Raw genomic sequence first — 72,089 nt, 5'->3', positions numbered from 1 at the left:
CTCTTCGTACTACTTTTATTGCACCTCATAGGTTTTGATATATTGTGTTTCAATTTTCACTTGTTTCAAGAAATTTTTAAGTTTCCTTCTTAATTTCTTCATTGACCCACTGGTCATTCACGAGCAGATTGTTTAATTACCATATGGTTGTGTAGTTTACAAAATTCCTCTTGCTATTGATTTCTAGTTTTATTCCATTGTGATCCGATGTATTAGTCTGTTCTCATGCTGCTAATAAAGACATACCTGAGACTGAATAATTTATAAAGGAAAGAAGTTTAATTGACTCATAGTAACACATGGCTGGGGAGGCCATGTAAGATGTTTCTTTGCTCCTCATTTGCCTTGACAAATGAGGAGCAAAGTCACATCTTACATGGTGGCAAGCTAGAGACAGCTTGTGCAGAGTAACTCCCATTTATAAAACCATCAGCTCTCGTGAGACTTATTTACTACCATAAGACACCATGGTGAGACTTATTCACACCATGAGAACAATATGGGGGAAACTGCCCCCTTGATTCAATTATCGTTACCTGGCCCTGCCCATGACATGTAGGGATTATTATAATTCAAGGTGAGTTTTGTATGGGGAAACAGCCAAATCATATCATTCCACTCCTGTCCCCTCCCAAATCTCATGTCTTTATATTTCAAAAGTAATCATGCCTTCCCTACAGTCACTTTGCATGGCAAGAGTCACCTTTACACTAGTTGCCAACAAGTTTCTCATCTCCATCTGAGACCACCTCAGCCTGGCTTTTATTGTCCATGTCACTCTCAGCATTCTGGTCAAAGCCATTCAACAAGTCTCCAGGAAGTTCCAAACTTTCCCAAATTTTCATATCTTCTTCTGAGCCCTCCAAATTATTCCAATGTCTGCCTGTTACCCAGTTCCAAAGTTGCTTCCACACTTTTGGGAATCTTTACAGCAGCACCCTACTCTACTGGTACAAATTTACTGTATTAGTCTGTTCTTATGTTACTAATAAAGACATATTCAAGAGTGGGTAATTTATAAAGGAAAGAAGTTTAATTGACTCACATTTCCACATGGCTGGGAGGCCTCACAATCATGGCTAAAGGCAAATGAAGAGCAAAATCATGTCTTACATGGTATCAGGCAAGCGAGTGTTTGTGCAGGGGAACTCCCACTTATGAAACCATCAGATCTCATGAGACTTATTCACATCATGAAAACAGTATGGGGGAAACTGTTCTTTTTTTTGAGATGGAGTCTTGCTTTGTTGCCCAGGCTGGAGTACAGTGGTGCCATCTTGGCTCCCTGCAACTTTCACCTCCCAGGTTCAAGTGATTCTCTTGCCTCAGCCTCCTAAGTAGCTGGGAGTACAGGTGCACACCACCACACCTGGCTAATTTTTGTTATTTTTAGTAGAGATGGGGTTTCACCATATTGGTCAGGTTAGCCTCAAACTCCTGATCACAGGTGATCCACTTGCCTCGGCCTCCCAAAGTGCTGGGATTACAGGCTTGAGCCACCACGCCCGGCCCCTGAAACTGTTCTTATGATTCAATTATCTCCACCTGTCCATGCTGTTGACTAGTGGGGATTGTTAACAATTCAAGGTGAGATTTTTGTGGGGACACAGCCAAACTATATCATCAGAGAAGGTATTTGATATAATTTAATTTTTGTTGAATTTTTAAAGACTTGTTCTGTGGTGTTACATGTGATCTATCCTTGAGAATGATCTATATGCTGAGGAGAAGTATGTGTATTCTGTGGCCACTGGATAAAATGTTCAGTAAATACCTACTAAGTTCATTTGGTATGTAGTGCCAATTAAGTGTGATGTTTCTTTGTTGATTTCTGTCTGAATAATCTGTCCAATGCTGAAAGTGGGGGTGTCACAGTCTCCAGCTACTATTGTATTGGGATCTATCTCCTTCTTTAGCTTTAATAATATTTGCCTTATGTATCTGATACTTTAGTGTTGGGTGCTCTTATATTTATAATTGTTACATCCTCTTGCTGAATTGACCCGTTTGCTAGTGTATAATGACCTTCTTTGTCTCTTTATAGCATTTGTCTTGAAATGTACTGAAAATATTTTATCTGATATAAGTATAGCTACTCCTGCTCTTATTTGGTTTCCATTTTTGTAGCATTTTTTTAATATTACTTTTTTTCTCAGTCCCTGCGTGTCTTTATAGGTGAAGTATGTTTCTTGTGGCAACAGATTATTGGGTCTTACTTTTTAAAATCCATTTAGCCACTCTATCTATTTTTTTTTTTTTTGAGGTGGAGTCTCACTCTTTTGCCAGGCTGGAGTGCAGTGGCATGATCTCGGCTACCTGCAACCTCTGCCTCCTGGGTTCAAGCAATTCTCTGGTCTCAGCTTCCCGGGTAGCTGGGACTACAGGCACGCCACTACACCCACCTAATTTTTGTATTTTTAATAGAGACAGGGTTTCCCCATGTTGGCCAGGATAGCCTCCATCTCTTGACCTCGTGATCCATCCACCTTGGCCTCCCAAAGTGCTGGGCTTACAGGTGTGAGCCCACGCACCCAGCCCACTCTATCTTTTGATTGGAGAGTTTAGTCCACTTATAGTCAATGTTGTTATTGTTCAGTAAGGACTTCCTCCTGCCATTTTGTTATTGTTTTCTGGTTGTTTTGTGGCCTTCTCTTCTTTATTTTCTTCCTTCGTTTCCTCTTTGGAGTGAAGGTGATTTTCTCTGGTAGTATGTTTTAATTTCTTGCTTTTTATATTCTGTGTCTGTTGTACATTTAAATGTTGTACACTTAAATTTGATGTTACCATGAGGCTTGCAAATAATATCTTATAACCCATAATTTTAAACTGAGGACAACTTAATACTAATTGCATAAACAACAAACAAAGAAAGAGAAAATTCATAAAACTCTACATTTCCTTTTTATGTCCCTGCTTTTTAACTTTTTTTGTCTCTGTGTCTTATTGTACTGTGTATGTCTTGAAAGGTTGTTGTGGTTATTATTTTGATAGATTCATCTTTTGGTCTTCCTACTCAAGATATGAGTAGTTTACACACCACAACTCTAGTGTTATAATTTTTTTTTGTTTTCTGTGTACTTATTATTACTAGTGAATTTTGTACCTCTTGGGTGATTTTCTTATTGTTCATTAATGTTATTTTCTTTTGGATTGAAGAACTCCCTTTAGCATTTCTTGTAGAATGAGGTTGATGTTAATGATCTCCCTCAGTTTTTGTTTGTCTGGGAAAGTCTTTATTTTAGCTTCATGTTTGAAGTATATTTCCATTGGATATAATATTCTATGTTAATAGGGTTTTTTTTCCTTTGGCACTTTAAATATGTTATGCCACTCTCTTCTGGCCTGTAAATTTCTACTGTGAAGTCTGCTGACAGATGTATTGGAGTTCCTTTGTATGGTATTTGTTTCTTTTCTCTTGCTACTCTTATGATTGTTTTTCCTCCTTGATCTTTGGGAGTTTTATTATCAAATGTCTTGAGGTACTATTATTTGGGTTATATCTGCTTGGCATTCTATACCCTTCTTATACTTGAATATTGCTATCTTTCCCTAGGTTTGGAAAGTTCTCTAGTATTATCCCTTTGAATAAACTTTCTTTTTTTTTTTTTTTTTTTTTTTGAAATGGAGTCTCGCTCTGTCGCCCAGTGAATAAACTTTCTACCCCAAACTCTCTCTCTTTCTCTCTTCTTTAGGGCCAATAACTCTGAGATTTGTCCTTTCAAGGCAATTTTCTAGGTCTCGTAGGCATGCTTCATTTTTTTTAATCTTTTTTCTTTTGTTTCCTCTGTGTTTTCAAATAGCCTGTCTTCTGATTCACTAATTATTTCTTGTGCTTGATCAATTCTGCTGTTAATGAACTCCAATGCATTTTTCAGTATGTCAACTGCATTTTCAGTTCCAGAATTTCTGCTTGGTACTTTTTAATTATTTCGATTTATTTGTTGAACTTATCTGATGGAATTCTGAATTCCTTTCATGTGTTACCTTGGATTTCATTGAGCTTCCTCAAAATAGCTGTTTTGCATTCTCTGTCTGAAAGGTTACATATCTCTGTTTCTCTAAGATTGTTCCCTGACACCTTATTTAGTTCATTTGGTGAGGTCATGTTTTCCTGGCTGGTCTTGATGCTTGTGGATATTCTTCATTGTCTGGATATTAAAGAGTTAGGTATTTACTGTAGCCTTGCAGTCTGGGCTTGTTTTTAACCATTGTTCTTGGGAAGGCTTTCCAGGTATTCAAAGGGACTTGGGTGTGGTGATCTCAGTCTTTGGTCACTGTAGCCATACCTGCTTTAGGGAGCAACCCAGACTGAATAATGCTTTGGCTCTTGCAGACTCAGTCTTGGGTAGAATTCCCTGTATTACTAGGCAAAGACTATTTTTCTCTTCCTTTACTTGCCTGCAAACAAACAGAGTCTCTCTCTCTCTCTGTGCTCGGAGTTGGGAACTTTAGAAATCCACCTGGTGATCTATTCTACTGAGCCTGTGCTGGCCCCCAAGCCTCAAGACAAAGTCATTACCACTCTTCCCTCCCCTTTCCTCAAGCACAGCGTATCTCCCCATGGCCACCAGTGGCCCAGGACCATGATAAATACTACCTGGTTACCACCAATGTTACTCAAGGTCCAAGGGCCCTTCAGTCAGCTTGTCATGAGTGCTGCCAGTCCTGAGTTACTCCCTTCAGGGTACCATGCTCCCCTCTGGCCAAAGGGAGCTCCAGAAATACTGTCCAGGAGTCATGGTCTGGAATCAGGGATCCCAAGAACCCACTTGTTGCTCTACTCCACTGTGGCTGAACTGGTACCCAATCTGCAAGACAGTCCCCTTTACTCTTTCCTCTCTGTATTAGTCCATTCTCATGCTGCTAATAAAGACATACTCGAGACTGGGTAATTTATAAAAGAAAGAGATTTAATGGAATCACAGTTCCACATGGCTGGGGAGGTCTCACAATCATGGCGGAAGACAAAGAAGGGCAAAGGGACTTCTTACATGTTGGCAGGCAAAGAGGGCTTGTGCAGGGGAACTCCTATTTATAAAACCATCAGATCTTGTGAGACTTATTTATTATCATGAGAACAGCATGAGAAAGACCCATCCCCATGATTCAGTTACCTCCCACTTGGTCCATTCCATGACACATAGGAATTATGGGAGGTAAAATTCAAGATAAGATTTGGATGGGGACACAGCAAAACCATATCACTCTCCTTTCCTCAGACAGGGTTTCTCTTCTTATCCATCACACCTGGCAATGTGCTGGGTTTAGGTGGATTCCCAAATTTCCCAAGTTCCAAACGTTGATATGGTTTGGCTCTGTGTTCCCACCCAAATCTCATGTCAAATTGTAATTCCAGGTGTTATGGGAGGGGCCTGATGGGAGTGGATTGGATTATGGGGACAGATTTCCCCCTTGTTGTTCTCGTGATAGTGAGTGAGTTCTTACAAGATCTGAGTGTTTAAAAGTGTGGCTCTTCCCCCTCTTGTCTCTCTTTCTCCTGCCCCATCATGGTAAGACATGCCTTGCCTTCCCTTCGACTTCTCCATAATTGTAAGTTTCCTGAGGCCCCCTGAGCCATGTGGAACTGTGAGTCAATTAAACCCCTTTTTTAAATAAATTACCTAGTCTCATGTAGTTATTTATAGTAGTGTGATAACAAACTAATACAGAAAATTGGTACCAGGAGTAGGGCACTGCTATGAAGATACCTGAATATGTGGAAGTGACTTTGGAGCTGGGTAATGGGCAAAAGTTGGAACAGTCTGGAGGGCTCAGAAGAAGACAGGAAGATGTAGGAAAGTTTAGAACTTCCTAGAGACTTGTTGAATGATTTTGGCCAAAATACTGATAATGATATAGACAATGAATTCCAGGCTCTGGTGGTCTCAGAAGGTGATGAGAAATTTCTTGGGAACTGGAGCAAAGGTCACTCTTGCTATCCTTTAGCAAAGAGACTGGCTGCATGCTGCCCCTACCCTAGAGATCTGTGGAACTTTAAATTTAAGAGAGATGATTTAGGGTATTTAGTGGAAGAAATTTCTGAGCAGAAAAGAGTTCAAGATGTGGCCTGGCTTTTTCTAAAAGTGTATGCTCATAAGTGTGAAGAAAGAGGTGCTCTGAAATTTGAACTTATGTTGAAAAGGGAAGCAGAGCAAAGAAGTTTGTTAAATTCGCAGCTTGACCATGCGGTAGAAAAGAAAAACCCATTTTCTGGGGAGAAATTCAAGTTGGCTGCAGAAATTTGCATAAGTAACGAGAAGCCAAATGTTAGCAGCCACGACAATGGGGAAAATGTCTCCAAGGCATGTGAGAGATCTTCACAGCAGTTCCTGCCACCACAGGCCTGGAGGCCTAGGAGGGAAAAATGGTTACATGGGCTGGGCCCAGGGCCCTGTTGCTGCTCTGTGCAGCCTCGGAACTTGGTGCAGTGCATCCCAGACACTTCAGCTCCAGCCATGGCTAAAAAGAGCCAGGGTACAGCTCAGGCTGTTTCTTCAGAGGGGGCAAGTCCCAAGCCCTGGCAGCTTCCACATGGTGTTGGACCTGCAGGTGTGCCAAAGGCAAGAATTGAGGTTTGGAAACCTCTGCCTAGATTTCAGAGGACGTATGGAAACACCTGGATGTCCAGGCAGTAGTCTGTTGCAGCACTGAAGCCCTCATGGGGAACCTCTATTAGGGCAGTGCAGAGGGGAAATGTGAGGTGTAGCCCCCATACAGTGTTCCCACTGGGGCACTTCCTAGTGGAGCTGTGAGAAGAAGGCCACTGTCTTCCATACCCCAGAATGGCAGATCCATTGACAGCTTGTACCATCCACCTGGAAAAGCCTCAGGCACTCAATGCCGGATCATGAAAGCAGTCACAGAACTGTACCCTTCAGAACCACAGGAATGGGGTTTCCCAGGGCCGTGGGAGTCCACCTCTTGCATCAGTGTGCCCTGATATGAGACATGAAGTGAAAGGGGATTTTGGAGCTTTAAGATTTAATAACTGCTCTGCTGGGTTTTGGACTTGCATGGGGTCTGTGGCCCCATGGTCAATTTGTCCCATTATAAAATGGTCAATTTATCTCTTTTGGAATAGGAGCATTTACCCGATACCTCCCCAATGTATCTTGGAAGTAGCTAACTTGTTTTTTATTTTCCAGGCTCATAGGTAGGAGGGACTTGCCATGTCTCAGATGAAACTTTGGACTTGGACTTTTGAGTTAATTCCAGAATGAGTTAAGACTTTGGGGGATTGTTGAGAAGGCATGATTGGTTTCAAAATGTAAGATGGAAATGATATTTGGAAGGTGCCAGGAGCAGAAGGATATGGTTTGGTTCTGTGTCCCCATCAAAATATCATGTTGAATTGTAATCCCCACATATCAGGAGAGGGGCCTGGTAGGAGGAGATTGGATCATAGGGGTGGATTTCTTCTTTTCTGTTCTCATGATAGTGAGGGAGTTCTCATGAGATCTGATGGTTTAAAAGTGTGGAACTTCCCCATTCATTCTCTCACTGTCTCTCTTCTGCTCTACAATGGCAAGATGTGACTTGCTTTCCCATCACTTTATGCCATGATTGTAAGTTTCCTGAAGTTTCCCCAGCCATGTGGAACTGTGAGTCAATTAAACCTCTTTTCTTTATAAATCACCCAGTGTCAGTTCACTTTTCATAGCAGTGTGATAATGGACTAATAATATTTGCGGTCAGTACAACTCTTAGTCCCACCCAAGGTCCATGGAAAGTATTGCCTGGCTACCACTGCTGATTATTCAGGGCTCAAGGGCTCTTGTTTCTGCAGGTGGTAAATTCTGCCAGGAATGGGTTCCTTTCCTTCAAGGCAGAGTCTTCCCTTCTGGTCCTGGGAAGAAGTGTCTAGAAATGTCTGGGAGCTAGATCCTGGAATGGAAACTTCAGGACTGTGCTTGGTGATGATGTCTCACTAGCTTGTGTTCACTCCAAGCCCACTGGGCTCAAGCCCAGCATAGCACTAGGCCTTGCCCACAAATTGCAGTCCCTGCAGCCTACAGTGCCTTTCAAATTTATTTAGGATCCCAAAGTTCTTTAGCCAATGGTGGTGCTGCTTGCTGGAATTCAGGTTCCCACTGTTGGGACAAATGATTTGCCTTTTGCTAGGGCTGGTCTAAATGCTCCCTCTGTGAGGATTGGCTGAATTCTGCTTCATATTGCTTTCTGCTGTGACAGGACAACACTGAGCTCCAATGCAAAGTTCCACAATCACTGCACTCTCCCTTTCCCAATTACACATATTCTGTCTCTGTGCTATGCAGCCACTACCAGGGGTTAGGAAAGGGGTAGCGATTCAAGACTCTCTTTCCTACCCTCTCCAGTGTCTGCTTCCTTAGTAGGATGTGAGAATGAGGAACTGTGATTGTTTACTTGATTTTTAGTTCTTGTAAAGGTGCTTTTGTGTGAGTGGATACTTGTTCAATTTTATGTTCCTGCAGGAGACATGATTGCTGGGGACTTCTATTTGGCCATCTTGCTCCATCTTCTCTGGGGCCCCCAATACAGTTTTATTTCTTTTTCCCCTCACAAATTCATTAATCTTATAAATAAAATAAATATATTTGTTAATTTAGAAAATAACAAATTTTTTTATATGAATGTAAACCAGAAATTGTCAACAAAGTAAGGCATTCCTTTTGACCCATATACATATATTTCAAATCCTTGTTAAGTGCTCTACCGAGTTCTCATAAAGGCCTACATTTCACTTTTGCAAAATGTGAGCCCGACTTTTAATACTAATCTATCCTGCAGAATGTTGGGGAAAGCAATACTGTGATGTTCTGTAGAATAGAATATACTTTCTTTATAATAGATGAGATGTTTGCATCATATCCAGGAAGCTCTAAAACATGTTATGTGTTTCCTAAACTATGTATAAAATAGTCCCATAGGTGTACCAGAGTTTGCTATTAGGGCAATAAATTGTTCTGATATAACAATGATATTGCTAAGTATTGACCAAGAAAATATGAGACAACAGTAGGTGACTTAAAAAACATTGTGAGACCCTGTTTTATAGAGTGATTGTGTTGTAATTATTATTAATGTATAATTACTGCTAAAGATTAGCATTGTTGCTCATTGTTCTTCTGAGCTTTTCAAAACTTTCATGTGTAGCCAAAATTGCTAGCATTTGAAGGTGTACAGTAAATAAGAAAGGTTGAGATAAAGACATTAATGCCTTTGTTTAAGGAATGAGCAAAGAAGACACATTTCATGATCAGAATCATAGTTATTAGAAATGGAAATAATGAGATAATAAGAGGTAACTAGGAATGTGTATCAGAATCTGCAATCTTCCCTCCCCTATCTCCTTCAACAGAGTGACTGTTTTCCTCTTCCAGAGATGAGGAAAGTTCAAGTCTTTGGGTTTTCACTAACAAGGAAAGTGTCTCACCCTTTCCTGGAACTCTCTTCTACTCAGAAGCAAAAGGGATGGAGCTTACCAAGAATTGGGTAGTGACTGAGCTGCCTTTCCTTCAGCAATGTCCCCAACATCATAAGCCTCCATAAACACATACATTTACACTCTGTACTCAACACACTTGACTACAGAGTGCCCAGCTCCTTTCTCATGCTCTAAAGTCTAGGCCTCAGTGACTTCTGTTAAAAGGAAGTATCTTTTCAATAGATTTGCAATAAAGGTGTCCTTTGACAGGGGCTGGACACCCAAGGAATTCCATTTCTTTGATCCAGGTCCACAACCGCTTCAATTAAGTGTGGTATATATATTCAGATAGATTTATATGACAAAGTGAAAAGTATTCCTCAGGAAAATTGTCTCCAGTATATGACAAATTCATATTTGTGAGAAAGAAAAGAGAATAATCATTTATTTCTGGGACAAAGTGGATATCATCTACAAATATTTTGTGTTTTCAGTTTCCTACTTCGGTTAAACTAATTGAAATTAACCTCTAAAACAAACAAACAAACAAAAGCCTTAAGAAAGATTCTCACTTATGTTGGAAAATTGAGGCAACATGAAAGTGATTTGTTATTCTGTAATTACTATGTAAAGTACTGTGCTAGGTACTGTGAATACAAAATAAATTGGTCACGAGAAATCCTTAGACTCCATGGGGAAAATCACTCTTCCCATACTATACAACTCAGAAAATGCCTCTGGATCCTGTTTTTTTTTTGCTTTCTCTTTCAAACACACACTTGCTCTCTTTGTGTATGTGTGTGTGTGTATATATATATATGTCCCTTTCTATTTTATATATATATTTATTTAAATTTCTGTCTCTTTCCTTCAAGGAGTCAGGAAGGGCTTTGTGTTTAAAATGAACTTTCAATTGAGATGCAATGAATGGATATTGTCAGAGAGACAGGGAAGGAAGGGCAAAGCAGGTTTAGGTAGCCCCAGTAAATGGACAAAGTTGTCAATAGTTTGATCTATTTGGGGAATTCTATGCAGTTTAAGATTATTGGAGTGCAGGTTTTAGTGGGCCATTACAGGAATGAAATTGTGGGGAAGAAAGCAGGGGCTAAATTATTATTTAAAAGTATGAAGCTTCTTGGACCTTATTTTTTAAGAAAGTATAAGTTATTGACTGGTTTTAAAAAGGCTATGGTGGTTTTAAAATATGCCCATAAATTATCTTATATTCTTCGTGTGAACTGTGCTTAGTGACTCACTTCCAAGGAACAGAATGTGGTGGAAGTGACTGTGAGCAATGTCTGAAATTAGGACATAAAAAACATTGTGAATTCCTCCTGGCTCTTTCTTGAATTCCTTACTCTGGGCAAATCAGGTGACATACTATAAGGACACTCAGGAATCCTTATAGAGAGTTCCACTTGGTAAGGGTCTAAGGTCTCCTGGTAACACCTATGTGAGTAAATCATGTTGGGAATAGACCACCCAGCTCCAATCAAGCCTTTAGATAGTTGCAACCCTGGCCAATACCTTGACTGCAAGCAACCTCCTGAGACACTTTGAACAAGAACCACCCAGATAAAGTCTTTCTGAATTTCTAACCCTCAACAACTGTGCAACATAATACATGTAGTTTTAGCCACTAAGTTTAGGGTAATTTGCTATGCAGGGATTGATAACTGATAGATATTACTTGATCAGATTGTCATGTTAAAAGTGTCACTCTAGGAGATCAGGATTTGTCTTCTCATTCTTTGTCACTAGATAATGCTTATTCTGATGATAGAGCTGTGTCTAGAATTTTAATCATGCACCTCTGGATTGAAAAGGCATGAACTGCCCTCATTTACCATAACACTGTTTAGTACTGGGATGGGAGAACTCATAAGCAAAAATAAACCTAGAGAATAAATATTAAACCAATTTAGTCCTGTCTATATGTTTCAGAAAGGAAAGGAAAAACAAAACGAAATACAAGAATGTCAGTGTCATTTCTCATCACTTTTGATTATAGAACTTCAGATTCCCCTTTCCACTCCTGACTTAATACCAGAGAGCTTCTAAGTGAACAGTTCCTATGATAAGAAAACTCATTACCTCCCCGAAACACCCAATTCTCTGTTAACCACTTCTGGTTGTTAAGTTATTCTTGCTTTGGTTGAGGTGAAGTGATACTCCACAAAACCTTACTTAATTCTTCCTAGTTCTACTCTCTCAGCCAAACAGAATATTCTCCTTCCACATGACTGGAAGATATTTAAATATTTAATAGTATCTTAATATTTCCTTTGAAGCACTCTGTGGAAGAAATTTCTACATTGATCTAAAGATTCATCTGGGTGACAACCAAGATTCTATTATTTTATGAAACAGTTGTCATCATAAACCCCACAGATGCAATAAGGGAAATAACAACTACTCTATATTGAGTGATGGCCAGGTGCCAAATGCTCAGAGTTAACCTTTGCAGTAACCCTGCAGAGATGGTTTCATTATTCCACTCATGTAGATTAGGAAACCAAGTAAAATGCTCATATGTGTGTAGTTAGTAAGTGATAGAGCTAAGATTTATGTGTAGTTCTATATTCCTTTTCTTCTTAAGAGGAGGGGAAAGGGGAAATACCAAAAAAGAGAGAACGACATAAATTTAAAATTGCAATTTAAATAGCTGTAGTGCTATGTCTTATGTTCAACCTCTTGTAGGTTGATTAACCTTACTATTCTCATTGTAAAGAAGTTTTAGGAGCACATTGTGCACATTGAACTGGAAAATATTCTGAGTTCCTGGCCTGTTCTTCCTTTATCATTTTGATCTAAGATCTAAATTCATAGTTTCAAACAATTTAGTTTGACACGTATTTCTCCATCAGTACTGTTAAACTCCTATATTGCTTTAGTTTTTCAGGGAAATACCGGACTTTGTTCAAGCAATTATTTGAATGTTATCATACAAATTTTAAATATTTTCTAAAGTATTTTAATTTTTGACTGAAAGAGTACAATGGCTAAATGAAGTAGGAACTATGGATTACAGATATATAAAGGAAAAATAGCATTTTAGGGGTCTTAGACATTTGGGATTTGTCCTTTAATAAATTTTTTTTTGTTGATTTCAATTTTATTTGCCAGACGTATTTGCTTATCTTAAGGTCCTTGTATAATTACTACAGTTAATGAGTTGTTTATTATTTTGCTACCACAGTTGACTTTAAGTTAATTGATTTTTAAATTCTGACAGTGTCTACTATTTCTCATACTACTAGCTGCCTTTAGTGCTCCAAGGGCATTGTTTAATTTCAATGTTCCAAACTTTTATATAAATAGTATGAGATATATTATGTTAAATAAACACTTGAAAAAGTTTGAAAAACATTTTCCCATGGATCCTAATACAAGTAAACAGAAGTTGTATAAAGATGTATTTTAGTTTTGAATATCAATTTATTATAATATGACAGAGGGCCTTTGAAAGATAATATTAGTAAAACAGTGAACAAATTCTGTTTTTAAAAAGAGTCTAAAAGCCTGGGCTTTGAAATCAAAGGGAGTGAACTACTAACAGATGTGCAATATCAGGTTGTAACCTCCCTGTCTTTGGTATTCTCATTGTAAAATAAAGATAATACAGGTTGAGTATCCCTAATCTGAAGGTGCAAAATCTGAAATGCTCTGAAATCTGAAACTTTTTGAGCACTGATCTGACACCACAAGTAGAAATTCCACATATGACCTCATGTGATGGGTCTCAGTCAAAAACACTGTCAAAACTTCGTTTCAAGCACAATATTATTAAAAATATTATATCAAATTACCTTTAGGCTATGTTTATAAGGTGTATATGAAACATAAATGAATTTCACGTTTAGACTTCAGTCCCATTCCCAAGGTATTTTATCATGTATATGCAAATATTCCAAATTCCAAATTTCAAAACACTTCTGGTCCCAAGCATGTTGGATAAGGCACAATCAACCTGTCATGCTCTTCAGAGATGATGAGTTGATGATATGATGATTAATGTGCAAGGCAGTGAGCAATTATTATTGTCTGTGATTGTGAGGTGATCACATCAACTAAACTGAGATACTTCTAAGAGTAAAAGGAATGCTAAAATAAATTACTCTATAATTTTTTTGAAATATTAATTTGTAGACCAACTTTGTTATATAAGTAAACCTATTCAAAAATAATTTTAAGAATTAAAGTTTCTAAAAATAAGAACTAAGGAAAAGAGTAGCATGGTGGTTGGCAAGATGGCCAATAGGAACAGCTCCAGTCTGCAGCTTCCAGCAAGATCAATGCAGAAGGTGGGTTTTTTCTGCATTTCCAACTGAGGTACCTGGCTCATCTCATTGGGACTGGTTAGACAGTGGGTGCAGCCCACGGAGAGCAAGCAGAAGCAGGGTGGGGTGTCGCCTCACCTGGGAAGTGCAAGGGATCGGGGAACTCCCTCACCTAGCCAAGGGAAGCCATGTGCTGTGAGGAAAGGTGCATTCCAGCCCAGGTACTACGCTTTTCCCATGGTCTTCCCAGCTTGCAAACCAGGAGATTTCCTCGGGTCACTACACCACCAGGGTGCTGGATTTCAAGCACAAAACTGGACAGACATTTGGGCAGACACTGAGCTAGCTGCAGTTTTTTTTTCATATCCCAGTGGCACCTGGAACACCAGTGAGACAGAAACATTCACTCTCCTGGAAAGGGGGCTGAAGCCAGGGAGCCAAGTGGTCTAGCCCAGTGGATCCCACCCCCACAGAGCCCAGCAAGCTAAGATCCACTGGCTTGAAAAAGGGATCTTGCTGCCAGCACAGCAGTCTGAAGTCGACATGGGATGCTTGGGCTTGGTGGGGGGATCAACTTCCACCATTACTGAGGCTTGAGTAGGCGGTTTTCCCCTCACAGTATAAACAAAGCTGCCAGGAAGTTTGGACTGGGCGGAGCCCTCTGCAGCAGGGCAAAGCTGCTGTAGCCAGACTGCCTCTCTAAATTCCTCCTCTCTGGGCAGGGCATCTCTGAAAGAAAGGCAGCAGCCCCAGTCGGGGGCTTTTAGATAAAACTCATCTCCCTGGGAAAGAGCACCTGGGGGAAGGGGCAGCAGTGGGCACAGCTTCAGCAGACTTAAATGTTCCTGCCTGCTGGCTCTGAAGAGAGCAGTGGATCTCCCAGCACAGCGCTTGAGGTCTGCTAAGGGACAGATTGCCTACTCAAGTGGGTCCCTGACCCCTGTGCCTCCCTACTAGGAGACACCTCCCAGCAGAGGTCGACAGACACCTCATACAGGCGAGCTATGGCTGGCATCTGGCAGGTGCCCCTCTGGGACGAAGCTTCCAGAGGACGGAATAGGCAGCAATCTTTGCTGTTTTGCAGCCTCCACTGGTGATCCAGGCAAACAGGGTCTGGAGTGGACCTCCAGCAAACTCCAGCAGACCTGCAGCAGAAGGGCCTGACTGTTAGAAGGAAAGCTAACAAGCAGAAAGGAATAGCATCAACATCAACAAAAAGGACGTCCACACAGAAACCCCATACGAAGGTCACCATCAAAGAACAAAGGTAGACAAATCCACGAAGATAAGGAAAAACCAGCGCAAAAAGGTTGAAAATTTAAAAAACCAGAATGCCTCTTCTCCTCCAAAGGATCACAACTCCTCGCCAGGAAGGAAAAACTCTGGATGGAGAATGAGTTTGATGAATTGACAGAAGTAGGATTCAGAAGGTGGGTAATAACAAACTCCTCTGAGCTAAAGGAGTATGTTCTAACACAATGCAAGGAACTGAAGAACCTTGAAAAAAAGGTTACAGGAATTGGTAACTGGAATAACCAGTTTGGAGAAGAACATAAATGGCCTGATGAAGCTGAAAAACACAGCATGAGAACTTTGTGAAGCATACACAAATATCAATAGCCAAATCAATCAAGCAGAAGAAAGGATATCAGAGATTAAAGGTCAACTTAATGAAATAAAGCGTGAAGACAAGATTAGAGAAAAAAGAATGAAAAGGAATGAACAAAGCCTCCAAGAAATATGGGAATATGTGAAAAGACTAAACCTATGTTTGATTGGTGTACCTGAAAGTGACAGGGAGAATGGAACCAAGTTGGAAAACACTCTTCAGGATATTATCCAGGAGAATGTCCCCAACCTAGCAAGACAGGCCAACATTCAAATTCAGGAAATACAGAGAACACCACAAAGATGCTCCTCAAGAAGAGCAACCCCAAGACACACAATTGTCAGATTCACCAAGGTTGAAATGAAGGAAAAAATGTTAAGGGCAGCCAGAGAGAAAGGTTGGGTTACCCACAAAGGGAAGCCCATCAGACTAACAGTGGATCTTTCTGCAGAAACCCTACAAGCCAGAAGAGTGGGGGCCAATATTCAACATTCTTAAAGAAAAGAATTTTAACCCACAATTTCATATCCAGCCAAACTAAGCTTCATAAGTGAAGGAGAAATAAAATTTTTTACAGACAAGCAAATGCTGAGAGACGTCGTCCCCACTAGGCCTGCCTTACAAGAGCTCCTGAATGAAGCACTAAATACGGAAAGGAAAAACTGGTACCAGCCACTGCAAAAACATACCAAATTGTAAAGGCCATCAACACTATGAAGAAACTGCATCAACTAATGGGCAAAACAACCAGCTAGCATCATAATGACAGGATCAAATTAACACATAAAAACATTAACCTTAAATGTAAATGGGCTAAATGCCCTAATTAAAAGACACAGACTGGCAAATTGGTTAAAGAATCGAGAACCATCAGTGTGCTATATTCAGGAGACCCATCTCACGTGGAAAGACACATACAGGCTCAAAATAAAGGGATGGAGGAATATTTACCAAGTAAATGGAAAGCAAAAAAAAACAGGGGTTTCAATCCTAGTCTCTCATAAAACAGACTTTAAACCAACAAAGATAAGACAAAGAAAGGCATTACATAATAGTAAAGAGATCAATGCAACAAGAAGAGCTAACTATCCTAAATATGTCTGCACCCAATAGAGGAGTGCCCAGATTCATAAAGCAAGTTCTTAGAGACCTACAAAGAGACTTAGACTCCCACACAATAATAGTGGGAGACTTTAACACCCCACTGTCAATATTAGACAAATCAATGAGATAGAAAATTAACAAGGATATTTAGAAATTGAACTCAGCTCTGTACCAAGCAGACCTAATAGACATCTGTAGAACTCTGCACCCCAAATCAATAGAACATATATTTTTTTTTAGCACCACATTGCACTTATTCTAAAATTGACCACCTAATTGGAAGTAAAACATTCCTTAGCAAATGCAAAATAACGGAAATCATAACAGTCTCTCAGACCACAGTGCAATCATATTATAACTTAGGATTATTAAACTCACTCAAAACTGCATGATTGCATGGAAACTGAGCAACCTGCTCCTGAATGACTACTGGGTAAATAATGAAATTAAGGCAGAAATAAATAAGTTCTTTGAAACCAATGAGAACAAAGAGACAATGTACCAGAATCTCTGGGACACAGCTAAAGCAGTGTTTAGAGGGAAATTTATAGCACTAAATGCCCACAGGAGAAAGCGGGAAAGACCTAAGATTGACACCCTAACATCACAATTAAAAGAACTAGTGAAGCAAGGCAAACAAAGTCAAAAGCTAGCAGAAGACAAGAAATAACTGAGATCAGAGCAGAACTGAAGGAGACAGAGACACGAAAAATCCTTCAAAAAATCAATGAATCCAGGAGCTAGATTTTTGAAAAGACTAACAAAATAGACCGCTAGCCAGATTAATAAAGAAGAAAATAGACAAGAATCAAATAGACACAATAAAAAAATGATAAAGGGGAGATCAACATTGATCCCACAGAAATACAAACTATCATCAGAGAATACTATAAACACCTCTATGCAAAAAAACTAGGAAATCTGGAAGAAATGTATAAATTCCTGGACACATACACCCTCCCAAGACTAAATCAGGAAGAAGTCAAATCCCTAAATAGACCAATAACAAGTTCAGAAATTGAGGCAGTAATTAATAGCCTACTGACCATAAAAAAGCCCAGGACCAGACGGATTCACAGCTGAATTCTACCAGAGATAAAAAGGAGAGCTGGTACCACTCCTTCTGAAACTATTCCAAACAATACAAAAAGAGGGACTCCTCCCTAACTCATTTTATGAGGCTAGCATCATCCTGATACCAAAACCTGGCAGAGACACAACAAAAAAAATAAAATTCCAGGCCAATATCCCTGATGAACATTGATGTGTAAATCCTCAATAAAATACTGGCAAATTGAATCCAGAAGCACATCAAAAAGTTTATTCACCATGATCAAGTCGGCTTCATCCCTGAGATGTAAGGCTCGTTCAACGTATGCAAATCAATAGATGTAATGCATCACATAAACAGAATCAATGACAAAAACCACATGATTATCTCAACAGATGGAGACAAGGTCTTCGATAAAATTCAACAACCCTTCATGCTAAATTCTCTCAATAAAATAGGTATTGATGGAATATATCTCAAAATAATAAGAACTATTTATGACAAACCCACATCCAATATCATACTGAATGGGCAAAAGGTGGGAGCATTCCCTTTGAAAACTGGCACAAGACAAGAATGCCCTCTCCACTACTCCTATTCAACATAGTATTGGAAGTTTTGGTGGGGACAATCAGACAAGAGAAATAAATAAAGTGTATTCAAACAGGAAGAGAGGAAGTCAAATTGTCTCTGTTTGCAGATGATATGATTGTATATTTAGAAAACCCCATTGTCTTAGCCCAAAATCTTAAAATGATAAGCAACTTCAGCAAAGTCTCAGCATACAAAGTCAATGTGCAAAAATCACAAGCATTCCTATACACCAATAACAGAGAGCCAAATCATGAGTGAACTCCCATTCACAATTGCTACCAAGAGAATAAAATACCTAGGAATACAACTTACAACGGATGTGAAGGACCTCTTCAAGGAGAACTACAAACCACTGCTAAGGAAATAAGAGAGGACACAAATAAATGGAAAAACATTGCATGCTCATGGATAAGTAGAATCAATATCATGAAAATGGCCATACTGCCCAAAGTAATTTATAGATTCAATGCTATCCCCTTCAAGCTACCATTGACTTTCTTCACAGAATTAGAAAAAAAATCCCTTAAATTTCATATGGAGCCAAAGAAGAGCTTGTATATCCAAGACAATCCTAAGCAAAAAGAACAAAGCTGGAGGCATCATGCTACCTGACTTCAAACTACACTACAAGGCTACAGTAACCAATACAGCATGGTACTGGTACCAAAACAGAGATACAGATTAATGGAACAGAACAGAGGCATCAGAAATAATGCCACACATCTACAACCATCTGATCTTTGACAAACCTGACCAAAAAAAAGCAATCGGGAAAGGATTCCCTATTTAATAAATGGTGCTGGGAAAACTGGTAAGCCATATGCAGAAAATGGAAACTGGACCCCTTCCTTACACCTTATACAAAAATTGACTCAAGATGGATTAAAGACTTAAATGTAAGACCTAAAACTGTAAAAATCCTAGAAGAAAACCTAGGCAATACCATTCAGGACATAGGCATGGGAAAAGACTTCATGTCTAAAACACCAAAAGCAATGGCAACAAAAGGCAAAATTGACAGATGGGATCTAATTAAACTAAAGAGCTTCTGCACAGCAAAAGAAACTATCATCAGAGTGAACAGGTGACCTGCAGAATGGCAGAATATTTTTGCAATCTACTCATCTGACAAAGGGCTAATATCCAGAATCTACAAATAACTTAAACACATTTACAAGAAAAAAAAAAAAACAACCTTCAAACAGTGGGCAAAGGTTATGAACAAACACTTCTCAAAAGAAGACATTTATGCAGCCAACAAATATATAAAAAAAGCTCGTCATCACTGGTCATCAAAGAAATGTAAATCAAAACCACAATGAGATACCATCTCATGCCAGTTAGAATGGCAATCATTAAAAAGTCTGGAAACAACAGATGCTGGAGAGGCTTTGGAGAAATAGGAATGCTTTTACACTATTGTTGGGAGTGTAAATTAGTTCAACCATTGAGGAAGACAGCGTGGCAATTCCTCAATGATCTAGAACCAGAAATACCATTTGACCCAGCAATCCCATTATTGGGTATATACCCAAAGGATTATAAATCATTCTACTATAAAGACACATGGACATGTATGTTTATTACAGCACTATTCACAATAGCAAATTCTTGGAACCAATCCAAATGCCCATCAATGATAGACTGGATAAAGAAAATGTGGCACATATACACTATGGAATACTATGCAGCCATAAAAAAGGATGAGTTCATGTCCTTTGCAGGGACATGGGTGAAGCTGGAAACCATCATTCTCAGGAAACTAACACAGGAACAGAAAACCAAACACCACATGTTCTCACTCATAGGTGGGAGTTGAACAATGAGAACACATGGACACAGGGAGGGGAACATCACACATTGGGGCCTGTTGGGGGGTGGGGGGGCTAAGGGAGGGATAGCATTAGGATAAATACCTAATGTAGATGACGGGTGGATGGGTGCAGCAAACCATCATGGCGTGTGTATACGTATGTAACAAACCTGCATGTTCTGCACATGTATCCCAGAACTTAAAGTATTAAAAAAGAAAAAGAACTAAATATGTATGCCCAAACTTTAAAGCAACATTAAACATCTTTATAGTGGATGTTTAAATATTTGAAAATTATGTAAACAAAAAGGTTTTTTTGTGCATATATACATACTTTAATACTTTAATCTCTTTGTATTTGTTTTTACCTTTTTAAATTTTTTAGACAGGATTTTGCTCTATCATTCAGGCTGGAGTACAGTGGAACGATCATAGCTCACTGTAACCTCTAACCCCTTGGCTCCAGCAATCCTCCCATCTTAACCTCTTTAGTCACAGGACTACAGGCATGGGCCACCACGCCCGACTAATATATATACATATATATACACACATATATATATGTCTCACCTTGTCGCCCAGGCTGGAGTGCAGTGGTGTGATCTCAGCTCACTGCAAACTCCGCTTCCTGGGTTCAAGCAATTCTCTGCCTCAGCCTCCCAAGTAGCTGGGATTACAGGCGCCCACCACCACGCCTAGCTAATTTTTTTATTTTTAGTAGAGATGAGGTTTCACCATCTTGGCCAGGCTGGTTTTGAACTCCTGACCTCGTGATCCACCCACTTTGGCCTCCCAAAGTGCTGGGACTACAGGTGTGAGCCACCACACCTGGCCCTGACTAATATATTTATAAAAAAAAAAAAAAATGTTTTGTGAAACAAGGTCTCACTCTGTTGTCCAGGCTGTTCATGACCTCTCAGCCTCCCAAAGCACTGAGATTTCAGGTGTGAGTCACTGTGCCCAGCTAGTCTCTTAGTTTTCTATGTGTCTAATATTATGTCACTTATATTTTTTAAAGAAAGAATTTTAAAAACATATGACATCATTGTCTTTCCATAAAATTGCTATCATCTCCAATTGTATTTAATACTTATTGTATTTAAGTTGTTTATATTTTTAATTAAAAAGTTTGATATATCAAAATTTTCAAACAATTAAATGTCCAGTTCAGATTACTGCAATATGTGAAATATAATGGTGCTTGATTTATTTTATAGTTTAATAAGGCAAAACTTTTATCAAATACATAAATTTATTTTTACACTTACATGTCTGATGTGGAGTGGAGGAGAGACAGAGAATTTAATTTCCTGAATAGTAAATTATAATCATCATAAAACATAAAAGTTAACATATTAATGAGACTTTACGAATAAAATTACCAAGCAATAAGTGTATTACATTATCTCCTTTAATATTTACAATAGCCCTGTGCAGTAGGTATGATTATTTTCATTCTTCAGATGAGAATATCAGGCTCAGGGTGGTTAAAGACCCTGATTGGGTCACAGAAGGAAAAAACATCAATTCAACATATAACCTGGAAGTTGAAACATTTTCCTGACTATAATGTCAGTGCTTCCACTTTTCACTATATACTATTTCAAAGAAATTAAAATCTAGTTGCATTTTATTTAACCTCATTTAATGTTAGGTACATACTTTAAGACCAAGCATACTGGGTTCTGGAGATATACATTTGGACAAAACATGATGTTAGTGGGCTCACAGAGTTCCAGAATTCTGATCTTAGCCAAATTAGGAGCCCAATAGTGACCAATAAATATTGTCATCAGATTCTACTATATTCCAGAACCAAAAATCACATCTTAAAGTAAAATAATCTGAGGTATTTTTTAACCAATAGAATTGCCAAACAGAAGAGAAGTATGTCATTTTCAAGTCCCAGTGATCACTGTTAAATTAAGACACAAATAGATCTGTAACATCATTATCTATGGCCATAAACTCAAACTAGCCTTTTATTTCCTCCTTGGAAAATTAATGTGCTTAAACATCAAAAAAGGCTAGCCCTGTACATTTACTCTCTCTTTACAGAAAACGCCAGCCAGTACATTTCAATTTTTGAAGAAAAAAAGAATGGGAGAGACAAAACTTTTTTTTTTTTTTGCATATGGACTGTGTCACAGGGAGTCAGGTATCATTTGTAACAGGTATTAAGGTATTGTCTTCTTATGCCCTCAGAACAGGGACCTTGGACAAAAACTAAACTTGAAATCTTTTAGGCTTCTCTGGTTGTTCTAAAGTGTTCAGGCCTGGGACTACCCTTAGTTCTACAAGTGCACGTACCAGGCAGTTCTGGAGAATGAGCTTCCACATGTTTCTTCTGGCTCTTGTATATTGTAAGGTCAAGTGGTGAAAGAACATAGTTCAGTGAAAACTTAAAAATTCATTAGATTTTTCTCTGAGCTCACCAAGGTTAAAAACCCATGGCCGCGCATGGTGGCTCATGCCTGTAATCACAGCACTTTGGGTGGCAGAGGCTGGCAGATCACAAGGTCAGGAATTTGAGACTAGCCTGGCCAACATGGTGAAACCCTGTCTTTACTAAAAATACAAAAATTAGCTGGGGATGGTAGCAGGCGTCTGAAATCCCAGCTACTCAGAAGGCTGAGGCAGGAAAATCGTTTGAACCCGGGATGTGGAGGTTGCAGTGAGCCAAGATTGTGCCATTGCACCCCAGCCTGGGTGACAGGGCAAGACTCTGTTTCAAAAAAATAAAAAATAAAAAATAAAAAATACCCTAAGTGTTGCTTGGAGGCAACACCACGGATTCTGAATAAGAGGGGATCACCCTAGGTCACAGAAGTCAAGTACTCTCTCAGGACAACTTTCCATTCAGTGGATGGTCTGGAAATAATTAGCCTCAAGTGCTTTGTACATAAAAGCCATAAAATTTTCATTCTTCAGTGTGCTTATATTGTATACTTCATTAGCTTCTTGGCATCTCAGTACTTTTAATTATAGAATCTTGATAATAAGTTATTAAATTGAAAAGTTGAGAAAGTTTTCTGAGTGGAGTGAGATGTTGAATTAGTTTTAAAAGAAATTCTACTATTCTAAAATTTTTAGCAATAGAATTGTGAAGGGCTTAAGTTGCTTTGGCATTGTAAAAATGACTGGCTGCTTCAAGCTAATTTTTAAAATAAAAATGTCAAGCAGTGTTTATTGTTTATAACTATGTATCTTAAATCACCTCTTCTAATCTGTACCACACTGTTCAAAGGACACATGAAGATATATGAAGTGGTACCACTTTTCTGTAATGGTGGATTAAAGAGCTGCGTACATATAGAATTTCTTTCTTTAGGTAACACATTTTTAATAACAAAAGACTACATTGCAGAAAACAAAAGTCCTCATCTCCCCTCCCCCCATGATTTCTACAATATAGGGGAGAAAAATCACTGAAAGCACATTTTGGTGTATGCATTTATACAATGACCAAAAATTTACCAGCATTTTTTTTTTTTTTTTTTTTTTAAGAAATATGTGTTGGCCGGGCATGGTGGCTCATGCCTGTAATCTCAGCACTTTGGGAGGACAAGGCAGTCGGATTACCTGAGTTCAGGAGTTCGAGACCAGCATGGCCAACATGGTGAAACCCCATCTCTGCTAAAAATACAAAAATTAGCCGGGCGTGGTGGCACATGCCCATAATCCCAGCTACTCGGGAGGCTGAGGCAGGAGAATTGCTTGAGCCCAGGAGGCGGAGGTTGCAGTGAGCTGAGATCATGTCACTGTACTCCAGCCTGGCCGACAGAGTGGGACCGTATCTCAGAAAAAAAAAAAAAAAGAAAGAAATATGTGTCAACTGTATTTAATTGTAATCTATGTGCTCTGGAGAAGTGAATAAAGGGCATTTTCTCAAGCTCTGCCTAACCTCAAAAGCTCAGAAAAATTTCAGAAAGTGTTATAAAGTTTTATAAAAATCTGAACATGATCTGAAACATCATTACATTATGTATTTACTATGTGGTTATAGTGCCAAAAAGAATCTAATGAGAGGTTATTCCCCAGCTTTCCCTCCGCCTTCAATATAAAATTAGTTTTGTTATATTGTGTTTTTCTTCACCAGGTCAATCCATTACTGGAAATTACCTTCAGCTCTCTTTGAAAATGGCTTCATTGTCTTCATTTATAAGTAAGTTTTGGTTTGTTGCACATACAGTGTAGTCCTAGCACCAATCAATTTTTTTTACATGCGTTTGTTTTACTGTCTTTTTCTATTGTATAATGAGCATCTTCTCACACTAATGGGACAAAACAGCTGCATAACTGTTTACATTTGTGGATTTTGTTCCTAGTTCTAAGGCTCCAGGCAGCTGGGATGGATGACAAAGTATTTGTCTAACATTTGTTTTGGGGAATGGAGAGGTTTAATTTCAAAATGGAGCTTTTCTCACTCCAAAAATATACCTTTGAAACTATCAGTTGATGCCTCAATCTATTATCCTATTAAACACTCTCCCTATGCAAGAAAACAGTGGCAGGTTTATAATGAGTTAACATCTATATTTTATGAATCCATGGATATCATCTTGCATTAATTAAATATCTGAGAGCAACAGGCCTCTGCCTAGATATGGAGGTTATAGTCATACACCCATCATTTGGACTGATGGGACAAATAACTTCACCTGGGGATAGCAATGCTGCTTAATCTCCTATGCCAAACATCGTTACTTTCTTAACTGGTATTCATGTTTGCCCTGGCCCCAGTCCCAGCCATGCAAACTAATAGAGAGCTGACTTTGCTCAGAATGTCACCGTGATTAGTTACATTTCCCAATTCCTTGGCCAGTCCTGGGTACTGAGATTTTTAAAAACTCCTGGGAACTTATTAGGAAGTTTTGCTTTCCCTCTATGGATTGCACCCACTCCCCTCATGGCTTTCTTATGCTGGAAGGGGAGACAGAAAGTGAACGTGAAGCAGCCATTTTGTGACCATGAGAAAGGAAGCCATGCTCTACAGATGTTAGAACAGAAAGACAAAATCGTCTGGGTCACTGATGGCTCCTTGAAGCCACTGTACCAGTCCTGGTTGGCTGGTATTTGGGCTTTCTTGTTATGTGACAAAAAATACACCTTTTATTTGCTGAAGACACTATGAGCATCTATTTGTGAGACAGACAGCCAATGAATACTTACTGTTAAAATTGTGAGAACTGAATGAAAACATATACACCAACTATCCCTGAACATTGAAAAAGCAGTTCACATTGATTAGGTATGTAATTATTCTCTTGTTGTTATTGTGAATGGTTAAGCTCCCACACAGAATTTTAGGAGTATGAAAATCAATTTTGTATAACAGATAGGACATGGAGTCAAACGTATTGACTGGTCACTGGAAATATGAAACTTTCATTATCTTCTCCCAAGCAGAAGTTCTAAGAAGGCTAAAGATAAATAAAATTTTACAAAACACTGCGATGGCTCAAAGGAGTGCTTCCTGGAAAAGACATCTGTGTTGGTAAGAAAATAAAAAGATAAAGGAGAAGGAGAACATTTAGAAGCAGAAGCAGTAAGTGAAAAGAACAGAAGCTCAATTGGGGTTCCAAATGCAGTTCAGAGTTACAGAAGAAAAGGATAATAGGATAATGATGAGGCATGGACCTTATCAGAAAAGAACTTGATGCTGTGTTTACATCTCAGGATTTTATCCTGAAGACAATGGAGTATCTTTGCAGAATTTTAAACCAGGAAGTGTTGTGATTGGCACGTTAGGTAGGTCACTGGCGGAAGTGTAGAGAATATTTTGGAGAGAAGTCCAGAGTGTGAAAATTCAATTAGAAGTTATGGTGATAGTTGCCCCTGAGAGATGATAAAAATGGGGAAGTGGGATAGAATGATAACATAAAGGAATTAACAATAAAGTATTTCTTCCCCAATTGTATGTCTGTGAGAGTTTGGTAGAGGCTGAGCGTGTGGCAGAAACACAATGTAATAAAATCTCTCACTACAGCAAGTTTCAAGCTTGTATTCTGGACTATTAAAATTTGTTATAAATGGTAGCCAGGTGAATAAAAACCAGGAAGTTTCAGAACATGGGATGATTTCTTGAAGTGAGATTTTAAAAGAAATCACCATCATTTTGTAGTGAAAAAAATAATTCTCAAGCAACAAGATACCCTTCAATAGCGAAATAGAGAAACAACCCCTGGTATATCCACAAAATGGAATACTATTTTGTAAAAAAAAGAAATAAGCCATCAAGCTTCGTACTAACTATATGACTCTAACTATATGGCATTCTGGAAAAGGCAAAACTGTAAGGACAATAAAAAGAGCAGTGGTTGCCTGAAGCTCAGAGTGAGGAGAAGAGATAAACAGGAGGAGCACAGGGCATTTTTAGGGCAGTCAAACTATTCTGTTTGAAACTGTAATGGTGGATACATGGCATAATGCATTTGTAAAAACACATGGAACTATACAACATGAAGAACGAACTTTAATGTAAACTCTGGACTTTAGTTAATAATAACATATCCCGGCCGGGTGCGGTGGCCCACACCTGTAATCCCAGCACTTTGGGAGGCTGAGGAGGGTGAATCACCTGAAGTCAGGAGTTTGAGACCAGCCTGGCCAACATGGCAAAACCCTGTCTCTACTAAAAATACAAAAATTAGCCAAGCGTGGTGGTGTGCACCTGTAATCCCAGCTACTCGGGAGGCTGAAGCAGGAGAATCACTTGAACCCGGGAGGCAGAGGTTGAAGTGAGCTGAGATCGCACCATTGCACTCCAGCCTGGGCGACAAAAGCAAAACTCCATCTCAAAAAAAAATAATAATAATGATAATAACATGTTACTACTGGTTTATTAATTGTAACAAATGTACAATAGCAATGCAAGTTGTTGATGGTAGAGGAAACTGTGGGGGCATGTGGGAACTCTGTACATTCTGCCCCATTTTTGCACAGACGAAATTTGCTCTAAAAGTAGTTAAATAGAAAAAACCTCATCTCTAAATAAAACAAGTTCCTGTAATATTAGGTCATAGAACTATATATTTTTCAAGATAAAGAAGTCTTTAATCTCAGGCTCCTTGGCATGCAAACCATCCTCCAACAGAGGATCTCCTAACTTTACTTTTTCAAATATTTTTCTTAACAAGGAACAGAAACTTTTCTGAGCTTTTAAAAAATATTCTCAGCCTGATATTCCTTATCAGATCAAGGATAATATTCTGTAGAGAGTTCAAGTGATAGATTTGTTTTTTCTTTTTTTCTTTTCTTTCCTTTTTTTTTTTTTTTTTTTTTGAGACAGGGGTGTCACTCTGTCACCCAGGCTGGAGTGCAGTGGTGTGATCTTGGCTCACTGCAACCTTTGCCTCCCAGGCTCAAGCGATCCTCCCACCTCAGCCTTCTGATTAGGTAGGACCACAGGCACATGCCACCATGCCTGGCTAATTTTTGTATTTTTTTGTAGAGATGGGGTTTTGCCATGTTGCCCAGGCTGGTCTGGAACTCCCTGGCTCAAGTGTTCTACCCAAGTGATCTACCCACCTCGATCTCCTAAAGTGCTGGGATTACAGGCCTGAGCCACCAATCCTGACCTCAGTTGATAAATTTCTATGTAACACTTTGGATTTTTCTCCTGACTTATGAAATCTTAGGTTTTACAAAACAGTATTTGGGCTTTACCCCTTCAGACCCTGCAGTTCGATTGTCAAAATCCCACAAGCATTTGTTACTCCTGTCATATGCAGTATGCACTTCTAGATGTTACCATGGCATCCAATACCATTCATCTCTAAAGAACAGGGAAATTAGTCCACGGGGAAAGTGACATTTTCTTTATGAAAAGCAACCTCTAAAGAGATATCATGTGAATTACATTATTGATTGCCTCTGACTGGTTCTCCACTGATAATTTCCAAGATTCTCAGGTGATTTCTGACTTAAGTGTTTACTTCAGAGTGAAGCCAAATAAATCTGTTTCTATGGTTATAGACTAATATTTCTATGAAACTCTTTGAAAATCATACTTGAAATTTCTTTCAAAATTGGTTATTTAAAATGATGTCATCATATGCCTATATTAGTGTACCACTTTTGACATTGCTGTTTAGGGTCAGATTCCTGGTCAATATCTTCCTTTTCTACCAAGTATTTTTAGCCAAACACAGTATTACCAACCTAGATTAAATCTATCTGCTGGGCATAATTCTAAATGACTTAATCACTCTTTACATGAAATATGTTCTTAAATGGAGAAAATGCCAAGACTAATCAAAAGAATTTCAGGTGGGGTACAATGGTGATTCCATAAGAATTCTAAAATGCTTTGAACAATGTGAGCATTACTGAAGTGCAGTATATTCACCTTTATTTAAAGGAAGCTACTTTTATTTGTAGGTTCCTGTGTTGGCAAATCATGCTCTTTTATTTTTAGTCATATCATAATAAAAATATTAAAATAAAGGACTCTGAAGGGGGAAAAGTAATAATTTTTTTTCCAACTAGTTCATTCACACCTCATAAATGATGCTAGAAGCAACAACAAAATGTTAAAAACAAAGCATGAATTTAAAGTTTAAATGTTACGAGATACTGATGTTATAAATAATGCCTATATTATTTAGGTACATCTTAGTGCCTCCCAGTAATGTGGTTTAATCCTGAGGTCCCAAATACAAATTCCATCAAACCTCCATTATTTTTGTCATTAATTGTAAAGTTACCAGATACTTAGCAGCACTAGTTTTGTTTTGTTTGTTTTCTCTCCTGTTTTGTTTGTTTGTTTGTTTTGTTTTTCATCAGTATTTGTGACAATGGTTGATCTATTTGAGCGATTTATGCCTGAGGAAAGATGTAACCTCAATTGGCAATTAAGCTGTTTTCCTTATCCAATTTGCCAACAAAATATAATGCATGTGAGAAAGGTGTTTTACCAGATCACCAAACCACAAGCTAGGAAGTAGTTAGCAAGAGCTTATCTTTAAATTGCACTTCACTTGCAGCTGGTAGAAAATGTAGAAAGTAGGGGATGGGTCTCCTATTGCCCTCTTTACTCCTCTAATTTGGTTGGTTGATTCAGGTATGAATTTGTCTGGACTCCTCCCTGTAGAGTTACCAGATTTAGCAAGTAAAAATAAAGGACACCCAGTTAAATTTGAATCTGATATTTAAATTATGCTTATCTCCCAAATATTGCACAAGCCACACTTATACTAAACATTATATGGTATTTATCTGAACTTCAGATTTAACTGGGCACCCTGTATTTATCTGGCAACCTTACTCCTCAGCACAGCAAAGTTGGATGCCTTTGCCTGCTTGCCATCACAGTGAGGAAGGTCATACATGTGTGGGGTCTCATGTAACCTGGTAACGATCATATTTTGGCACACGGAGACAGGTTCATTGGCCTTCAAGGGGCTGTGGTCTCTGAGAAACTACTGGGATACAAAAGTTCACATAGATACTTGGTATGAATATGGTAGTAAAAAATCAATTATCGGCCGGGCACAGTGGCTCACGCCTGTAATCCCAGCACTTTGGGAGGCCAAGGAGTGCGGATCATGAGGTCAGGAGATCGAGACCATCCTGGCTATCACGGTGAAACCCCATCTCTAATAAAAATACAAAAAATTAGCCAGGCGTGGTGGCGAGCACCTGTAATCCCAGCTGCTCGGGAGGCTGAGGCAGGAGAATGTTGTGAACCAGGGAGGCGGAGCTTGCAAGCTCGCAGTGAGCCGAGATTGCGCCACTGCACTCCAGCCTGGGTGACAGAGCAAGACTCCGTCTCAAAAAAGAAAAAAAAAATTAATTATCTTGGAATCATTATAGGTTATGGCAATGTGAAATTTATGTACACCTATTTGCATTAATATGTTTGTACCTGAGGAGTGTGTGTGTGTTTGTGTGAATGTATATGTGGTGTATCTATAATGAAACTGAACTCCAGTTCATTTGTTTTGATCCTATCCACACTCTATTGTTCAAGGAAGCCATGAAGAACAATGCTTCCTCCCCCAACAAGTCTTCTTATCTTAGTTTTATTTTACTGTAACCTGGCTGCCTTGTAAAAAGTCTCAGCAGAGATTCCTCAGTGTGTTTATCGACCTCAATTGATTTCAGATGGCATCAACACAGCACAGTGGGCACTTAGAAGCTGATGCCACCCCTGTAATTTACATTAGTCTTACTTTAAAGATCCTTTAGTTCACCAGGCATTTGGTAGAATGGAATCAGTAAGCCACGACCATTTACTTTATGAAGAGGATTGGATCAGTGCCCATCTCACCGATTAGCAGTCTTTTGCTAGCCTCATAGAGGTCTCCCCTCTCTTCTGATTGTTTCTTTATAAACAAGTTATTTTATCAGGTAGATCAGACAGTATGTGCCACGTAAACTGATGGATATATTTGCTTCCAGCAAACCAGTATTCCCTCATCCATATGTTGACTGTGGTTTGGTTAGGCATTCCTTGCAGGTTTGTTTGGTTTTCTTCCCCATTTGGATAACATCACTGCCAGATTGTTAATTGTAAAAGTTAATTTGTTTCTGAGAATTGCTTGCCCCAATTCTTATTCAGCACATTTTAAAATGTTTGATTACATCAAGTTTTTCATTTCTAACTTGGTGTCAGGATCTCACTTTTTTTTTGGTTCAGAGGGTTTAGTTTCTCCACCCATGGTGGTTTCTCTGAAGTAGTTTTCAGGCCTACATCAGAGCATGTCTTAACTTTTATTGCTAGAACATGCTAATGTTTACCAATTAAATCAGAACTCTTTTTAATTTTTTAAGCTCATTATTGAAGCCTAATATGCATACAAAATATATAGTCATAAGTGTGCAACATTATTTTTACAAAAAAAAATACAAAGTAAATGAATTTGCACAAAGAAAGCATGGCCAGCACCTCAGAAATTCCCCACCCTCAGGCTTCCTTTATGTCACTATCCATCACCGAGGGTAACTACTGTCTTTACTTTTAACAACATAATAGAAATGAATCTACTATTTTGTTTCTAGCCTCTTTTGCTCAACACTGTGTTAGTTAAATTAGTCCATATCATTGCATAAATTGTAGTTTGTTCACTCTCATTGCTGTATAATGATGCGTTTTGTGAATATAACCCCATCTATTTATACATTGAACAGATGATGGACATTTGGATATTGATGTTATGAAAATTATGTTGCGTGTCTTTTGATGAAGATACACATTTCTTTTGGTACATGCCTAAAAGAGAAACTATTAAACTCTTATTTAATTTTATAACTAACACTTAACTTTTATTAGGATTAATACTTCTGAGGCCCCTCAAGCTTTTAACATGGTTGACACTTTAGAGCATAAAAACCTTAAAAATCTGGCTGCAACTTTAGAGCTGGGAACAGAGAACCATGCAGTGTAATGGGGTATGAATAATGCTTGAGTCTATTGTCTCAGATCTGATCCAAGTCACCTACACTGTCTATAAAACAGTCATAACAAAATAGTTGCTATTTATCTTACACATTTTATATAAGGATCAAAAATAATTTTTGTCTGTGTGTGGAAGTAAAATCTTTATTAATTATAAATATATAACATCAAGGATCCACAGTAGTATCTTTGGATATCTGGATATCTTGGGAAAATGTATAGTTAGATTTGATTACTAGCCTTGTGAACAGCTTTATTCAAAGACCATTAATGGTCAACATTAGAAATCCACTGGTATGTCAACAGGAAATACTTCTCTATAGTCAAGACTTGAATTCAAGTCCAGGTTTGATCATTTCTATTCAAATAGTCAATTTATCCTAACTTGATGCAGACTCCTTCTGGCATACATCAATGATTTTTAGATATATAATTCACATAGCATGTCTGTTGAACACAGCCTACACTTCTAACTTCTTAAACACAATTCCGTAACTAATGCATACTCTGTGTCCTTAAACCTCTGTCCTACATCACACTCTTCCAACCCAGCACATAGTGTCTTCCACATATAACACCTAAAATGTTTTTGGTTTAACTTACGTCTACCTATAGTTTCCCATGAATATTATTTAATCAGAATTTCATTTAGAGTTCTAATAAAATCTTAATTTCTCCAGTAGAGAAAGTAGCAGTCCCTAGTTGTACCAGTTCATGCTCCAACTTAATTAGGATACCCTTCAGGCTCCCTGTGGAGTCAATACCCATGTAAGTATTTATGAGAAGTCTCGTGGAAATTTCTTGTGTATGCTCACTTTACTAGGTGGTGATTATTCCCTGGTATTCGTTGGGCCTTGGTGGTGATACACTATTGGAGACATCCTAAGTATTTCAGCTGTATTAGATGCATTTCTTTATTTCTTCTTTTCATATGTGTCTACACTGGCTCACTGTCAGACTTAGAAAGCAGTCCAAAAAAACCAGGTTGAGCGACAAATTTAAGTAAATGAATAAAGATACCATGCTCTGCTCAGAGTTTATTTTTTATCCACTCCAACGATTGTATTAAGTCAAGTTATCATGCCTGGCTTTTTCCCTGAGGAAAAAATGTATTCCCAGCAGATCCCCAAGCCTCATGCAAATTAACTTTTGGGTGACTTTAGCCATCAGTTTTTCATGCATATTCAAGGCGTTAGAATCTCACTTAGCTTCACATAGAGACCCCATGCAAATATTCAATCTTAATCTTTATCTTATCCCAAATGTCATGGTTGATTTCACCAGACTCCTTCATACACTTAAAGCTATACTGCTTTCCAGTTTGAGGGTAGACAGATGTAATGAATATGGAAACATGAAGTAATTAGGCCATTATTTCTTTTTCACTGAATAGATAAGGCACCTGAAAAAAAATCACAGGAGAAGCACAATATTTACTTGCAAAGTCAAAATTACAAACATTAATTTAGCAAGAAGTGCGTATATAATCTATTAACCTTTTGTTTTGTTTTCAGCATTCCTATCTCCTTTAGCATCCACACTTATTTCCTTTCCCAGTAAATCCCATTTTCCATTTTTCTTTCATCGTGAAAGAAAATGATGAGTACGCTTTTAATGATGAGTACGCCTCTATTTCTCCACCATCCCTCTACCTCTCTGCATGTGTCTGTACCCATCCCACTTACTCTACCTTCGTCCTCTCACAGTGGATGGACTTTTCTACTACTTTCTAAGACTGACTCGGTCACTTGTGTCCTAGTCCCCATCCCACTTTTCCTACTCAAGACTTTTGCTCCAGCAGTTACGTCATCAGATTTCCCCTTTCCACTGGATCAGCAATGGCAGGCAATCTTTAGATTGCACTGAGAGTTGTCTAGACTCGCTGCCTGTGCTTCCCCAACTCATTCTTTCTTGAACATACTCCACTCAAGTACTTGTCCATGAACAAAACTGAAACCCATTTTTCAAGGTCGCCATTGATTTTATCATTGTCAGAATTAGTAGTCAATTATCAGCCTTCATCTCCCTTAATCTTTAAGATGTTTTTAACACAGATAAAACTATTTGAAACCTTTTTTTTTTTTTTTTTTTTTTTTTGAGACAGAGTCTCACTCTGTTGCCCAGGCTGGAGTGCAGTGGCATGATCTCGGCTCTCTGCAACCTCTGCCTCCCGGGTTTAAGACATTTTTGTGCCTCAGCCTCCTGAGTAGCTGAGACTACAGGCGCATGCCACTATGCTCAGCTACGTTTTGTATTTTCAGTGGAGACAGGGTTGCCCAGGCTGGTCTTGATCTCCTGGCCTAAAGTGATCCACCATAGCCTCCCAAACTGCTGGGCTTACAGGCGTGAGCCTCTGCACCTGGCCTTGGCACATTTTTCACTTAATCTCTCCACTTCCATTTTCCTTTGACTTCACTGTCTACTTGATCTTTGTCTGTTTTATGGTTCACCCTCTTTCTCTTGATCTATACGTGTTGCAGTGCCCTTATTAAGCACTGTATGAATTAGATGATCTTTCCAAGTTGGACTAGCTGCAGTGCAATTCAGTTCTTAAGATTCCCAAAATTTTATCTCCAGTCAAAATTCTACCCTGAATTTAGGCTCCTAGTGATGGCCCCATTGGGCTCAGATCAAACTTCACCTGCCACAACTGATCTCTTGACCCCACCCTCCTCAGCTTCCCTGTCTCCCAGTATTTCCTCTGCCCATCTACAGCACCACTCTGACCCTTATACACCAGAATCTTCCCCTTATCCTTGCTGCCTCTCTTTTTCTTGCACCGGAGAGCAACACATCTCATATGTGCCGCCTTCACAATACATTCAAACAAAAACGCTGACAAACTCCACTTCTATAGCATTGTCCAAGATATTGTTCTTTCCCACATAGATTTGTATTATACCTTGTGAACTAGTCCTGCTGCTGCCCTCTTATCAAGCCTTCTGTTTGCCCCCCACATATCAACCTTTGAAATAAAAAACATGACCTATAACTTTCTTGCTCAAAACTACTCAATGTCTTCTCATCCCACTGTAATAAACTTCAAGGTTCCTGCCTTGTGCTAAGATGTCTTGCTTTTAGGATCTGGCTCCTGAGACCACAATGGCTGCATCACTTGGCTGTCTTTCCTTTGCTCACACACTTGCGGCAGCAATACTGGCTTTCTTGCTACTTCTTAAATAGGTTAAGCAAGTTCCCATCCCAGGTCATTGTACCTTGTATTCACCAGGTCTAGAACACATAAACTGTTGCCTCATTTTAGGCAAGTTTCTGTCTAAAAGTCTCCTCCCTAGAAATGAAAATAATTTGCTTGTCAGCCTGTCTACAATAGCCACCCCTACTGGTCAGAACTCCATTACTCAGGGCTATTTTTCATCCTAGAGCATGTGTGTATTCATGGAGTTTTGTTTTTTTCTTCACTTTTGACCCATTTTAGCCACTTAATTGTAAAATGCATATAGTCAGGGCCTGTATTTTGTTTACCATTCTATTCTTGCACATATAACAGTGTCTGACATGAAGTAGGTGATTAGTAAATGTTTGTTAAGTACATGAATTAAATTGGAAGGACATAACTAATTATTTATCTGGGAATGTTCACAGTCCTTTTAGAAGCACCGCAAGTTAACAAAGTGAATCTTGTATTTGTGAGGACAAATTTCCCCAAATCCCCACTGCAGAAACAGGAAGGAATTTTTTCTAAATAGTCTGGTTAAAAAACAGGTGGTGGGGGAGGGAGAGCAATTCAGAGAGACTTTGGGTGTTGGCCAAGTCCAGGAGACGGGAGAATGGATCGCAATTCCCCAGTGCAGCTCAGCGATTGGTTTAGCTCTTAACCAGCTTCCTTGCTGCTTCTTTGTTTGACTGACTCCCCTTCAGATTCTTCTGTACTGATAGAGTTTGTTTTTTTTTGTTGTTGTTGTTGAGACGGAGTCTCGCTCTATCCAGGCTGGAATGCAGTGGTGGTGTGGTCTCTGCTCACTGCATACCCCACCTCCCGGGTTCATGTGATTCTCCTGCCTCAGCCTCCCGAGTAGCTGGGACTATAGATGCATGCCATCATGCCCGGCTAATTTTTGTATTTTTAATAGAGATGGGGTTTCACCATGTTGGCCAGGCTGGTCTCAAACTCCTGACCTCCAGTAATCTGCTGCCTCGGCCTCCCAAAGTACTGGAGTTATAGATGTGAGCTACCTCGCCAGGCCTCTACTAATAGGGTTTTAATGACAGCAGAATGGTGAAGTTCATGTGACTGTGGACTTGCTTTTAAGATTTTGAAAACCTTTTTTTTTTTTGAGATGAAGTCTCGCTCTTGTCTCCCAGGCTGGAGTGCAATGGTGTGATCTTGACTTACTAAAACCTCCACCTCCTGGGTTCAAGCAATTCTCCTGCCTCAGCCTCCCGAGTAGCCGGGATTACAGGTGCCTGCTACCATGCCTGGCTAATTTTTGTATTTTTAGTAGAGATGGGGTTTTACCATGTTGGCCAGGCTGGTCTCAAACTTCTGACCTCAGGTGATCTGCCTGCCTCGGCCTCCCAAAGTGTTGTGATTATAGGCGTGAGCCACTGTGCCTGGCCTGAAAAGCTTTTAAGATTTTGAAAAACATTGAAGGAATTTGTAGTATTTTGAAATTACTTATTATGTATATATGTTCTTTATTTTTCTTTTTTAATTAAAATAATTGATGTAACATATGCCAAGAGAGATTTGAAACGATAATATTGAAACAAATACCTGTGCACTCACTATTTGGTTGAAGAACTAAAACATTACACTGATCTATTTGAGGCTCATTTTGTTCCCCACCTTGTCTAGATTACCTTCCACATACATGTACCTTGCAGGAAACCCCTGTCCTGAATGATTAACCATTCCCTTAGTTTCTTTATAGTCTTACTACATATTCATGTTTTCCTGAAAATATCAAGTTTAGTCACTTTGAGTAAAAATAATATTCTATTAGTATCCTTTTATAATTTGCATTTTCACACAAATTGCTATCTGGGCAGGCTGCTGGTGGGGAACTGTGTTTTTTTTTCTAATTTACATTTTTATGTTCCCTTTTATGACTCCCATCTTTCATGGGCACTAGCTTTATCTCTTATTTCTCGTTATGCCTGTCAAGACTCACTTTTAGCCACCAGGAATTCATACATGCAATTGGACAAACATGGATTCAGGATATGCCTACTTGCCTGGATGCTTTCTAGTCGTTTCTAGAGTCCAAGGATTTTTCTTATTTCCTTCTAGTTCAATAGTTCATATAAAATATTTAAAATGTGTATTTGGCACTTTTTTTGATAGTCTCTATTGGCTTATCTACTTCTATGGGAGGTGAATCCACCCTATTTCTTTCTTTAATTGTGACACCAACTCTGAGACTGAACTGTTTGAATGTTGGCTTTATGATAGATTTAAATGAGGTCTTACCTTAAGTGAACAATGGGTAGAGAGGGCATAAGTGTCTAGGAGATTCCATGAATTTGAAACTAGATACTTTAGTGTGGCAAAGGCAGGTGTGCCGATCTCCTACAATATTAGTGACACCAACACTCAGCCACTGCTTGCTATGTGCCATGCACATTTCTAGCCATATTATTTAATTCATTCAGTTAATACTCACAGAGGTTTTATGAGGTAGGTGTGAACTTTATAACATTTTTTAGATCACAAAACTGAGGCACAGAGTGCTTAAGAACCATGCTCAAGTTCACAGTGAAGAAGCAGAAGAGCTGGAATCAAAGAAGTCTAAAGAGAAAAACAGCTGGAATATGTTCACAAGGATCATTGAAGATAAGAAATAGAAGACTAGAGAAAAGAAGAGAGATCTTGAAAATACCAGCCCTTGAGAACTCCCAGTGGGGAAGAAAGATTTTTGTCTCCCTACTCAAATTCAGTCCCTTGTAAGTTTCTAATCATATGTGGCCATTTCCAGTGTCATAGCTGACTTTCTTTGGTGTTAGCAAAATCAGGCAGGAAAATAAAAAAAAATTAAGGAAAATAAGAACCAAATACTCTATCAGAGATGTTGGGTTACTTGAAACACTATAGTATAAATACAGCTAAATGCCCTTTAGAGACAAGGATGCACACTCTCACCACTCTTGTTTAACTTATTGCTGGAAGCTCTTACCAGAGAAATCAGGCAAGAGAAGGAAATAAAAGGCATCTACATTAGAGAAGAGGAAGTGAAAATTTTCTTTTTTGCAGATGACTTGATCTTATTTATAGAAAAACCTAAGGATTCCACGAAAAAGTTCTCAGAACTAATAAATTTAGGAGAGTTTCAGGATACAAAATCAGCATAAAAAATCAGTAGCATTTTTACACACCAATAACAAACTGGCTGAAAAAGAAATGAAGAAAGCAATCCTATTTAGAATATCTACAAAAAACCTCTCAGAATAAATTTAATAAAGGAGTTGAAAGATCTCTTCTATGAAAACTACAAAACACTGATGAAAGAAATTGAAGAGGACACCAACAAATGGAAAGATATCCCATGCTCATGTATTAGAAAAATTGATATTGTTAAAATGACCGTATTGCCCAAAGCCATCTACAGATTCAATACAATCCCTATGAAAATACAACAATTACAGGATTAGAAAAAAGAATTACAAAATTCGCAAGGAACCAAAACAAACAAACAAAAAAGCCCAAAGAGCCAAGCAATCCTGAGCCAAAAGAACAAAGATGTAGACATTACATTACTTGACTTCAAAATATATTACAAGGCTCTAGTATTAAATAGCATGGTATTGATATAAAAGTGGACAAATGGGACTATATTAAACTAAAAGCTTCTGTAAAACAAAGGAAACAATCAGTAGAGGGAAGAGGCAATCTGTAGAATGGGAGAAAATATCTGTGAACTATTCATCTTATAAGGGACTAATGTCCGGAATATACAAGGAACTCAAACAAATCAACAACGGAACAAAACGAATATTTCCATTAAAAAGTAGGCAAAGGATCTGAACAGATGTTTTTCAAAAGAAAGCATACAAATGGCCAACAGGTGTATGAAAAGGTGCTCAACATTACTAATCATCAGATAAATGGAAATTAAAACCACAATGAGATATCCCCTTACCCAGTTAAAATGGCTATTATCAAAAAGATAAAAAGCAACAGATGGTGAGGAGGTGGAGAAAAAAGAATGCAAACAGTTTTGGTGAGATTTTAAAGTAGTACAGTAGTGCAGCCATTCTGGAAAACAGTATAAGTTTTCTCAAAAACTAAAAATGGAACCATTATACAATTCAGCAATCCCACTGCTTGGTATTTATCCAAAGGGAAGAAAACCAGTATATCAAAGGGATACCTGCAGTGCCATGTTCATTGCAGCATTAATCACAGTAGCTGAGATATGGAATCAACCTAAGTGACCAGTAATGGATGAAAACATAAAGAGAATGTGGTGTATATACACAATGGAATTCTATTTGGGGGCACAAAAAATAATGAAATCAGGGGAGAGAAAATGAATGAATGAATTAAGCCAAGAACAATGCAAGCTTGTGAATCTGGAAAAAGGGCTGAGGAGGTAATAAGTTCTAAATTGGCAGGTTTAATATGTGTACAAAAAGAAAAGAACTGGTAGAAGTACATGAACGCAAAAGGTCATATTCTGATAAAAATGGGCATCAGAGTCTTATCAAGGAAATTCGCCAATAAATCAGAGCTGTAGAAATGGTAGTTGTGACAGCAGGGATTGGAATCCAAGAATTGGATGCTAAGGCGAGACAACAGGAGTTTAACAACTGGATGACCAAAACATAAGCAAGTTAGACTTGACAATAAGCTGGATAAATCTGATTAATGCTCTTAATATTCCCTGCTTCCCAAGAATTAATTTTCAGTTCATGTGGTAGAGGTTGAAAATAAGGGTAGTAGTTTAGTGGCCACATCTGCTAAGTTTAAAAAGAGCGAGGGACAAGGAGCCAGGTGGACCATTAGCAAGCTTAATATGCCATTAGAACCAGTCTTGGCAGCATGGCCTCTGTCACTGAAGTTAACAAAAACATCATTAAAATGGTCACCTTTCAGCGAAGAAATGACAGATTATTGCCTTCCTGGTCCCACCTCTCTGCTCTGTGTTCTCTTACTTGTTCCTAAATATCTGGTGCTGTCAGCAAGAGTGGATATAAAATTCCTTTTTTTTAAATTTGCCTCTGACCTAGACTGTGGCTCAAGATTCTATTTAATAGATGTGCTCAAAACCATCATTAAATAATTTTTATCCTGCCAAACAAAATCATAAGAATGCTATTTTAGAATAAATTTATTTGGATACTAACAAACTCTATTACTACTTTCTATGCCAAATATTTAGTAAATACTGACCTCAATGAGTATCTTTTACAATATACCCTATTCATGTTGACTGCTTTAATGAAGTATATGAAGAATAATGAACCTGAAGACTGTGGAATTATATATTACAGATGTATAAAGTCACCGGAGAAAGATGAATAAAGGGAAAAGCAAGTTCAAGTCAATAAAAGATTAAAATAACATTTGGAAGAAGCTAATGGAGGGTCAGCGGGAAGTGAAAGCTCAGCCTCTCTCATTGAACTCAGTCTTTGCAAACTCACTACCCCTTCTCACTGCGTGCACACCACCACAGTAAAAAATGGTAAAATTTTGAGCTAGGGGAGATATTAGAGATTATCTAATCCTTCTAGCCTGTCATGTTGAGGATTATGTAACCCAGAGAGGTTAAGAGACATGCTTAAAATAAGACAGCTTGATGTGGCAAAAGTAACCAGTTTTGGCAAAAATTACACAAGTTTCAAGGAAGAAACAAATAGAAACTAAAAAGATCGAGCGGGTGTTTCATTGGGCTTCTTGGGGGAGATGCTTTTGTTAATGATTCATTGTCTGTAGTGTGAAGTTTACCTGCTATAATTTCAAAATGATTCTTGTCTTAGTAAGGTCAGATAGGAAAAAATATCCTTGAGGAAAATTTGTGTCAAGAAGAGGAGAAACAAGAAAAGTGAGAGACGGTGTTAGAGGAGAGAATGATAGAAAGGGAAGCGAAAGCCTTCAAGGTAAAAGAGAGCAACATAAGGGACATATTTGTGTGATTCTTTCTTGGGCAGTTGGATTTGCAACTTGGAGATGTTTCAATTAGAGTGTCATTATATAGGGATCAGTCCTGAGAACTTAATTAGAAGAGTGAATTTTGATTATCTGAAAGTGCTTTCTCACTTAAAAGAGCATTTAATCCAAAGGACAGTCTCTCTAACAAGGTTGCTTGGCGAAAAAGCCTCTAATGGGACAGAACTACTTGCCACAAAAATATAATGTGAATAATTTCTCCTTTAGTTTCTCATTATTTTTATACTTTCCAATTAGACCGCAATCCAGGAATCTCTCTTTCTCCCTTGCCCCCCAACTCTCTCTCTCTTTCTCTGACACACACACACACACACACACACACACACACGCACACACACACACACATTAATCATTACCTCTTTGTAATTGGCTCAAGCTTTGCTTTTTGTGTTTGTTTGTTTTGTTTTTGTTTTTGTTTTTTGAGACAAGATTTCACTCTGTCACCCAGGCTGGAGTGCAGTGGGGTGATCTTGGCTCACTGCAGCCTCAATCTCCCTGTCTCAAGCGATCCTCCCACCTCAGCCTCCGGAGTAGCTGGGACCACAGGTGTGCTCCACCATGCCCGGCTATTTGTTTGTATTTTTAGTAGAGATGGGGGTCTCAACATGTTGACCAGGCTGGTCCCAAACTCCTGAGCTCAAGTGATCCACCTGCCTCGGCCACCCAAAGTGCTGGGATTACAGGTGTAAGGCACTGCGCCCAGCTGGCTCAAGCTTAAATGTGAAAAAGAAAACATTTTATTTTCAGTAAGTAAAAATGAAATAATTACTTTTCTTCCATTTTCCTGCCTGCCATTATGACCCAAAATTTTGCAAAAAAATGAAAAAGATGAAAGTGGTTAAAAATTTAATAAAATAAATATTTGTGAAGTGCACCCCGTGGCATGTTTAGAGGGCTAATTCCTCAGGTTTGTGAAAGAAGAGTCAGCTATCAAATAGTTCATATTAGGTAGATTTTCTTTTTGTCCAGAAAGTGGAAAAATGATTTAAGACATGACAAAATCTCAAAGATACTGCCAAACTAGCAGCAGTTTAAAGGGAAGTCAATAAATTTATCAGTTCCAAGTGGCACTTACCACCCAGTGTTCACAAACATAATTGGACCCAGGGAATGTCGTTGTCTGACTAACACAGAGCTTACTGAAAGAATAGTCTTTCAATAACACATAGTTAAAGACAAAGCTTTGGTAATACAGAACTGGAAAATTAGCAAGTACAAAAACAGGGAATTTAATAGTATAAACTGCATACAGAGACAGAAGGAAGAGACTAAAAAAAGCTGCAGAGAAATATTTGGCCATGAGAGTAGTTCAGCATCAGTGGAGGAGAAGAAAACAGCAGACCTATTTTTATACAAGACAGTCCCATCTCAGCATTCATACTGAGGGCAAGTTACACAGCAAGGAGTGAGCAGCTCAAAGCAGCTGTTTCTTACACAAACAGGGTTTAGAAGATATCATTCTGCCCGCTTAATTTGGTAGGCCCCTTCAACCTTAAAAATCAGATGCAAAATTCTAGTTGGAAAAACATCAAAGCTGAAATATTTGTACTTTCAGATTATATGTCATTATTTTAATTAATTTTATTCTTCTACGACCTATTTTCTAACAAACAACTGAGAACATGCTTGGGCCAGTTTTATCAACATATGTTATAAGCTGAATCACGCCCTGCCAAAATTTGTATACCAAAACCCTAACTCATAATGTAACTGTATTTGGAAATAGGGTCTTTTGTAGGTAATGAGTCACACACATGAGGCCCTAATCCATTAGAACTGGTGGCCTTACAAGAAAAAGAAGAGAGGAACTCTCTCTATTTTTGCCATGAAAAGACACAATGAGAAGGCTGCTGTCTGCAAGTGAGAAAGAGAGCCCTCACCAGCAGCTGAATCAGCCAAAACTTGACTCTGAACTTCTAGTTTCCCAAGCTCTGAGAAAATAAATTTTTATTGTTTGTCATTCAGTCTGTGGTGTTTCATTTTGGCCATCCATGCATATTAATATACCATATATATGGTATAGATGAACTTTTTCTATCTTGATTCTTTTATTAAAGTATTTAGTGAGTATTTACAATTTGTATGCAATTTCTTAGACAATGGAGGCATAAAGATGAAAATCACCTCTTTGTCATCCTCAAGGAGCTTAATGTCTCTTTCTTTCTTTCTTTCATCTTTCCTTCCTTCCTTCCTTCCTTCATTCCTTCCTTCTTCTTCTTCTTTTTTTTGACAGGGTCTTGTTCTGTTGCCTACGCTGGAGTGCAGTGGTGTAATCTTAGCTCATGGCAACCTCTGTCTCCCAGGTTCAAGTGATCCTCCTGCCTCAGCCTCCCAAATCACTGGGATTACAAGTGTGTGCCACCACACTTGGCTAATTTTTGTACTTTTAGTAGAGACAGGGTTTCACCATGTTTGCCAGGCTGGTCTCAAACTCCTGACCTTGAGTGATCCACCCACGGTGGCCTCCCAAAGTGCTGGGATTACAGGCATGAGTCACCGTGCCCAGCCAAGGAGCTTAATTTCTAATAGCAGAGAGGACAAGTACATAAATAATTAAAAAACAAAGTCAAAAGTTATGAATATCACTTGAGAGTGACAGAAGCATGCTATTATAGCTCATTCAACATTCAACAAATATTTATTGCACACTTTTTGTCTGGCGAGTACCTAGAAGGGTGCTGGTGATACAGTGGAAAAAACCTCTGGCTTCATGGAGAATGTGTACTAGTGGGAAGACACAGACATGAAGTAAACAAAAAAATATAATGCATTATGTCACGGTAAATGTTTCAGTGTGAAATAAAGCAGGAGGGGGGATAGTAAGTGCTGGCAGTGATAGAGAGTGCTGGGGAGTGCTGGCAAGCCTGGGGGTTTATATGGGAGTTGGTATGAGATCTGCTATTTTCAGGTGGTAGTCAGGTAAGATTTCTCTTAATAAAGTTAAATTTGAACAATCACCTAACAGAATTGAGTAACAGAGCCATTAGAATATTTGGGATTGAAGCGTGGGATACTTTGAAATGTGGCCCCCTAAATTCTGTCATTGAAAATCTCAAGAAATCCCCATTTTATCTGAGCAGGATTATAACTGCTTCAACCAACAGAGTTGGGAGGAAGTGATGCTGTGTAATCTGAGGCCATGTCATCAAAGCCCACGTAGCTCTCAACTGTTTTCTTGGGATGCCTCCTGTGAGGAAATCCAGCAGCCATGTGAGATATCCACCTACTCCGGGACTACCATTATAGGGAGAACACATGTGGTGTGAGTGTTATGTTTGACAGTCTCAGTTGAGTTCTCAAAGATATGTCAAGTAAGAATTGCCTAGTGTAGTCACGGTGGCTCACTCCTGTAATCCCAGCACTTTGGGAGGCCGAGGCCGGCAGATCACAAGGTCAGGAGATCAAGACCATCCTGGCTAACATGGTGAAAACCCATCTCTACTAAAAATACAAAAAATTAGCCAGGTGTGGTAGCACATGCCTATAGTCCCAGCTACTTGGGAGGCTGAGGCAGGAGAATCATTTGAACCAGGGAGGTAGAGGTTGCAGTGAGCTGAGATTTCGCCACTGCACTCTAGCCTGGGCAACAGAGCGGACTTCGTCTCAAAAAAAAAAAAAAAAAAAAAAAAAAGAATTGCCTAGTGAAGTCCTTCCTGACTCACAAAATCATGAACAAAATAAATAGCTGTCATTTTATACCAATAAGATGTAGGGTAATTTGTTATGCAGGAATGGTAATTAGAACAGGTGTGGAAGAGTACTGCAGACATGATCAATAAGAAGTGGCCTCAATAATGTAGGAGGTCTAAACCAAGGTGAGCAAAGGAGAGAGTCAGTGGTGGGGAGGGTGTGGTACACATATGAAATAGGGACTCCTAGGCTCTTCTGTTTTCTTGTGAGATGAAAACTACTGAAGCATTCTGAGAAGAATTGCATAATCTAACCTCACATTTTTAAAGGATCACTCTCACTGCTTTGGGGAAAAAAGACTTAATGAGCAAGAGTGGAAGCAGGGAGTCCAGTTAATTGGCTATTGCAAAAATCCTGGGGAAAGATGGTGGTGAAAGTGGTCAGATTCTAGATACATTTTAAAGATGGACTTGCTAATGGATTGGATGTGGAAGTGAGAAAAAGAAAGAAATCAAGTTTCATTCTTGGCTTTAGCCAAGCAACTGAAAGAATGGAGTTCTCAGTTTCTCATATGGAAAATACAAGCAGAAGAACAGATTTGTGGGGGGAAAATCAATCATAGGATTTGGTTAAATTTAAGAATCATGTTAGACATACAAGTGGAGATTTTTCATAAATAGATGGATACACAAGTCTATAGTTCAAAGAAGTGGTTGGGACAGCATTATACATTAGGGAATCATGAGAGCATAGATGGTGTTTTAAAACAAGATCCCGAGTAAGTTTGTGAGGTAGATAAAGAAGAAAAGGGGTCTGAAGTCCGAGCCTCAGAATACTATAATGTGAAGAAGCTGGAGAGATTGGAGGAACCAGCAAAATATGCTTTGAAGGAGAGAGAGTGTTGTCTCAGAACTCAAGTGAAGTGAAGAATTAATCAACTAATAATAAAGTAACATTAGGACTGAGAATTGGTCTTTGCTTTTATAGATGTCAAGACCCATTTTGCTGCATTGGTGGGGAAATCTGATTGGAACCATCAAGAAGGAATCAGGGGAAAGGAATTGGGGACAGCCGAGTTGATAATACTTGAGAAGTTGTACTGTAGCGAGCTACAAAAAATGGGTGATTTCTAGATGAGAGTGTGAGATTTTTTTTTCTTAATTATTGATAAGACATACTATAGATAGTTCTGATGGAATGGAGGTACTGATGGGAGAATGATTCAGGTTTTTATGCTGATGGTATTCATCCAGTAAAAGGTAAACATTTGAAGATTAAAGACAAAGTGGACAATTATTAGAGCAACTTCCTTGAATAGGAAGAAGGAATATAATTCAGTACATGAGAAGGGGTTGAATTTAGTAGCTGGCAGAGTTCATCCATATTACTAAGCTTGAAGGCAGAGCATGAAGATACAGAATTGAATATGCTTGCAGAATTTGTGGTGGAAGAATGGCAAAGTTCCCTCTTGCTTGCTTATTTTTTTAAGTGATATAAAAATCACATGAGCTGGGAGTGAGTAGTGTGTAAAGGGATATCAGAGAGTTAAGGATATGCAATAATTGCCTGGGAGACTAAAGAAACTAAAGCAATGTAGCAGGACTGCCAAGCAGCTCTAAGAACCCATCTGAAGTCAGTCATAAAATGTGTAAAGTGGGGCCAGCCAGCATAATTAGGAGTTTATCTTCAGCTACATTCAACTGCCTGATACCACCACAGAGAAGATGGGAAATTGGATTTAGCTAGGGTTGAAGTTTTCCTAGGTGGTATAACACAGTGAGAGGGCAACAAGAGAGTGAAGGTGGTATGCAAGGAGATGACCATAATATAAGCTAAGGAAAGAGTGCAGTAGGGATATGAGGAAGAGTGAAAATGTCGTAGGATTGATGGATGGTAGTACTGATGGCGTCAAAGTATATGTGTAGGCAAAGTATGGGAGTGAGTGATTGGAAAAATAAGAGGTAGGCTGGAGAGGGAAATTATTGAAATTAAGATTATTCATGTGATACATTATTCTTAATGAAAAATGGAATGTGTTGGCTGGGCGTGGTGGCTCAATCCTGTAATCCTAGCACTTTGGGAGGACAAGGTGGGTGAATTGCCTGAGCTCAGGAGTTCAAGACCAGGCTGGGCAACATGATGAAACTCTCTCTACTAAAATACAAAAAAAAAAAAAAAAAAATAGCCGGGTGTGGTGACGTGCACCTGTAGTCCTAGCTGCTTGGGAGGCTGAGGCAGGAGAATTGCTTGAGCCCAGGAGGTGGAGGTTGCAGTGAGCCGAGATCCTGCCACTGCACTCTAGCAAAGTGACAGAGGGAGAATCCATCTCAAAAAAAAAAAAAAAAAAAAAAAAAAAAAAAAAGGAGAGAAAAGGAAGAAAAATGGAATGTGTCCATGAAAATGGGTAGAGGGCAAGATTATCTACATGGATACTGAAAGTGGAGAGAGGCACACACATATTCTTGAAATGTGGGTGTATGCAAACCATAGAGCCATAGATGACTGAAATAAGGAAGAGTAGCAGGAGTTATAATGTGACAGCATGAGTTTCAAGGTGAGGTGGCAGGCAGGATGGGGATTGGGGGCCTGTAGGTCCGAGGAAAAAAAATTGAAGTGACATTGAAGAGCAAGAAGGATACCCACCTCTTTCCAGGCCCGGTAATTTGAGGGTATAGAAAAAAACATAGCCTCTACTTGAGAGAGTCACAGGGAAAGCGGTGTCCTCATGGAAGAGCCAGGTTAGAGCCAGAAGATAGACAGTTTAGATTATATGGGTTCATTGGATTTCTTGTGGAGAATGATATGCACAGCGATGTGGGCACAATGAAATTACCCCCAAGTTCTGCTAGGCAGATTGGGTTGGTAAAATTGGAGAGGAGTGGTTTCTTTCAGGTATATTCAGGGTTTCACTTCTGCTGCTAATGTGTGAGGCTGGGGGACAGGCTGTATCATGGGGACCATGTGGATGTGGTTCAAATAAGCGAGTTATTTTGGTTGAAGGGCTGGGAAAAGTTGTGGGTATTTGAAATTGACATGTTTATTAGATACTCTGTTTTTTTTTTCACCAGAATATTGTGTCAATTTTTATTTTATAGTATTTGTTGGTTTGTTTTGCTTAATATCTGCTTACCATGATGGGTTAGTTATAAGCTCCTCGAGGGGAGGGGACAGGTCTAACATATTTGTTCATTTTCACAGTTTGTAGCACAGAGATGCTTGCTATCTACCTATCAATAACTATTGAGAGAGAGAGAGAGAGAAATAAAGAGAGAGAAATAGAGAGACTCAAGAATAGCATTTACCCTTACTTGGTTGGTATGGGGGTTGTCAAACAGATCCAAGATACATTGAGTTTCCAAAAGTCCAGGTGAAGTCTACAGCAAACTAGAGGCAATTTGCCCCTCCCTAAATGCTTTTAAATGTCAACAAAATCCATATATATATGTAATATAAAGATAAATACCCAATATTTAGAATATAGAATGTTTAATAGAATAGAATATGGATGCCTCAGGCAGCCTCTATCTTCATGGGAGCAGGGGGACTGCTATTTTCTATCACCCGAAAATCTCAATCAAAGTGTTTTAGCCTAAAGATGACTTTATGCCTTGCCTTCTCTGCTCTGTTTCTCTGGGAAAAGAATGGAAATAGTTCATGTGTAGTCACATGTTTGAGTGCCTGAGGGGGGCAGGTTTGCTGAAAAGAGACTTACTTTAACAACATGAAATATATAACCTTTAGGACAGATGGAAGCAAGTGCTGAACAAGTAATAACACCGTGTTTTTGGCCCTTTGGCTCTCAATAACAGCAAAAGCACACTAAACACTTTTTCATTACATTGCTTTTAGTTTCTTTTGGTGCTCTGTGTCTGTATCCTTTTTAAATTTTTTGTGTCATAAACGGTTTCATGCAGAAGTCTGTGCTTTTAAGATGAGAATTTTGTGGTGATCTCTTGCTAAAATACCAGGCCAGTAAGGCAGTTCAGAGAGTTGAGAATATTTTACTGAAGAATTAGTGTGGCCTGAGTAGGGGAAGAAGACCTACATTTTGGGAGAATCCATCTAGAGAAAAGGTCAGCAAACTATTTCCGTGAAGGGCCAGATAGTACATAGTTTGGGCTTTGCAGGCTATATGGTCTCTATCCTAATTACTCAGCTCTGCCACTGCAGCATGAAAACAGCCAGAGACAATGCATAAACAAATGGATGTGGATGTTTGCCAATAAAACTTTATTTTCAAACCCAGGCAATTGGCTGGATTTGGCCTCTCAGCCATAGTTTGCCAACCCCTGATCCAGAGAATTCCATTGTGGCTGCCACAGTCTGGCCCTAAGTATCTCTTCAACAAGTCCTTCATCAGTTTCCCTGTCTCCAGCTGGCCTCTCACCATTCAGTCCTCCACATGTATGCCAGAGAGATTTTTCTAAAACCCATACGAAATCATGTCATTTTTCGGCTCCAGTTCCTTAGTTCTTCCATCATATTGTCTATGTCGGTTACTTAGCCATGTTTGCTGGGCTGGTTCATCTGCTGCCTTCTCAGACATGGCTTCAAATTATATCTGCTATTGAAAACTGACTCTTGCCACCCATAGGCAAGCCTGTCATCAGGGCCCCACTTTCCCCAACTACATTTCAAGTCTGGCTGAAACTTAGGTTCTGTCATCCCCATTGACACCAAGACCTGGACAGAGGAAATAAAAACTCCTTCATATGAAGGAATCAGGAAATATATTAGTAGGGGTAAAACCTAGCGAGGCAAGATCTCAGCTGTTTTAGGCCTTCAAAGATAGTATTTATTCTTTTTTTTTTTTTTTTTTTTTGAGACAGAGTCTCACTCTGTCACCTAGGCTGGAGTCAGTGGCATGATCTCCGCTCACTGCAACCTCAGCCTCCTGGGTTCAAGTGATTCTTTTGCCTCAGCCTCCCAAGTGGCTGGGACTACAGGCGTGCACCACCACACCCGGGTAATTTTTGTATTTTTAGTAGAGTCAGGGTTTCACCATGTTGGCCAGGCTGGTCTCAAACTCCTGACTTCATGATCCACCCGTCTCGGCCTTCCAAAGTGCTGGGATTACAGGCATGAGCCACCATGCCTGGCCGATACTATTTCTTCTAATCCACAATTTCACCGAGCTTTGTATGACACTCCTCACAGTCTAGACTGTTCAAAGTCTAGAGTTCCTATATATATATATACAGCAAGCAGATGGAAGGGGTAGTGAATGAAGTAAAATTGCTCAAGTCTAGACTCTCTAGACTTTGTTCTAAAATTTGTTAAGGCTACAATATTTGCTAAGCCCATTTTCACTTCTTGCTGATACCAATGCATAAAGCATGCTTTTATTAAAAAATGCATTTTTAAAACGTGCATTTGATCAGTACTCTAGCCAAAGTCATCCCATTAATCTTGCACTGTTAAGATCTTAGAAGGATATTTCTTTGACCCAGCAATCCCATTACTAGGTATGTACCCAAAGGAATATTAATCATTCCATTATAAAGACACATACACTTGGATGTTTGTTGCAGCACTATTCACAATATCAAAGACATGAAATCAACCTAAATGCCCATCAATGATAGACTGGATAAAGAAAATGTGGTACATATACACTACAGAATACTATGCAGCCATAAAAAGAATGAGATCATGTCCTTTGCCAGGATATGGATGGAGCTGTAGGCCAGTATCCTTAGCAAACTGACGAGAAACAGGAAACCAAATACTGCATGTTCTCACGTATAAGTGGGAGCTAAATGGTGAGAAAAACTGGACACATAGAAGAGAACAACACATGCTGGGGCTATCAGAGGGTGGAGGGTAGAAGGAGGGTACTAGACTTAATACCTGGGCAAAGAAATGGTCTGTATAACAAACCCACATGACACACATTTACCTGTGTAACAAACGTGCACATGGACCCTTGAACTTAAAAGTTAAAAAAAAAAAAAGATCTTAGAAAGGCTTAACAAACTTCTCAGCTATTGATTTGCTAATTTCCTAATTGCTTTGTTTGAATTAATACATTTAATCCCCAGGGATTCTTTGAAAATAAGTATGGATTATTATCTCTATTTTTCGGTGAGGATACTAAAGGGAAAGCGGCAGAATTACCTGGTTTGTAGTATACGCTGAAGAACTGGAGTCCCTCACTTCTCCATTTCCTGATAGCATTTACTTGTCTCTATTTTTTGTTCCAGTCACAGTTACTACAACTAGTTTTCTGTCTAGAGATGAGGCACTGAAGTAGTGTTAAGATGGCTCTACACTCATCTACACACTGACATTAAATGAACATCTATTATACATCTGTACAATAACTGACAGTTGTCTCTTAAATACACTTGATAGATGACAAGAGTAACAAGAAAAAAGAATTTTACAAACACTAAAGGTATATGTAAATGTTAGTAAATGTACTGACTTTCAAACATAATGTAAATGTATTGACTTTCAAACATAATGTAAGTGTATTGTGAATGTATTGACTTTCAAACATAAATGTGTTGTATGGAATAAAACACAAACTATATATATTATAAATAACATACATACATAACACACACACACACATATATATATATAAAGAGAGAGAAGACATATCACATAATAGAAAAGTAAAAATTATTGAACTGTGAATAAAAAAACCATGATATGCACAATCATTTGTTCAACACAATTCTTTCTTTGCTCTTTAGTTTTAGCAGGACACTTGGCTTTTATATGCATAGCCTTATTGACTTTCTGTCCATACTTGTATAAGTAAAAGTATAGTAACTGAGTTTTCTGATATTAGTCATTGTGTTTCTCAGAAGACATTGCTATATTCTGCAAAGGCTCAGCTATCAGCCTTTTGATGCCCTCCTAAAAGAAGATATACTCAAAAAGGAATTCTTGATTATATAATTTTGTCTAAGTAATGATAGCGACTTACATTTATAAAACCTCTTTATTCCTTCTGAAGCACCTACACTTTCATTATTTTATTTGATCCTTACAATGGTGTGGTGGAAGGTATAGAAACAATTGTATTGTCATTTTACCCAGGAGGAAACTGAAGCTTAAAAAATTTAAGTAACTGATGTGTGCACACAGATAAGGAGCTGATCTGAAATTGTATCAAAGTGTTCTGAGGGACCTGACTGTTAGAAGGAAAACTAACTAACAGAAAGGATAGCATCAACATCAACGAAAAGGACATCCACACCAAAACCCCATCTGTAGGTCACCATCATCAGAGACCAAGGGTAGATAAAACCACAAAGATGAGGAGAAACTAGAGCAGAAAAGCTGAAAATTCTAAAAACCAGAGTGCCCCTTCCCCTCCAAAGGATTTCAGCTCCTCGCCAGCAATGGAACAAAGCAGGATGGAGAATGACTTTGATGAGTTGACAGAAGTAGGTTTCATAAAGTCGGTAACAACAAACTTCTCCGAGCTAAAGGAGGATGTTCAAACCCATCTCAAGGAAGCTAAAAGCCTTGAAAAAAAATTAGACGAATGGCTAACTAGAATAAACAGTGTAGAGAAGACCTTAAATGACCTGATGGAGCTGAAAACCATGGCATGAGAACTACGTGATGCATGTACAAGCTTCAGTAGCCGATTCGATCAAGTGGAAGAAAGCGTATAAGTGATTGAAGATCAAATTAATGAAATGAAGCAAGAAGAGAAGTTTAGAGAAAAAAGAGTAAAAAGAAATGAACAAAGCCTCCAAGAAATATGGGACTATGTGAAAAGACCAAATCTACATTTGACTGGTGTACCTGAAAGTGATGGGGAGAATGGAAGCAAGCTGGAAAACACTCTACAGGATATTATACAGGAGAACTTCCCCAAACTAGCAAGGCAGGCCAACATTCAAATTCAGGAAATACAAAGAATACCACAAAGATACTCCTCGAGAAGAGCAACCCCAAGACACATAATTGTCAGATTCACCAAGGTTGAAATGAAGGAAAAAATGCTAAGGGCAGCCAGAGAGAAAGGTTGGGTTACCCACAAAGGGAAGCCCATCAGACTAACAGCAGATCTCTCTGCAGAAACCCTACAAGCCAGAAGAGAGTGGGGGCCAATATTTAACATTTTTAAAGAAAATAATTTTCAACCCAGAATTTCATATCCAGCCAAACTAAGCATCATAAGTGAAGGAGAAATAAAATCCTTCACAGACAAGCAAATGCTGAGAGATTTTGTCACCACCAGGCCTGCCTTACAAGAGCTCCTGGAGGAAGCACTAAACTTGGAAAGGAACAACTGGTATCAGCCACTGCAAAAACATGCCAATTGTAAAGACCATTGATGCTAGGAAGAAACTGCATCAACTAATGCGCAAAATAACCAGCTAACATCATAATGACAGGATCAAATTCACACATAACAATATTAACCTTAAATGTAAATGGGCTAAATGCCCCAATTAAAAGACACAGATGGGCAAATTGGATAAAGAGTCAAGACCCATCAGTGTGCTGTATTCGGGAGACCCATCTCATGTGCAGAGACACACATAGGCTCAAAATAAAGGGATGGAGGAAGATCTACCAAGCAAATGGAAAACAAACAAAAAAAAGCAAGGGTTGCAATCCTAGTCTCTGATAAAACAGAATTTAAACCAACAAAGATCAAAAGAGACAAAGAAGGCCATTACATAATGGGAAAGGGATCAATTCAACAAGAAGAGCTAACTATCCTAAATATATATGCACCCACTACGGGAGCACCCAGATTCATAAAGCTAGTCCTGAGAGACCTAAAAAGAGACTTAGACTCCCACACAATAATAATGGGAGACTTTAACACCCCACTGTCAATATTAGACAGATCAACAAGACAGAAGGTTAACAAGGATATCCAGGACTTGAATTCAGCTCTGTACCAAGCAGAACTAATAGACATCCACAGAACTCTCCACCCCAAATCAACAGAATATACATTCTTCTCAGCACCACATTGCACTTATTCCAAAATTGACCACATAGTTGGAAGTAACGCACTCTTCAGCAAATGTAAAAGAACAGAAATCAGAACAGTCTCTCAGATCACAGTGCAATCAAATTGAACTGAGGATTAAGAAACTCACTCAAAACCACACAACTACATGGAAACTGAACAACCTGCTCCTGAATGACTACTGGGTAAATAACAAAATGAAGGAAGAAATAAAGATGTTCTTTGAAACCAATGAGAACAAAGACACAACGTACCAGAATCTCTGGGACACATTCAAAGCAGTGTGTAGAGGGAAATTTATAGCACTAAATCCCCACAACAGAAAGCAGGAAAGATCTAAAATCCACACCCTAACATCACAATTAAAAGAACTAGAAAAGCAAAAGCAAATAAATTCAAAAGCTAGCAGAAGGCAAGAAATAACTAAGATCAGAGCAGAACTGAAGGAGATACAAAAAACCCTTCAAAAAATCAGTGACTTTTACACTGTTAGTGGGACTGTAAACTAGTTCAACCATTGTGGAAGACTGTGGTGATTTCTCAAGGATCTAGAACTAGAAATAACATTTGATCTAGCCATCCCATTACTGGGTATATACCCAAAGGATTATAAATCATGCTGCTATAAAGACACATACACACGTATGTTTATTGCGGCACTGTTCACAATAGCAAAGACTTGGAGCCAACTCAAATGTCCACCAATGATAGACTGGGTTAAGAAAATGTGGCACATATTCACCATGGAATACTATGCAGCCATAAAAAAGGATGAGTTCATGTCATTTGTAGGGACATGGATGAAGCTGGAAACCATCATTCTGAGCAAACTATCACAAGGACAGAAAACCAAACACTGCATGTTCTCACTCATAGGTGGGAATTGAACAATGAGAACACTTGGACACAGGATGGGGAATATCACACACTGGGGCCTGTCGTGGGTTGGGAGGATGGGGGAGGGATAGCATTAGGAGATATACCTAATGTAAATCAAGAGTTAATGGGTGCAGCACACCGACATGGCACATGTATACATATGAAACAAACCTGCATGTTGTGCACATATACCCTAGAACTTAAAGTATAATAAAAAAAAAAAGAAAAACAACGAATCCAGGAGCTGGTTTTTTGAAAAGATCAACAAAATTGATAGACCGCTAGCAAGACTAATAAAGAAGAAAAGAAAGAAGAATCAAATAGACGCAATAAAAAACGAAAAAGAGGATATTACCACTAATCCCACAGAAATACAAACTACCATCAGAGAATACCATAAACACTTCTATGCAAATAAACTAGAAAATCTAGAAGAAATGGATAAATTCCTGGACACATACACCCTCCCAAGACTAAACCAGGAAGAAGTTGAAACTCTGAATAGACCAATAACAGGCTCTGAAATTGAGGCAATAATTAATAGCCTAACAACCAAAAAAGTCCAGGACCAGATGGATTCACAGCCAAATTCCACCAGAGGTACAAAGAGGAGCTGGTACCATTCCTTCTGAAACTATTCCAATCAATAGAAAAAGAGGGAATCCTCCTTCACTCATTTTATGAGGCCAGCATCATCCTGATAGAAAAGCCTGGCAGAGACACAACAAAAAAAAAAAAAAGAGAATTTTAGACCAATATCCCTGATGAACATCAATGCAAAAATCCTCAGTGAAATACTGGCAAACTGAATCCAGCAGCACATCAAAAACCTTATCCACCAAGATCAAGCTGGCTTCATCCCTGGGATGCAAGGCTGGTTCAACATATGCTAAACAATAAACATAATCCATCATATAAACAGAACCAAAGACAAAAAGCACATGATTATCTCAATAGATGCACAAAAGGCCTTCAAAAAAATTCAACACCCCTTCATGCTAAATAGTCACAATAAACTAGGTATTGATGGAATGTATCTCAAAACAATAAGAGCTATTTATGACAAACCCACAGCCAGTGTCATACTGAATGTGCAAAACTTGGAAGCATTCCCTTTGAAAACCTGCACAAGACAGGGATGCCCTCTCTCACCACTCCTATTCAACATAGTGCTGGAAGTTCTGACCAGTGAAATCAGGCAAGAGAAAGAAATGAAATAAAGGGTATTCAAATAGGAAGAGAGGAAGTCAAATTGTCTCCATTTGCAGATGACATGATTGTATATTTAGAAAACCCCATCATCTCAGCCCAAAATCTCCTTAAGCTGATAAGCAACTTCAGCAAAGTCTCAGGATACAAAATCAATGTGCAAAAATCACAAGCATTCTTATACATCAATAACAGACAAACAGAGAGCCAAATCATGAGTGAACTCCCATTCACAATTGCTACAAAGAGAATAAAATACCTAGGAATCCAACTTACAAGGGATGTGAAAGACCTCTTCAAGGAGAACTGCAAACCACTGCTCAATGAAATAAAAGAGGACACAAACAAAAGGAAGAACATTCCGTGCTCATGGATAGGAAGAATCAATATCATGAAAATGGCCATACTGTCCAAGATAATTTATAGATTCAATGCCATCCCCATCAAGCTACCAATGACTTTCTTCACAGTATTGGATAAAACTACTTTAAAGTTCATATGGAACCAAAAAAGAGCCCGCATTGCCAAGACAATCCTAAGCCAAAAGAACAAAGCTGGAAGCATCATGCTACCTGACTTCAAACTATGCTTCAAAGCTACAGTAACCAAAACAGCATGGTACTGGTACCAAAACAGAGATATAGACCAATGGAAAAGAACAGAGCCCTCAGAAATAATGCTGCATATCTACAACTATCTGATCTTTGACAAACCTGACAAAAACAAACAATGGGGAAAGGATTCCCTATTTAATAAATGGTGCTGGGAAAACTGGCTAGCCATATGTAGAAAGCTGAAACTGGATCCCTTCCTTACACCTTATACAAAAATTAATTCCAGATGGATTAAAGACTTAAATGTTAGACCTAAAACCATAAAAACCCTAGAAGAAAACCTAGGCAATACCATTCAGGACATAGGCATGGGCAAGGACTTCTTGTCTAAAACACCAAAAGCAATGGCAACAAAAGCCAAAATTGACAAATGGGATCTAATTCAACTAAAGAGCTTCTGCACAGCAAAAGAAACTACCATCAGAGTGAACAGGCAACCTACAGAATGGGAGAAAATTTTTGCAATCTACCCATCTGACAAAGGGCTAATATCCAGAATCTACAAAGAACTTGAACAAATTTACAAGAAAAAATCAAACAACCCCATCAAAAAGTGGGCAAAGGGTATGAACAGACACTTCTCAAAAGAAGACATTTATGCAACCAACAGACACATGAAAGAATGCTCATCATCACTGGTCATCAGAGAAATGCAAATCAAAACCACAATGAGATGCCATCTCACACCAGTTAGAATGGCCATCATTAAAAAGTCAGGAAACAACAGGTGCTGAAGAGGATGTAGAGAAATAGGAATGCTTTTACACTGTTGGTGGGAGTGTAAACTAGTTCAACCATTGTGGAAGACAGTGTGGCGATTCCTCAAGGACCTAGAACTAGAAATAGCATTTGACCCAGCCATCCTCTTACTAGGTATATACCCAAAGGATTATAAATCATGCTACTATAAAGACACATGCACACATATGTTTATTGCATCACTATTCACAATAGCAAAGACTTGGAACCAACCCAAATGTCCACCAATGATAGACTGGTTAAGAAAATGTGGCACATATACACCATGGAATATTATGCAGCCATAAAAAAGGATAAGTTCATGTCCTTTGTAGGGACATGGGTGAAGTTGGAAACCATCTTTCTGAGCAAACTATAGCAAGGACAGAAAACCAAACACTGCATGTTCTCACTGATAGGTGGGAATTGAACAGTGAGAACACTTGGACACAGGGCGGGGAACATCACACACCGGGGCCTGTCGTGAGTTGGGGGGATGGGGGAGGGATAGCATTAGGAGAAATACCTAATGTAAATGACGAGTTAATGGGTGCAGCAAACCAACACGGCACATGTACACATATGTAACAAACCTGCATGTTGTGCACATGTACCCTAGAACTTAAAGTATAATAATAATAATATTAATAAAAGTGTTCTGAACTAAAGCCTAGGAAAAGGCTTAAGCAGAGTTTCTACTATCTTACTTCTTGAAAAAATACAGCCTGCTGATGTCCTTCAGAAATTTCCCAGGGGAGCTCCCACGCTTGCAGATTTCTTGCTGAATTGACTTTCCTCACCCGGTGCCTCATTTCACACTTGGCTCACCCCTCAATGGCCAATACTTTCCCACTTGCTGTGTTCCTTATTCTAGGGTTCTAGGCTACCAGTTTTGAAGCCTATTAAAATACATCCTGCTAAGTTCTCCTTATTTCTAAATTTTGGTTCTTCCCATCTGGAACATTAATTCTGGATGTAAATTTATAGGTAACAACCCCTTTGTTTATCAGTTGTTGGGGTCATTCCCTTTGTGACTTGTCTTTTTTCTGCTCTCAGAGGCAGCCCACATTGGCACAATCTAACACTACAGTAGACATCCAGCCTGCACCAGCTAATGAGCGCAAAACATTGCTCAATGATAACCAGGTGACTTTAGCTTACAAAATCATTTCATTTTTTATAGCACAGATTTTAAGTGTCTAGTATCTAAATCACTTTCTTCAGCCCAAGATTAGTCCAAGCAGTAAGACCTGAGAGCACATGCCTGACATCAGAACTCTCATAAGATATTCAGGAAATACCATATACTGGGGAGGGTACAGACTCAAGAATATGATGGTAATGAAGACGGGGAGGATTATAGAGCCCCAATAACTCAGCTAATGACAGAATTAGAAGTTAGAGATAGAAAGAATTAGAAAGACACTCAGAACAGCAAGTTCATAAAGAAAAGTCAAGATATAGGGAGAGAGCCATGAAACTGCCAGAAATAGACCTTACTAAGCTGGCATTATGTTGAAAGGACTAAGGACCAGATAAGAACTCGCTGATAGCATCACATCTCCTCCCTGTTATGCAGTGTTGGACATTGCACCTTGTAAGAACCACATTCCTGGGGTTATTATTATTAATACCCAATGAGAAATTATATGAACTAAAACATATTAAATATACATAACATCTCAAAATATTGGTCTACAGTCTGGCAAATTAGAAACAGAGCTCTGGCTTTGACATTCACACAAGGGTAAGTCAAAATATAAGTTAAAGTGCAAAATAGTTTGGAAATAAAAGCATACATTATTTCTTAGTACAGAAGATCATATCAACATTTTTTCTATTAGAAAAGTTTTGTTTCATTCACAAAACGTATTGTGCATCATGAACCATATTTTAAATGTCTCCATCATTTTAAAATGTGTTCCTAGTAATGCATGTAAATGGCTTAAACATGAAAACCAAATGACACAATGATGATATACAGCTGTGCCTACATTGTATACATCCTCTATGACATAGTTCACTTGCTCTCTCTATGGCAGTAAAAATCAAGGATTCACTTTTTACTATTTTAACCGAACACAAACTAAAAGCAATTGCTCTTTACTATTTTGATTGAACACAAACTAAAAGAGAAATCATTTTTAAAAACTGTCACCTATAATATGCTGCCAATACATTATAATGGCAATTGCACATGTCACATGTTCAGGCATTTACTATAGGGGGTTTACAGCGATGAGAACAAAATGAACACAAGATATATTACATTGCATCTATTTAATTATGTCAGTTTTTATTATATATGTTGGTCATAAGAAATAATTCTTACCTGACAACCATTATTTTTCCTGTCAGATTCTGGAAAAGCTAAGGCGTACAAAGAAGTGACCCATTTTCTTATGAAAAGAATGCCAAAATTTGTGTACTCTTAGCCTAGATCATGAATATTTACCGGCTAAAGCTATCTCTTTATCTGCTTCAGAATTATCCTAATTGGAACAAGAAGTCAGATAGACAAGCATAGCAATTGCTTATACAGATAATCAGTGTTTTCAGAGGAACTGAGAGAAAAGTTTCAGAAGACCATGAATATCCTAGTCTCTCTATCCCAGATTGAGAGAGAACATTCTGATATAAGAACAAGACAAGGATGCCCACTCTCACCACTTCTATTCAACATAGTATTAGAAGTCCTGGCTGGAGCAATCATGCAAGAGAAAGAAATAAAAGGCATCTAAGTAGGAAGGGAGGAAGTCAAACTATCCGTATTTGTACACGACTTAATTCTATATCTAGAAAACCCCATTGTCTCTGCCCAAATGTTCCTTGAGCTAATAAGCAACTTCAGCAAAGTTTCAGGCTAAAAATTCAATGTGTAAAACAGTAGCATTGCTATACACTAACAGCACCCAAGCCAAGAGCCAAATCAAGAACACCATCCCATTCACAACTGCCAAAAAGAGTAAAATACCTAGGAATACAGCTAATGAGGAAGGTGGAAGATCTCTACAATGAGAATTACAAAATGCTGCTCAAAGAAATCAGAGATGACCCAAACAAATGGAAAAACATTCCATGCTCATGGATAGGAAGAATCAATATCATAAAAATGGCCATACTGGCCAAAGTAATTTACAGACTCAAGCTATTCCTATCAAACTACCAATGACATTTTTCACAGAACTAGAAAAATCTATTCTAAAATTCATATGGAACCAAAAAAGAACCTGAATATCCAAAGCAATCCTAAGCAGAAAGAACAAAGCTGGAGGAATTACATTGCTAGACTTCAAACTGTACTACAAGGTACAGTAATCAAAAGAGCCTGGTACTGCTGCAAAAACAGACATATAAACCAGAGGAACAGAATAGAGGGCCCAGAAATAAAGCCACACACCTACAACCGTGTGATATTTGATGAAGCTGACAAAAATAAGCAATGGGGAAAGGGCTCCCTATTCAATAAATGGTGCTTGGATAACTGGTTAGCCATATGCAGAAGACTGAACCTGGGCCTCTTCCTTACACAATATGCAAAAATCAACTCATAATGGATGAAGTATATAAATGTAAAACCTAAAACTATAAAAACCTTTGAAGATAACCTAGGAAATACCATTTTGGACAGAAACTGGCAAAGATTTCATGACAGAAACACCAAAAACAATTGCAACAAAAGCAAAAATTGACAAATGGGACCTAATTAAAGGAAAGAGCTTCTGGCACAACAAAAGAAACTCTCAACAAAGTAAACAGACAGCCTACAGAATTAAAGAAAATATTTGCAAAGTATACATCTGACAAAGATCTGGAATCTATACATCTGACAAAGATCTAGAGTCTATAAGAAATTTAAACAAATGTACAAGCAAAATCAAACAATCCAATTAAGTGAGCAAAGGACATGAACAGACATTTTTCAAAGAAGACATACATACAGCCCACAAGCATATGAAAAAATGCTCAATTACACTCATCATTAGAGAAATGCAAATCAAAATCACAATAAGATACCATCTCATACCAGTCAGAATGGCTACTATGATAAAGTAAAAAAAAAAAAAAAAACAGATGCTGGTGAGGTTGCTGAAATAAGGGAACGCTTATACACTGCTAGTGGGAGTGTAAATTAGGTTAACCATTGTGGAAAGCAGAGTAGCAATTCCTCAAAGAACTAAAAATAGAACTACCATTCGATCCAGCAATCCCACTACTGGGTATATACCCAAAGGAATATAAATTGTTGTACTATAAAGACACATGCATGCACACGTTCATCACAGCACTATTCACAATAGCAAAGACATGGAGCCAAGCTAAATGCCCATCAACAGTAGACTGGATAAAGAAAATGTGGTACATGTAAACCATGGAATACTATGTAGCCATAAAGAAAGAATGACATCACGTCCTTTGCAGAAACACAGGTGAAACTGGAGGTCATTATCCTTAGTAAACTAACACAGGAACAGAAAACCAATGCTGCATGTTCTTACTTTTCAGTGGGAGCTAAATAATGAGAACACATGGACACATAGAGGGAAACAATAGACATTGGGACCAACTTGAGGGAGGAGGAAAGGAGGAGGGAGAGGTTCGGGAAACAAAATGATCAGGTACTATGCTTAGTACCTGGATGATGAAGTAATCTGTACACCAGACTCCTGAGTCACAAGTTTACCTATATAACAAACCTGCACATGTACCCTTAAACCTAAAATAAAAATTAAAATACTAAAAAGAAGAACAGCTGAAGTACAATGTTAGCCAAAGCTTTTAAAGGCAACTGTAGAGCACATAAAGGCATTGGCAAGTAGAGGCAGAGAAGTGAAACAAAGAGGTGAATTTAAAGGTCTGTCTGGTAAAACTTGTTTTTAGTAATGAATTCTTGAAAACCTACCCTGACATAGAATATTTGAACAGTTTAATATGATTATTTTTGGGTGGTTGTTGTTGGAAATATTGCTTATTTTAGATTCCTTTTATTAATAAGTAGCTATTAAGCCACATGCCTTATAAGTAAACCTAATAGGATTAAGCCAATAACAGTTGGGTTTGCTTTCCTGCCCAAGCATGCTTCTAAAAAAACCAAATGACCAAGTAAAATGAACCATAATTACTGAAGTACACAGCTCGACTTCCTGCTGAAACCCTCGTGTATAGGTTACAGAGAATTGATCCTGGCACTGGCACATGCCTAAAACATGTCAACCTATGTACTAAGTCTATGTGAAGAGAACATTTATCTCAATTAAATATGTAACTCATTCTAAAAATAACATCTATTTAACCTTTAACATTGATAATCCAGATCACTTATGCCAAAGTGAAAACTATTCGGATGATTTCTGATATTCAGAAAAGGCTATGGGTTGCTGTTATCTTATCAAGGAAAATGAGATTGAATTAATAAAGGCAGAATAATGCTGATGGCATAGTATTTGTAAAAGAATAGACACTCTTCTACAGCACTCAGTAAAGGGTGGTGCTGATATCATCCTACATGATCCCTTGTTCTCATTCCATTTCCCTGGAGCCAAATAAACAGGATATTTTACATTATCTTTTTGATCAGGCTTTTAGTTCTGAGCAGCCTCCATTTCTACCTTTGCTCCTTGATTGACAGTCCATTCTAATATTGATCCTTTAACTTCTGATTTATTGTTTTTGTTTTATCTCATTTCAGAATTCCATCCCCTATGTGGTCTTTGGCCCTGGTGCTTAACATTATTTTCTCAGATTTCCCTCACCAGCCCTGATTAGATGATTCTTCCTAGCCCCTCATCCCTATGGCTGTGCTCTCTCAGGTACAGTCATCTTGCCCCTCCCACCACCACTCACATGAATGCTCAGCTTGGGCGCTGTCCTTGACCCTAAGAATGGGAACAAGAAGTGGGGTTCGTAAAGTCCAGATGTCTTTCTTAGTTTAAACCTGAGGATATCAATTTAACCATGCTTTTCAAAGGCAAAACAACACTTGGAATATTAATTGGGTACCTACAGTGTACCAGGCATATTAGAAAGCTTTATCTTAATCTAATCACATCCATGAGAGATCCCTAAGATTACATCTTCATATTTTTTACCTGAGGAAACAGTTTTAAGTGAAAAAGTTTAAATAATGCAACTGAGATTGCCCATCAATAAATGATGAGGCCAGGAAAAAATTACCTGTCTCCAAAAAGTTGGATACCTTGATATTTAAGCTAGATACCATGATATTTAACTCCAAAATGATTATCTGAAAATTGACTGAATTTATACAAGTAGACAGACTATGAACACTTTACCAATGGTAAACGCACATACATAAATATGGAGAGGCGGAATATCACTATAAGAGCCATCCAGTGGTAAGCTGGCCCTTACCCAAGGGGAACTAGGACAGTGAGAATCTGGATTTAATCCCACTACTCTTATACTTGGTGTCTGCATCATCTAATGCATCATGATTTGCTACACATTTTATGGTGGTCTGGTTGCTTCATTAAAATGGACTCTGTAGCATAATGGTTAGGAGTCCAGCTACAGGGTCACATGCACCTGCAGTTCATGAGCTGCAATCCTTGGGGCACGTCACTTGGTATCTTTGAGTTTCATATTCCTTATGTTTAGGATTAAAAAATAACAAGTGTGCCGGGCGTGGTGGCTCACGCCTGTAATCCCGGCACTTTGGGAGGCTGAGGCGGGTGGATCATGAGGTGAGGAGATTGAGACCATCCTGGCTAACACGGGGAAACCCTGTCTCTGCTAAAAATACAAAAATTAGCTGGACGTGGTGGCAGGTGCCTGTAGTCCCAGCTACTTGGGAGGCTGAGGCAGGAGAATGGCGTGAACCCAGGAGGCGGAGCTTGCAGCGAGCCGAGATCGCGCCACTGCACTCCAGCCTGGGTGACAGAGCGAGACTGTGTCTCAAAAACAACCAACCAACCAAAAAAGAAAAACCAAGCATTTCATTAGTCTTAGAGTTTCTGGCTTGCAGGAAGCACTTGATAAATGTATACTATTGCTGTTATTATTTATTTATAGTAGTACAGAAGGTGTCTCTCTTTTTGTTAGCTGCTCAAAGATGAATTGTCTTGGCAAATGTATAATCCATTTAACTATTTTTGCTTTAGTTATTTCTGTTTCTGTTTACTGTTTTACAAATTCACAAGCATACTGAGGACATGGCTTCCCTCTAGTGCATGCATGCTCCGTGAACACCCAGAAAGTATTTGCTGCTCAACAGTTTCTATGAATGCCCAGGAAAACTTGCAAATATAGGAAGTTTGTAAGTTCCTTTGTTATTGGTCAAAGAATAACTTTCAGGCTGTGTGTTATTCCGATATTTTATAACAGCATCTTTTTACTTAGAAACTTTTCTGACAGCAGTTCCTTGATCCATATTGTGCTCTATAAACCTGAGCTCTGGTAACTAAAATTTAAAAGTTAAAATTTTTCATTTTGGCTAAACCATAATTTGGCTGCTCTGTTCATACTCACAGATGAGTTATACATCCACAATGTTATAACCAAAAGAGAGGATTTAATCTAAACCTCTCATTAATTTAAAACAATAGAAAACAGGGAACTCTGTTCTAGCAGTGGGGTAATTGGAATTTTGGAATCAATTTTTCTACTGAGAACAACTAGGAAACCTGAATTAAATGTAAAAAACAATTGTTTGAGGAAATCAGAAAGCTACCACGGTGCCAAGAACATGTTTGGATCGTATCTAGAAGAGGAGAGATGCCCACAGAGGTAAACAAGGCATTTTGTACAACTTTGTTTTTTCTTGATTGTCTATCAATTATAAAGGACATGAAAAGCCAGGTAGAGCTTTATATAAATTTACATGAATCGCAGAATAAAAGTTGAAGTTTAGGGCCACAAATGAGTGGCACCTATTAAGGGTAATCCAGAAATAGATTATCCTTCTTAAGGAACAAAACCAAGTTTTGAATTTTATTCATCCCAGATTGAGATGATTTCCTTAGCCTAGATGTATATCAGAAATAAAAGTAAGTTATTCCTATAGAAGATAATTTTATAGACAGCTTCAAGTTATCTCTATAATTTTTCATACACAATATGTAAGATTTTTTTCAAAAATAATCAGGCAAACAATTGAAGACAAAGCTACATCTAAACTGGACATTTTTTTAAAAAAGACAACAGAAACGAACTCATAAGAGAGACAGATAATGGAGTTACTATATATCAGCTTTAAGATGCTACATGATTAATTTACTCAAGTAATTTAAAATAAGATTGGGAATTTTATCACAGAACAGGAAACTATAAACAACCAAGTATAAAATCAAGAACTGTGTCTTAGTCCATTCAGACTGCTATAACAGAACACCATAGACTGAGTGGCTTATAAATAACAAAAAATTTGTTTCTCACAGTTCTGGATGATGGAAAGTCCAAGACCAAGATGCTGGCAGATTCAGAGTCTGGTGGAGGCCCACTTCCCGGTTCATGGATTGCGGTCCTCTTGCTGTGTCCTTATATTGTGGAAGGGGTAAGGGAGCTCTTTGGGGTCTCTTTTATAGGGACACTAATCTCATTCATGAGAGTGTCACTCTCATGACCTTATCATCTCTTGTAAAGACCACGTCCAAATATCACCACATTGAGGATTAGGTTTTCACACTGAATTTTGGGGAGGACATAAACATTCATTCTATAGCAAGTTGAATATTATAATAACGGAAACAACTAATAAATAAAATTAACATTCTATTAGATACTGCTTAAATTATAGTTAAGGACCAGAAGATGTGCAAGAAATGAAAATATTGAAAACATGTCTATGAGAAAAGGATATCATAAATAGATACAAAAAAGAAAAAATGATATTGAAATATAGTAAAAATATCTAGTGTAAGATGAAAATGTGAAACAGAGTAGGGCTGAAGAAATATTTGAATAGATAATTCCCGACCAATTTCAAAAAGACAAGATTGTAAAACAGCAACAACAATTTCAGATATAATTACGGTAAAACTGCTAAAAATAGAATATCTCAAAAGCAGTCAGTGAAAAACAGCACATTATCTTCAAAAGAGCAACAATAAGACTGACAGCTGACTACTCAACAGAAGTGATGGAAGCCAAAGGAAAATCAAAATGATATTTTGAAAGGATAACAAGATAATAACTGAAAACAATTACGTATCAAAAAATGATCCTTAAAAATGCAAGTTAGAATAAACTTTGTTTTTTAGATAAACAAAACTAGAGAGATTTTGTATATGGCAGACCTGCACTAAAGAAGATAAGAGACGGTGTTCTTTAGATAGAATGAAAGCAGTCTCAGGTGGATGATATGAGATTTTTGAGAGAATGAAGAACAATCTAAATGGTAAATATGTAAGTAAATCTAAAAAATATGAACTGTCTATAACAAAAATAATAAATTATTGAGGCTTAAAATATAATGAGAGAAATTACTTGACAAGAAGACCGCATAGCTTGGGATGATGATTAATAGAATGAAGGCCATTGAATAGTGTAGAAAGTGACAGTAGTACTTTTTTACATTAGAGGTTAATAAAATTTAGATATGTGGTAATCACTATGATAAGCACTAAATAAAATGTGTAACTCATGACCTAATGAAAATAAAAAGAAACAGTTTAATAAAACTATTTTAACAACCAGAAAAGCAATAATAAATAAATAGATGAAATAATCTCATAGCGTATGGGGTAAAAGAAGGCAAATAGCAAGGTGAAAGTTCTATATCTGTATATCTATATTAGTAAGAGTATTAATGTAAATGGGTTAAACCCTCCATTTAAATAAAGGTTATTAGATTTGGTGAAAAAGAGCAGATATGTTCTTCTTATAAGACACAATTTCAATATAAAAACAGTAATATTTCATTACCTGCAAAGATTGGTAAATTGAACTACAGTGACATTAGAAATTTTTCGCCACAATATCATTAACAGAATATAAATATGTCACAAAATGGGAACATAATTGACACACATATATGTTTTGTACATAACCCTACAATAGAAAAGAGAAATTTTACTCAACAGAAAAAAATGGTGAGAGAGTAGAATAGGCATTTCACACACATGCAGATACTCAAATGGCTATACAGATGTTTGACATTACTACTTCTCAGGAAATTAGAAGCACAATTTTGGCCAATGCAGACATACAGTCTAAAATTGATGAAGATTAAAAAGACTGATATACTGCTGTGCTAAGTGTTCATTGCTACAGACACTTTGAAAAACCATTATTATCTACTAAATTTGAAAATATAGGTAGGTAAGGAGGAAGGTAGTACATAGATAGATAGAGCTTTTACTACCTAGCAATTTTTTAATTAACCACACACTACACACACATACATGGACAATCACATGCATACATTTCCCACATTTTATACAAAATACATGTATAAAATGTTCATAACAGCATTAACCAAAATAGTGCAAACAAATTATTTGTCTACTCCAGAATAAAACTAAATTGCAGAATATTCAATATTGAAATAGTATAGAATGAAAAGAATAAAGGCAACAAACTGTTGCCAAACACGACAACATGAAGGAATGTTTCAAAGTATTGAAAAAACAGATGCCAGAAAAATGGTCTGTAATAAGAAGTCCTTTATATAAACATCAAAAAGAGACAAAACTAATCCATGGTATTAGCAGTAAGAATAATAATGACCTTTAAAAAGAAGGAGTGTTTTGTGAATAGTGCCACAATAAACATAGGTGTGCATGTGTCTTTATAGTAGCATAATTTATAATCCTTTGGGTATATACCCAGCAATGGGATCACTGGGTCAAATGGTATTTGTAGATCCTAAGACTTGGAACCAACCCAAATGTCCATCAATGATAGACTGGATTAAGAAAATGTGGCACATGTACACCATGGAATGCTATGCAGCCATGGAAAAGGATGAGTTCATGTTTTTTGTAGGGACATGGATGAAGCTGGAAACCATCATTCTAAGCAAACTATTGCAAGGACAGAAAACCAAACACCACAAGTTCTCACTCATAGGTGGTTATTGAACAATGAGAACACTTGGACACAGGGTGGGGAACATCACACACCAGGGCCTGTTGTGGGGTCGGGGGCTGGGGGAGGGATAGCATTGGGAGAAATGCCTAATGTAAATGACGAGTTAATGGGTGCAGCAAACCAACACGGCACATGTGTACATATGTAACAAACCTGCACGTTGTGCACATGTACCCTAGAACTTAAAGTATAATAATAATAATAAAAAGGAGTGTATAGTGATGCAGGAATGAATAGGGTGTGTTCTGGAGTATAATATTGTAATATTCTAATTTTTTAGCCTAGATGACAGTTATATGGGCTTGGTCTTTTTGTGATAATTCATGGAGCTATACAATGACAAGTTTTGCCTTGCTATATTTTTGTGTTATATTCCAATAAAAGTTTATGTAAAAAATAGCAAAAATGACAAGACAGAGATTTTCACTTTCCTCTTGTCTGTTTTTTTTTTCCTTAGGAAATGAGGGCTATAATTTCATATCAAAGTTGTCAGTTAATGAATAGAGACTGGCCTTGTCTGCTTCATAATATGCATGTTGTATTTAGAATCTGGAGTCTCTGAGAATGCTTTATGTATGCAATGAACCTTGTATTTCAACTCAATTATTTATTCTGTTTTCAAACTATGATCTCCTCAGCAGACATTTTATTTGATATTTGCATCTTTTATAGTCAAGAAATGTTAAGAATTCATTTATTCACTAATTCAACTTATATTTATTGAGAACCTGCTATGCACTATTTAGCATTCTACCGTTCTTTGTGTTGGGATTAATTATCAGGATGGAACAGGCTGCTCTTCTTGTGGATTGATTGTAGATAGGTACTCTTACTTAAATCCACTATGGAGGGGCCATTTCTTTTCCATGGTGCATTATTGAAGTCCTAAAGGATCAAAATAAAAAGTAAAAAATGTCCAGAGTCCCAGTAAATATGTTGCCTTTAAAGGTAACCCTCAAATGGACAGGATTATCTAGAGTTCTCTAAGGCACCATTTTCCGTTTTAGAAATGTTTCTGGTTAGAGTGCTGATACAAAAAGAAATCTCTAGAGAGAATGGCATTTCCTTCTGGATCAAAGTTATTAATAATCATAGTTTTAGTCTTGAACCTCTTATTGTTCCGGGAAGACAAGCTAGTGTTCCTGTAATATAGAATCTCTCAAGTCATCTGCATCACTGTGTGTGTAAGGAGATGGAACCATGGCTGCTGGTGATAGTGACAGCTCACAGCACTCACACTTCATCATTTAATCAATACCATGATGAAAAGTTGAAGGCTAAGTGGTATCCTGTTCAGAAAGGAAAAAATGTTACCATGCTGTATGTGAACAAAATATTCAGTGTCAGGTAACTCTTACAGATGGAAACATTAAATTAGTTATAGGGGGAAGATCCAGTCTGCCTATAAAATTTTGAATACCCCCAAACACTTCTTTATTCAAAAGTAACTGCTGCAGTCAATAACAATGACTGAAAACCACTCCAGCAGTCATTGCTTGGAATTATTTTCTTAACACTTCTTATAAAACTTAAATTCCCTTGGAAGACATAATAATTCATTTACACTAAGATGTTAATGACCATTCCCAGAAGATTATTTACCAACTGAGGAGGGCAAAGAATGATGGAGTTTTCTAGAGTGTGGCATAAGGGAAGACACTGTTTCTTGGAGTCAGGGAAACCTGAGTTTAAATCCTGCCTCTGGAATGTTCTGTTTATGTGATGTTGAACACATTACATGATTACTCTGAGCCACAAGTTTGTATAAAAAAGAGGAGTAAAACAGTGTGTTCATGAGGTTCTTGTAAGAAGCAAGTTAATAAATGAAATGCATGTAGCATTATATATTTAGTAGAATGCTTGGCAACAAATAGTTGTCCAATATAGATAATTTCCTGAGAAAAGAAAAAAGTATAAAATGAAATATGTTATGAAGAAAAATATAGAATTTTAAAATGTGATTTTCTGTGCACTGGTAAATTCTTCTAGAAGATGGAGCAAGCTGTATGTCAATAAAATTTTGAGGCAATGTTGGCCCAGGAGATATTACAAATATCAAAGAAGGAAAAACAACCAGAAAGAATGGAGAAAGGTTAAGCAATGTGTTTGCAAATTAATGTTAGATTGCTAGTAAAAGGGTGAACTAACAGACTGAGAAAATACATTGACATGGTGGGTATGAAAAACCAGGAAAGCAATAAGGTTGAAAAAGACTTGAGGGATTGGTTGTCATCCAATTAATTAGCTGCAACACATGCCTGTGCGATTTCACACCCCACAGAGGGCTCTTCCCACACGGCAAAGATGTGAATGCATCCAGAATACCTCACTTAACAGCGCCTCTTCAGTCCCTCGACATTGAAGGGTGATCAGAGTGATCAAGATGAATGATTAAGAATTCAGTAGGCTGTTCTCTGATGAAAAAATTAAGTGACTGAGTATGTAGAACTTGATCGGGCTGGCCAATTGCAAGTCAATACAAACTGTTATAACATGACTCATTATTGCACAGACAGTCACCAGTCCAGTCAAATCTCCAATCCTGACTCTCTGAAGTGAAAATAGGGGATGAGACTGTTGGATTGTAACCCATGTCCTATTTTGCTAGGATCTGCTGGATTTCTTGATCTGAACCTTGAGCTTGATTGAGCCTCTGGACCTGGGTCCTATTGCTCCCCCTTACCTCCTTCATTCCTGAGCCAATTCTGCTTTATTTCAGATTATTACCCTGAGGTACTCATAATCCAACCACATCAGACCCCACATCAGACCCCTGATACTGATCATTGCTTAGAGACATTCTAGAATTTCCTATTTCTCTGCCTTTATTCATCCTGTTTCCTTAGCTTAAAATGCTTTCCTTCAATTCCTATCCAAAGCTGGCCATACTCCAGTTTACTCCTCCAGATCCATCCTCCACACCTGCTCAATGGCTGGGAGGCTGGTTACTTTGGAATGTATCACTTGGCCTTCTTGCCTTGTAGCTTGGTGGTAAAATTTGGCTGATGGGAGGTATTGTCACAGGGTCTGGGGGTGGGAGTGGAAAGATAGAGAGCTTTTCTTTTTTTTCAGTGTCTGTCCGAAGCCAGCATTCTCCTACTATAATAATCTCTCTTTGAGATACAGCCATGTCTCTCTCACCTTGACCCTTTCATCATAAGGAAGATAAGAACACTGTGTTTTTGTGGGCCTCTGGATGTTATACCATCACTCATTTGTCCTCATAACCCTGCTGGATTGTCTTTAATAACTTCTTCATTAGATTTTCTTCAATCTTTTTTTCTGGCAGTGCCATTTGTTCCTTTGTCATATAAGAAATCTTTGTCAGTTTCTCCATATGAAATTGATACTTCCTTTGGGCTCCTAATTAAATAGCTACTGCAGCAAGTATGAAATCTCAGACCATGGGCTACGGTATGCAAAGAGTACAATTGTTTTGTTATAAATCAACTTAATTTTTATTTTGTTTCTCTTTTTTCCCTGTTCCAACTTGAGGGCAGAAAGTTAGTTATCAATTTGAGATCACCCCACACTCAAAAGAGTATCAGGTTTAGAGGGAGGCTGTAAAGCACAGTAAGATAGTGGAGCAACTTGTGCTCAGTCCTCAGTCCATTGATTGAAGTGTACATCTGTAATGGACATGGTGATGCAAGACCCAGATTTCTCTTCAAAGAAGAGCATGTTGCTTCAGCTGCTGAGATTTCTATCTGGAGATGGTCTTTAGTTGATGTCACATTATCAAAGGTTATGACCTTCTTGGGGCTATACATATTCAGTGATAGTTCAGTATGGCAATATAAAGTCTCAGCCGTTTCGTTCAAATGCATAACATTTTGAAACACCTTTCTAGTTCCATCATCTATGGGGTTGGATGAGGCCTTGGTTGGATCTGCATCACAACTCTGTTCCTCACCTCCCTTCCACAGGTGTTGAGCCCAAAGGCATTTCTTAATAAACTTTCTGCATGCTAAACTCTATTTCAGAGCCTGCTTTCCAGGGCTCACAACTTGCAATTGTATCTTTGGTCCTAGCTATTTCTCAATAATCAGCTATAACTGATTATTGTGTCCTTTCTATCCCCTGCCCCTCTCAGATTTGCGTCTGTCCTTCTATGTGTGCTCTATATGTTAGTGCTCTATTGCTGCATAACAATGTTGACACAAACTTAGTGGCTTAAGACAACACATGTTTATTATGTGGCATTTTCTGTGGATCAGAAAGAAGTCTTATACAGCTAGATTGGGCCCTCAGAATCTCACAAGGCTGCAGTCAAGGTGTTGGCCAGGGATTCAGCCTCACCTGAGACTCATCTGGTTAAGGAGCCACTTCCAAGCTCATGCAGTTGTTGACAGGATTCATTTCCTTGTAGGATGTTGGATAGTCTTGCTGACTGTCATCTAGAGGCCACCCTCAGCTTCTTACCATGTGGGCCTTTCCAACATGGCCTCTTGTTTCCTCAAAGCCAACAAGGAAAATAATCTCCTATCAAAATGTGTTTCAAATCTTAGGTTATCATGAAAGTGACATCCCATCATGTTTGCTACATTCAGTTGGTTAGAAGCAAGATGAAGTTCCTGTCCATACTCAAGGGGAGGGCCACAGAAAGTGTGAATAGCAGGAGGCAGGAATCAT

The sequence above is a fragment of the Pongo pygmaeus genome, chromosome 12, assembly GCF_028885625.2.
Source record: "Pongo pygmaeus isolate AG05252 chromosome 12, NHGRI_mPonPyg2-v2.0_pri, whole genome shotgun sequence".
Classification (NCBI taxonomy): domain Eukaryota; kingdom Metazoa; phylum Chordata; class Mammalia; order Primates; family Hominidae; genus Pongo; species Pongo pygmaeus.
The sequence above is the reverse complement of the archived record's forward strand: the minus strand, read 5'-3'. Positions refer to the sequence as shown.